Below are 72,089 nucleotides of genomic sequence, written 5' to 3'. Positions count from 1 at the left end.
AAATTTCCGAAGCCAGCCACTACCTCATTTCTCATAGCATAGTCACTTTGGGACAATAAACACCTCAATCAAACGTGGTCCGGCTGTTGTGTCTTTGAAGTTCGCAGGCGGCAGTACATTAGTTCAACTACAGCAAACTGTGTCTTGCCATGCTTAATCGAGCTTTCGCTTTTTCACCAGCTTGTCTATATGAGCCTTGCCTGGCATATCAGCACCGCGTAACCAAGCATAACAAACTTTCGCCTGCATAAGCGGGCTTAGCCAAATTATGCGCCAAACCGCAGCAGGTTTTAGAGCGCAGCTCTTCGGCGCCTGTATAAGCCCAATGGGCCCTCGTGACACGTGCGCGGATAGCCGCGGCAGCCACTGGAGTACGGGACTAGGGACCCCACCTACACATCGCCCTCCCTAATTTCGCCTCAATAAAATTTTTAACACACACCTGCGTTTCGCGTCGCCGTTGCCCCTCGCAACCAACTCAGCAGCTGGGGAGCACACGCTCCTTCTCCCCCCCCCCCCCCCCCCCATCTTCTTCCATATTGGTGACCGCGCGTGTACTCAGATTGCTGCGTGCGACCTTGCCAGCTCCGCACCGCCGGGGTGGTGCAGTAGTAAGATGCCCGACTACAGTCCGCAATACCCGGGTTCGAACCCGACCTCGGCGGCTGCGTTTCGATGGAGGAGAAACGAAGAGGCGCCCGTGTGCTGTGCGATGTCAGCGCACGTTAAAGATCCCCAGTTGGTCGAAATTACTCCGTAGCCCCACCACTACGGCTCCTCTTTCTCTCTTTCCACTTGCACTCCCACCTTCCCCCTTCCCTTATGGCGAGGTTAAGGTGTCCACAGAAAACAAGTGAAACTGTTACCCTTCCTTTCCCTTCCTATAAATGAATCAGTTCTCTTGTTGCCGAAGCGCTGGTCCGCTATAAGCGGATCACGGTACGTGAATCCTAAGCCGAAACGCAGAGCCACGTCGACGACTCGCTAGCGGCGTCAGCGGCTTCAGTCAGTAGCTGCTATCTCTTCGCGGTGCAACGTTCCTGTTGGCTCACGAGCTGCCTCCCGCAGCCTCCGGATAACTTAATTGCTCTCTTCATTTCTCCGACCACAAAGCTTCCTTAATGACAGTTAAGAACTGTTAGTGGAGTGTTTCATGAAGGAATGTGTGCGAAAAAAAAACGTTGTCTGTCTCTAATTGTTCATACATGTCTTGCTCGAAATATTTGCCTCAATCTATCGAAAAAGATGAAAAAGCTAAGAAGCTGCGCTCAAATTTCGTCTTAGGAAGTAACGTAATCGTAGGCAAATATTATAAACCAATTTATAATAGAAGCGAAACCATCACTACGTAGGTATATATACTGCGCCTTCCTTTTCCTAAAACCTACCGCTGGCGGTTGCGTTTCGATCGAGGCGAAACGATGAGGCGTCCGTGCTATGTAATGCCAGTGCAAGTTAAAGATCTCGAAATTACTCCGAAGCCCTCCACTACGACTCCTCTTTCTCTATTTCCCCTTCCACGGCTACCCTCCTTCCGTCCCCCTTAAGACTACCGACGTCCCCCTTAAGACTACCCGACTACCGTGCCGGAGTACCCGGATTCGAACTCGACCTCCGCGGCTGCGTTTCGATGGAGGCGAAACAAGAGGCGTCCGTGTGCTGTGGAATGTCAGCGCACGTTAACCCCAGGTGGTCGAACTTCCTCTGTAGCCCTCCACTACGGCTCCTCTTTCTCTCTTTCCACTTGCACTCCCACCTTCCTCCCTTCCCTTACGGTGCGGTTGAGGTGTCCACAGAAAACAAGTGAGACAGTTACCATGCCTTTCCCTTCCTATAAATAAATAGATCCTTCTGTCCCTTACGGTGCGGTTCACGTGTCTACAGAAACGTGTGACAAATACTGCGTCTTTCCCTTCCTTTGAACCAATTTTTTAAAAATAATGAAACAAATATTCAGCTTGGGTTCTTTAATTTCCAGCTCCTAGAAAAAAACGGTCACCGCCATATGAAGCGCAATGCAGTTTTACATAGTGTACAGTGTGAATCATGGATTCGATAATACAACTCAAGGAAAACTATAGCTTACTTCGTGCAGCTCTTCATGCTATATGCTATGAGTTTACTCATAGCTCCAAATGAATTAAGGCATTACTTTCGGTGGTTTTGTGCGCTACAGTACAGGGTATATTTTTATTCCGGATTGCGAATCTTCGATCCTCTTCGGCTTTGCATGCAGTCCTCTCTCAATCGGTGGTTTTGTGCGCTACAGTACAGGGTATATTTTTATTCCGGATTGCGAATCTTCGATCCTCTTCGGCTTTGCATGCAGTCCTCTCTCAATGCATTAAGGCTCGGAGTCGCCACAGTTATGTGGACTATTATGGAACATATATTATTGCGAAAGCAATACTGCTAGCACTTTTCAGCCGTCGGTAAAGGTCGTTCCTTCGCTCCGGCTACCACGTGACAGCATGACGTCACGACCTGAAATGATGATTATAAATTCCTTATTTACTTCCAAAAGAAGGGGAACCAGCCGAAAGACTGGTGACCAGAGGAGAGTAGGGGCCCCAACTCGTCTCTTCGGCCGTAGTCGTTCCTTCGCTCGGCGCGGCGGCTACCACGTTACGGCCTCCTCGGCCCTCCGCGTGAGGGCGCTCGCTAGGAGAGCCAGTCTCCAGTCTAGACAGATTTGATCAAGAAAGGGGCAGTTAAGGGTCTCGTGTGGATGATTTAGAAAATGAAGTATGTTTGTTAGGCGGAAAATCAGAAACTGCTTGGACAGCTTCCTCAAATTGAAAAAAAAAAGGGGCCGACTTTATCCTTGGAACCAACGAGGACGAACATTCCAGTTCGGGCCACGTGGCTGGGGCCAGCACTGGCATGGAAGGCATAAACAAAGTAGGTCAGGCGGACCCGAACCGTCAGAGTTATTTAGAAGCAGCTAAGAAGCCGGAAAAAAGGAAGAAGTAAGAAAGAATCAAAATCCCAGAGATAAGGACACAGATAACCGAAAGCAGGAGCCAACAGCTGGGAGAGGGAGGGAGAAGGCCCAGGTGCTTATCGCCGGAGATTCCAACATGAACAGGTGCAAGCGAGATATCTTGGAACGTGTAAAGGGTGATAAGAGAGTGTTAGGTGGAGCCTTCCCAGGGAGAACAATGAGGGCAGTGCTGAAAGAGAGTAAAAATAGGCTGTTGAAGAATTCCGCAGAGTGCAGTATGGTAATAGTAGCCGCGGGGCTAAACGATGTCCTAAATGGTGACGCTGCAGGAGTAGTGGAAAGTTTAGCTAAGGGAGTTACCGAGATCAGGGAGATAGCACAGCAAACGCAGATAGTTGTATGCACAGTACCAGAGGTGCTAGGATTGAGCGGAAAGCTGGAAAAGGACGTGAAAGGACATAAGAAAGTTAAGCCTGGAGAAGCGTTTCGAAGTGGTTGAGGTAAACAGGGAGGTACATAAAGCAGGTTTTGGTAGGGCGTTTCAACGAGATGGTATTCATTTTAACAGAAGGGTGGGAGCAGAGATCGGCTGGCGCCTGACAGGCAGGGCTGTAGCTTTTTTAAGGGGTCCGCGAGGACTCCGTGCACAGAGGTAGTTAAAAGTGAAGCAAAAGAAAGTGTAATAATGGAGGCTGAGCCCCCCAAAATGGCAAAGAGTAGGTCGAGAAAGAAAAGTACAAAAAAGAAATTTAACACTAGGATCAGCTACATAAACATGCAAGGAGGTAGAAAAAGAGCGAAATGGCTAGAGGTAGAACAGCAGTTGAAGGATGACAAAATAGGTGTGCACGCTCTTTGCGAGACTCATCTCAGGGATCTAAAAGATCCGCTGTTTATAGAAGGCTACGTCTGGGAAGGGAGCCACAGAACGAGAACGGAAAAAAAGGGTGGCGGGGTAGATATGTTGATACACCAGGGAACAAATTGGCAAAGAATTAAGTCATCTTGTAAAGAACATATCTGGATTTCAGGAACAATTGCCGGCATAAGGACATGGCTAGGGGTAGTTTATTTAGGAACAGGACATCAATGCATGCAAGAAAACAAGGATCTTGTTGAACGTCTCAGTGACGATATAAGCCAGTTTGGAAACGGGGCCGATATTATTCTACTGGGGGACATGAACGGCCACATCGACGATCTGGATGGATACACGGATTGTAACGGGAAGCTTATGCTAGATTTCTGTGAGCGACGCGACCTATTTATAGTAAACAGAGAAACAAAATGTGAAGGCCAAATCACGTGGGAATTCCGCAACAGGCAGACGACCATTGTCTATTGTCTAATGTCGCAGGAAATTTATAGCATGGTCAGAAAAATGGAAATAGACGAAGAAGGGGAGTGTAGTCTGGGAAGTGATCATAAACGTAATAGTCTGCAGATGGGGCCCTTGATGAAAAGAGAAATGGAACTTAGACAAAACGTAAACGCAAAATTAAACGACGATCAAATAGCGCAGGTAGCAGCAGACATAGAGGAAGCAATAGAGAAACGTCCCATAGAAGACTGGGATTATGAACAGGTAGAACTACTCATAAGGAGGAAAATTAAGGAGGTTGAAGTAGCAAACCGCTGGAATGGAAAGAGGAAGCCATGGAGCTGGTGGAATAAGGAAATCAGGGAAGCTATTAAACAACCACGGGCCGCTTGAAGGGAACACTGAATGGCAAAGAAAGTACAAGTATCTCAGCAGGAAATCGACCAAAAATGGGAATAAAATCGATAAAAGAAACTTCATGTGCTTAAAGTAAGAAACTTCAAAGTAAAATAAGGCAGTCCACCGATCGCTGGATGGCTGACATACGCGATGCCTCTAGAGACGGAGCAAGAAAATTCTGAAACCATATAAGCTGGCTAGGGAAGAAGAATCAAAGAAAGCAGGATCGGATTCCAGATAACGAGGGAAATTGTTTAAAGGGAGATAACGCAGTGAACTACATTACATCAGTTATAGCTGAGTCATTTAAGAGTGACGATAGGGTAATCTCCGCAAATCAGGAAGCAACACAAGGTAGCCGAATACAAAGCAACTTAGAATTGACCAATCTAAACTAGAAAAAGGCAGAAAAAATATTCCTAAAAACACATCTACAGGAATAGATGGAATTCCGATCAAACTGATTAATGAACTAGGTCCAAAAAGTAAGGAAACGTTGTTAAAAGCTCTGGGAAACAGTCCTAACGAATAAGCAAATTCCGGACAGCTGGCGGCAGAGTAAAATGAATCTGATTTATAAAGGGAAAGGAGACAGGATGCACATAAAATCCTACAGGCCGATTACCATAACGTCTGTTAGGTACAGGTTAGCCATGCAAGCGGTGAAATTAAAGGTGCAAGCATGGGTATAAAGTAACAAGATACTCGGAGAACTTCAGAACGGTTTTAGAAATGGTAGGCGCTTAGATGATAGCCTGTTCGTGCTTACCCAATGCATCGAAATATCTACAGTGGAAAATAGACCTTTGTATTTGGCCTTCCTGGACATAAACGGGGCGTACGACAACGTAAGCAGGGAGCTCCTGTGGAATATATTAAAAGAAGAAGGTATCGGTTACGAGATAATATAGTTCCTACAGGAAATATACCGGGATAACAAAGTACAAATTACGTGGGATGGGTTAAGAAGTACGGAGGATGTCAAAGTATGCAAAGGATTAAGACAAGGCTGTCCTCTATCACCGGTGCTGTTCATGCTTTATATGATAAACCTGGAACGGAGAATACAAGACAGTAACCTAATTTTTAACCTGTCATACAGATTAGGTGGAAAGGCGGTAGAGCAGCGCCTCCCCGGTTTGATGTATGCAGACGATATTGTGCTGCTAGCTGAGAGTCTGGAAGAATTGCAAACTCTAGTTAAGTATTGCGGAGACGAAGGGGACGCTCTAGGCTTCAGTTTCAGCGCAGTTAAGTCGGGTCTGATGATTTTCAACGGCTCAACTGATCAGGGTCTTAAAATACAAGGCTATGAAATACCTAGAGTAGCAGAATATAAATATTTGGCGGTATGGGTAAACGAAGGATTGGCATACATTGGAAAGCACGAGCAATCACTTAAGGCCAAAGGGCGAAGGAATGCCAGGATAATGAAGCATAAGGTATTGTGGGGATACAATAGGTATGAGGTATTGAGGGGTATTTGGAAAGGAATTATGGTGCCCGGACTTACTTTCGGAAATGCGGTTTTGCGCCTAAAATCAGAGTTACAGTCGACATTAGAAATGAATCAGAGATCCGTCGGACGATTAGTACTAGGTGCCCACAGCAAAACTACAAATGAGGCGCTACAGGGAGACATGGGCTGGGCATCTTTCGAAGTACGGGAAGCTCAGAGTAAAATATATGAGGAACGCCTGAGGAAATTGGACAGTAACAGATGGGCAGCTAAAGTATTTAAATACCTGTACTTAAAAAGCGTTGACTCACAGTGGAGGAAAAGAACTAGGAAACTAACTAGTAAGTCTGATAGTAACAAGGACGCAGAAATAAAGAGCATTAAGCAACAGCTGAAAAACACAGAAGGTAAAAATTGGATAAATTTGATGGAAAAGAAACAGTGTGGAATTATACCGAAAGTGGAAAAGGCAGATCAGGAAGGAAGATTTCTTTGATAACTCAAGAGGCAGTGCCCTACTTTTTGAAGCTAGATCAGGGTGCCTTAGAACACGCAGCTACAAAAAGAAATTTAACAATGGAGATGACGCATGTGCATTATGTGGTAAATGCACAGAAACAATTAGCCATATTATATTCGAATTTGATGGTAATCATCCGGAAGTCGATGCAGGCTCAGTCACCCTTCCTGAAGCTCTGGGGTTCAGAGATACCAGTGGCCGGGCGAATGAACCTGCAGTGGAAGCTAGCAAAAAGCGATTGGAAGATTGTTGGCGAAAAAGTAGAAAAGTGACATACTGTTAGTAATGCAGAAAGAAACATTCCATAAATTGAATGATGGTATAGTTATCCAATCTAAAACAATATAAGATATAGGGGGAAAATGAGCATGATATCAACTGCTGCCATCCCGTTTCAGAGGGGAGGTTCCTTATTCCATCTATTCATCCATACATCGTGGTGGCCCCTAGCAAATGCCAGCTGCCTCCGAACAATATATCAGGATCATTCCATGCTAAACCCACTAGAGCTTTTCCCCGACACCCTCCCATCTTTTGCGTAACATTTATGCCTCTTTATTGATCCGACCAAAGTAATGATCCTTAACAACTTTAGCGAAAAAAAGTTCCCTGGCCTTGTAACATCCCTTCGAATTTCTCAGAAACCTTGGTTTACACATATCCTGCGGAGGTGTTTTTGCGTAAGGAGAATATTATCGCTTATGCGTTAAAGCAATCTGTTTTCCACGCTTGATAACTTACCAGTCGAGGCGGCGTCAGCGCAACGTCTGCATTGATAACAGCCCAACAGTGAAGAAAATATACACAGTAACGACAGCAATACACAAGCTCATAGGAACGTAATTTAATATAACCAGAACCAGGGCTCGTTGCTTCCGCGCGCTGCTTTCGACGCGCTAAATTCTTTACGATATAACACGATCGTTTTTATTTTTATTTGCGTTCTTTTCTTCACTACCATCTTCGGGGTTTTTTGCAACTAACTTGTAATCAGATGACTCGTGTCACGCGTTCTTTTTGGTATTGTTAATGCTTCGTCTGCTTTGTGCCGCTCGCTCCGTCTCGTAAAGAAATTTTCTCATGTAAATAAGCATGTAAATAAACTCAACACACGAAATTTGACGATATATGTACGTATCTATGTTACATTTCTGAGCGCCACGGACAGACAACGTTAATGCTCCATGTGTCGGCATGGGGCCTTATAAGTGCGTTTCGAACAACTGAGAAATCAAGCTTGTAAAAAAGTATTAACTGCCATGTTTTCAAGCTTGTATTCGAATGAGAACGGCCCAACTGTATTGAACAAGAATATTCGCTAGTTCACAATACGCCAATCTAGGGTTATTTCCAGGCTGCTTCCTTCACCTAGTGAAAACTGAGGAGTGAGTGGCTTCTCGCCGGCAGTCCTGGCTCGTTGGTCTAGGGGTATGATTCTCGCTTAGGGTGCGAGAGGTCCCGGCTTCAAATCCCGGACGAGCCCAATTCTTTATTTTTTGAGGCAATGAATGCTACTGTTTATTAGCAGCGAGCCTATATTTATAAAGTTTAACTTCCTTTTATGATAGCGGTTTCTTCTGATATAAATAATGTTTGATTCTCTTTTCAAGCCCCCGAGCCATTAGCGGACAAAAAAAAATTACGGGTTGTACAAGCGAAAAAGAGCAATTATTTTTAAAGGCGCTTTTTCATCTTTGGAAACGATTCTATAGTATCATTTCCAAAACTTTTAGCAGCACTTAGTAACATCAACAAAGCACCTGAATCACATTATCTTGTAAGCTTCTCTATTACAGGCATTAGCCTAGTTGTAGTTAGAGATTTCTAGCTGAGCGTTGACACAGGCTTATCAAGTTTTGTAATTAAGTAACTAATTGTGCGCAAGCAAATTTTCTTTTTGCGCCATTTTTGAAAAGCGCAAGTTTTAGGTTCGCGACAGCAGGCGTCTCTAACTACACGCTAGACTATAGAAGAGGTGCAATGTAACCTGCATTTCTTCTGTCCCTAGTGAAGAATTGGGCGGTCAGCACCGCATTACGAGCAGGACAGAGAGTTTTCCTTGGAGCGCTAATTTATTGCGTAGCTCGCGCGCGTGGAAAAAACCCGCGACTACTCAAATTTCGTAAGCCGCAGGGCTGTGGTTAAGTGTGAGTTCAAACTTCTAGAAAATGATATCGCTACCACTACAAATTCAATGAAAATTTTGTGTTTGGGGCATTTACATTGAAAGTTTTTAAGTAACAATTTAAATTATCTGACAACCTTACTAGTGAAAGCGATTAACATGTTTCTTCATGTCCATCAACAGTGTTATTTGCTCTAAAGCTGGCACACCATTTAGAGTAGAAATTTAATTTCAGTACCATTCTAGAAACTCACTGTAGCGGATAAAAAAAGAATTAATTTCATTTATTTACTGAGTATACATAAGAGATTTTACTGAAATTTGTCAGGTCAACTGGCCACATATACGAATAAAAATGTATCTATACTTCTCTTCACAATAAAAACATGAATATAATACCTTTTTTTAACTCAAGTAGCTGAACGACCCAATAAAAATGTCTCTCTATGCAGCACATTGTAGTAAAACAAATTTGGAAAGCCTAATCTAGAATCTACTCTTCTTCTGTCATACAAGAAAATAGACACAGCCAAGAACATAGCAACCTACATTAATACTGACTTTTCTAACACAAAATTAAAAATAGGGACCGTAACCATGAGCACTACTCAAAACAATATAATCAGGATCGATAAACCCCCCACATTCAGGCCCCGCAACTTTTCATTAAATTTCTTTTCGCTTTCCTCATTTTACCTTTCTTCCTCATGTAGTAAATAATACTAACCTTAACGCCACTAAAATATATTCGGAGAACGGGTGCGGAACATCGAGACGATATCGCATTCGGAACGTGTGGAATACAAAACCTGTATTTGAAACCAAATATATGAATTTGAAAGATATCAAGCGAGAATACAAATTCCCTACCAACCTAATTAAGCAAGCATGTCAAAATCTCCCGGCTAAATTTGTTAAATATTCCAATGAAATAGAAATACATAAAAGCCATGTTGCCTGAGCATTTTATCGAAAATAGCCACGCGTTCTGCCAGTGACATAACAAGCAGTTGACACAATGAACATTGGCAAAGATTTTGCCCAAACGTAACTGACAAACAATGCGCAGAAAAAAACAATATTACATCTCATAAATAACAATCCATTAACAACTTGACGCAGAAATAAGCGTGACAAAGGCGACCCACCATTGTCTACGCGGAAAAAAGTTGGGTTCGACCTTTTTTTCACATAGGTTTGTGGAGCCCCGCAGTCCCTTTTAGTGTTTCAAACTGCGCGCGCTTTTTTTCTACTTTTATTGGAACTTGCGCGGGAAGCGCGAGTACGCATGGGCGAACTGCCGGTCTTAGAGTCTGCATTTTAGCAGCGCAAGGACGCGCATAGATAAGCGCTTTGGATGCAAGACTCGCGGCTTTTGCCCTGCGGGAGGCCAGCGAGGGGCGGCCAGCGAACGCCACGTCAGCGGGATGTGCACGGACGACGGAACGAAGATCTGCCAGTTGCAGACAGCAGTGCGCACTGGAATTCGTTAGGTTTATTTGCGTGAGTTTCTGCCACGCGAAGAGTAATGTTTCTTGTGCCGCAGTTAGAGCTTTGGCCCTATCGCTAGCCCTATTCGCACAGCAGTGTGTTTTGTCTTGCCGCCGTAAAGCGTTTACCCGCGCTCTGTTTTATCATTGGTGGTCTAATGTCGCGCGGGCCGACTGCATGTTTCCAGCGCAGTCGCGCCCAAAGATTTTTTCTTTTTTTGTTAATGTTTTTCCATATATCCCAAATAATCCGGTGGTTTTAAGAGACTGCATTTGCCGCTCTTTGGGCGAGACCATGGCTAGCGGACCTCTTTCAAGTTCAACCCCAGTAAAACACTTTACAGCCTGTGTATCTTTTGTATATTTATCATTGAACAGTGCCATACCTGCTTCACCATACCAGACTTTGCTGACAAAAATAAATTGCATGTGGTCGCGCTAACAAAAATTGACGTTGAAAAGATGCCGGTATTCTTCGGGGAAGTTCATAACAAGCACCTGTTCCTGTCCTTCTCGGCTATGGGTGCTACCTCTTGCGACGCCGAGCCCTCTTTCCAAAGCAACAGGGTGCTTCCTTCTACGACGCCTTTGTCGGTTTCGATGTCTGCGTTGCCTACGCCGGTGGCGACACTTGATCGGGGTGGTAAGGTCGTCTCCGTGGAATACGTTTAGGGCGATGTAATGTGCCGATGTCGTCGTGGAAGGTATGGCGTTTTCCGTCGAGTGCTTGATGAGCATTGAGCGAAGGTCAATGAATGCACCATGTTCAGTGAGAAATACCATACCTAGAATAAAGTCTCGCGAGCAGTTCTGTCGGACTACAAAGCTCGTAGGATAAGTACGCCTGTTCACTGTCACTCCTGCTCTGCATCGCCCGGACACTTTAATAACGTCACCACCAGCTGTGCGGATTAGCGGGCCATCCAAAGCGGCCGTTACTTTCTTTAGCTGGGCGGCGAAAGCTTCAGTAATGAGAGAATTGCCGGCTACGGTGTTTACTAAAGCGCGGTACACACTACGGGAACACAACAGCGGAGTAGCCAAAACACATCCGCCCGTCAAGCCGGAGACTTGTTTCCGAAGACACTTGTTTCCGGACAGCTTGTCAAACTGCACAAGAAGCTGAGAAACAAGGCAGACTTCCGGGTGTTACATCGGTTTGACATTCTTGGGCAACGAAAACTAAATGCAAAAAGCGGTCGTCGGTAGTGTCTGACTTGATCGCTGGCCGAGCGAAACTCCCGGTGACAACACAGCACGCCCATATTCAATTAATAGCCATTGATCTTTTTAATAATGCTCCCCTTATTTGCTTTGTGTCCCCTGCAGTACGGCGTCTTGAATGCAGTCTGGCAGTGGGCCGCAAATGAAACCAGCTGTGGTGGAGCCGCCTTGGTTCAATTCCTATCTCCGGCCTGTAATTGTGCGCAAGACCCCGGTGGTGAGGCCGTCGTGGCTCCCATCCTCTTTGGCGCGCCAGACTCCGAAGTCGCTCGCGGCTACCCTAGAGAGGCAGCACCGTAGCGTCGCCGAAGTTTTTTTTTCAGTGTGACAAAACATTAGCCAAGGATTTCTGCAGAACTTTCCGTTCCGTGTAGCCGGTCGACAAATACGCACTTCCGAACAGTTCGTGTCGAAGCAGTGTGACAGGGTAGCTGACATTACGCGAACACGCTGAAGCCAGAAAGAGTCGGCCAACTGTTTCCGCAGTGTGAATCGGGCTCAAGGCTAACCATGCGACCGTCGGCAGCAACTTCGAGGCCACTTATTTGCAGCCTCGTATTGTCCGTTGACTTCGGTGCTCATTCTCTTCATCGCCGTGTGCTGAGGTCGCGACCGAAACACAGCTTTGTCACTTAGCTGGGCAGTGGTGTCAACTGGAGTCTGGTCCTGACCTCGTCAATGTTGCTATCGTGTGGAGCGGCGATGTAATGACTACATCGTCGTCACTATATCGTCGGCGGCGGACCAGCAGCCACATCTCCAAAGCTTGCTTTCTTCAGTTTTTTCTTCGATGGCTAGGGGACCCTCCTCGCATGTAACTTCGGCCTGGCGACGCGAATCAGGCGCTGTACGGAGACGGGGAGCGGTACCGACGGCATAGTGACACTACCCTGCGTGAGTAGTTGTCGATTTCTCGCCAGGACGGGGTCGTGGTGCATCGATGGTGAAGCCGCGTAGGCCGATGCGTCTGTACGGGCAGTTGCGCAAAATGTGGACCGTCCCACAGCCGTGGAAGCACATTGGGCGGTCGTTGGACGCCCTCCAGTTGTCGCACATAATAAGTCTAGAGGTTCGGTCATAGGCTAGGCGGGCGGAGGCCAAGTAGCGGCGTTCGAAAGGAGCTTGTTCGAGTCGACGGCAAATTGTGGGGGGTCTCGTCGGGGAGCAGAGCGTCGTAATTCGGCAGTGTATTTATTTCCGGCGGGCTCTTCCGTCGCCGCCTTCTTGCACCCGTCGCTTGATGGACATACAGTGCCTGCTAACTTCCTCCCTGACGACGTCCGCAAGCGTAGCTATTTGGGGCTGTTGGGACGATGGCAGGAGTCGTCGTAATCCTTCCCGGACAATATCTCGGATAAGTTCCCAGAGGTTATCGCCGCATGTAGGTCAGACAACACAGTAGCTTGCGGGGAAGGCTTGAAGCGGATCGGTTGTACTGGCGGCTTCAGCTGTCCAATGGTTTTTCAATACTCGCTCATTCTTTGGTGAATTCCGACCGTTTTCGATGGTTGGCTTAGAAGATCGGCACAAACCTGCTCTTTTACACCGCGCGTCAGGAAGTAGACTTTGTTCTCCTCGGTCATGTTGGGATCGCGCGGTGGAAGAGCTGAATAGAGGAAGAGTGGTGACAGAGATGAATAACAATAACAAAAAATTCAAGGGCTCGCCCGGGATTTGAACCCGGGACCTCTCGCACCCGAAGCGAGAATCACACCTCTAAACCAGCGAGCCCCACATAGAGAGCAGTTCCTGTAACCTTCCTTTACAACTTCATTTTCTGCAGCGTAATATCGTGCTTTCTGTGCTGCTCAGTATAGTCGACCGAATTTTCACTGTCACTGACAATCTGCTTTTTGTTCATAATTATATATAAAATAAAGATAGTGCAAGTTTTCTCGTTATCAGTAAAACTGTACATATGCTAGAAGAGTGCTCTTCCATTCAAGGCCGTACAAATAACTTCTTCCACTTGCAAAGTGGCTTGTTATGAAATTTGACGCTCAGCTGACACATCGTCTGGACTGCCCAAACGCTGGGTTCGTTTAGGGATATATGACATATTTTTGCTCTTACATTTTGTTTCTAGTATCCTGTTCCTTCCATTTTGCAGACCAGTATTGCCGGCCTCGGTTGCAGGTGAGGGGGGGGGGGGAAGGGGGTAGGCAGAGGAAGTATATCTAGTAATTCGAGCAGCGAAAGATGTCACAGCGGAAGAAATTGGGTATCTTTTTTTTCATTATTTACCACGCCTCTGCTGCTACACAGCAGCCGGCCATGGAATCCAACTCCAGTTCCGCAACTGGCAACCACCAACCTGAACCTCGCTCTCCAATGTGTCCTGCACCAGAACAGCTTGTCGCAGTGCTTGGAGTCCTTTACACTGAACAACGTAACGGTGCCCTGCCAACGCCACCAAAACCTTTCAACTCCTCTCGTTTGCACCAGAGAGACCTGGGAAGCTCCCCCGCTCAGCTGGCAACTGAGTAATGAACATAGATTTAATCTAACAGGCCAAAGCAACGGCACTCGGCACGAGAGCCTTCAACTAACGACCACACATGTTATTCCGCACGGTATTTCAGTAAACGATTTGGCCATCGGCACTGCTACGACAACTCAGCGATAAGCAAGGACATTTACTTTCGTGTGTGTCATTCACAGAATCAATACGTTCAGTTGATTCAACTACACACGCGGTGAAAGTGCAGTCCAGTGAATCCATTTATAAGCAACAGCATTCCAGTCCAGTCTGAGGAAATATGGTAGATGCGGAAAGCCACAGCTCGCAATATCCGGATTTACTGGGATAAAGTAAGGTTATCCAAACAGCTGCGAAGCGGGGGTATATACAGAACAGAGCAGAAAAAAATTACTTGGGCTCGTCCGGGATTTGAACCCGGGACCTCTCGCACCCGAAGCGAGAATCATGCCCCTAGACCAACGAGCCACTTTTTTTTTTAAATGGTATTTATTACACGTGGTTATGTACAGAAAGGGTTATGTACACAGACTATTTACAATGCACTCAGCCGTTGCTTAGCTGCACAACAGAAAACACAACCAAAAGGCAGGCAAAGATAAACACCATGTTACCAGGGGAAACCAATCAGGTTGAAAGTCATTTTCATCATAAATGTCCTTCAGTTGCAGCAACATTCTGGTAAAATAGAGTCTAGGTGGAACAACAGGTTCAGCGTTGCGATCCAACATGCGCGACTTCACCAAGCTATGAAGTCCAATAAGGAAAAACATGTCATATGGTTCGTAATCACATTTTGAAACAGCAGAATACCGCACACTGTACGAATTTAAAAGAAAATCGTTCTTTTAAAGTTCTTTGCAGTACGTCCCCAAAGAGAATTGCGTCTTTGCAATTAACGACACAGTGCTCAATTGTTTCAGGCACATCACACAGACGACAGTTTACAGAAGATGCAAAAATATATTTCCCATGAAGCCTTCTGTTAACAGATAGAGCTTCGGTGTGTAATTTAAAGAAATAATGTTTTCGCGCAAGGAGAAATCTGAAATTTGCGCACCCTTTTTAGAACATCATAACCCTTAAAACCAAAGTATAAAGAACGGTACAGTGGTGGCAGAAAAAGCGGTGCTATCAATTCCTTGTGTAGTCTCTTGCGCGAAACAGACTGCAAGCCCTCATTCGAGAATACTACTGCAAAACCTCACCGAAGCATAAACTTGCTGCAACATCTTAGAACCTGTGGGTGGTCAGTAAAATCTGAAGAAACCAATAAGTCGGGAAACAAATTTATAAAATTAACTTGTAGAAATGCTCCAATAATCGGAAGTGAACAATCACGATAAAAGATGAAACTGGCAACTAACTGCCTTACATACAAATGCACTAAGCCGAGTCCCCCTGCGCAAACAAGTCTGAATAGGTTATCACGTCGAATCGGTTCAAAATTTGATGACCAAATAAACGTCGCAAATATTCTAGCACAGTAAAGGACCTGAAGCACGTAATATATTTTTGTCACTAGAAACATGCTACAAGCCTGAGCCCGACCAAACATTGAGAGCCGATAGTGGGCAAATGTATTAACATACCGCTGGACGACAAAAACTCGCTATTTACAGTAATTTGCACTTGACTTAAATGCATGCAGTGGATATTTAGGGGGCATACATAACCGTATAACTCCTGCATCTAGGAGCGGTGTTGAGCCCCGCGAACCAAACCAAAGGCCGGAACTCTTGTAGTGGTTCATCTGAGCACCAGAAACAATGCCAAATTGTTCTATGCTGGATACAACTTTTTCTATGCTTTGTTTGTCAGTGCAAAAAAACGCAAGATGATCCGCATATCGAAGCACTTTAACCTCATTTCCAAGGAGAGGAAATCTATGAATACAACTGTTATGTAAAACACTCAGACAAAGTGGCTACAAGCAAATAGCAAAAAGCAGCGGAGACATCGCACAGCCTTGCTTCACAAAAGAGTTGATTGGTACGGGACTTGATAGGTGGCCATTTACAATCACACGAGTCGCGCAATTCCTACAGAAACGTTACAACCCCTTCAGTACTACAGAACCAAAATTCGCTCGCTCCAGAAGAGAAAACAGGAAAGAATGATGAACTCGATCAAACGCTTTTGCGAGGTCGACCTGAAGCAAAGCAACCTTATCATGAGAGCAGGAGCACGATTCGAGGATTGTGCGCGCAATATGTACATTACTTCAAATGGCACGGCCCTTGAAGCCGCACGAGGGGTGACGGCCAATGATAACCGACATTGCGAACTGTAGGCGATTTGATAAAATTGTTGCTAAAATCTTGTAATCCACATTTGCCAGTGTGATTGGTCTATAAAATTCCACTGAGCGTATTTATTCTTTATCATTACTCTTTGGAATTAGGACTATGTGGCATTTTGTGAAAGTCTCGGGAAAGGCTTCTATACCAAACCTCATCACGAAGACATCTACCGGGATAGGAGCAGGAGCAGTTTTAAAAGCTTTGTAAAATTCAGAGGAATTGCCATAATGGCCAGGCGTTTCTGAGAGAGGTAATCGATCAATTGCGACTTCGGCCTCCTGCTTCGTGAAGGACCTACTAATTTCATAGCAATCATCTTCTGATAAAAGGGTTACCGGGGATGTGAAATGTGAGATAATGCCAGACTTTCTCACAGGAGGAGTGGCAGCAAACAACATCGAGTAATAATCCACGAATGCGGACGTAACCTCATTCGTACTCGTAACTAATGAGCCATTATGCATTAGTCCCGGAATCAGCTTTGCAGTCGCATGATAACGCTCATCAAGCAAAGCTTGCCGCGTCGGGCATTCGCAGTGCAAAGCACGCTAGACACGAGATCAAATTAGTCCACCCCTGTATCGTTCCGCATCAAACCTTTATAATTCAATTTTGACACTAGCAAGTTCGTCCGTATATGATTCAGTAAAAGTTACAAATGTTTTTGTTAGGTGACTGCTGCTCCTTCTTCCTCTAAAAAGATTCAACTGAGCCAATTATATTTGTTAGTAGTAGACTTCCGGAGAGACATGATTGAAGCTGCGAGCACACACGAATATAAATTCTTGGTCATTTTCCAGCGATGAGTTTAACTTCCAAAGTTCCCACTGCGATTTAAACATTAAATAGTCTTTGCCAACGTGCCGGGCCACGACCATGCTATGATCAGAAAAAGAAACCGGTATAGTTTCGCATACAAGTCAGAGGGAAACTAATCTACAAGATGCATAAATTCAGTCTAGTCGAGCGTGAGAATGCCCTTGAATGTGGATGAGCGATCTAGAAGCACGCGAGGACGCCCCTGTATCAACCAGCCCTGCATCTTCTGTAACACGGAACAAAAGTTAACCGCACCTGTCACTGCGTGCGCCTTGACTATAGCGATCTATGGGGTTACAAACGCAGTTGAAGTCGCCCATTAGCACAATATGTCGGTTACAGTGAAGTGAGCTGGCTATGTGTTCAAAGAAAATAATGCGCCTATTCACAGTATTGAAAGCGTAAACGTCAATTATCCGCCATGACTTTCTAACGAGTAAAAGATCGCAACATATCAACCGGCCATCGGCATCGATATTATAAGTTAGGCTAGATCAATACAGTGTCTTTTGCAGAAACAGAAAACAACCTACCGACACTGCCCGCAGCATGCGCAACAATATCAATAAAATCTGCCAAAAAGGGCTTTAGAGCCCTGTCGGTCTCCTCCTAACTCTCTATCGTCGTCTCTTAGACTTATACGATATTTACACGCCAGCTGTGCAAACGTCAGCGAAGTTGCGTCTGTATCTGGTGAGACCTAAGGCCCCGTACATTGAGAGTTGCAAGCACTATTCACCCGAGACCGTCATGGTGACGACACATAGTTTTGTCTGTCAACAGGCGGCGAAGCCAGCTCCGAACCACCGCCAGGCGTCCTCGACCGCGAACGCCGGCACTTCCCTTTGAGCTTCGAAGCTCGACCGCTACGGCGATGCTTGTCGCCAGCTTGATGGTCCTCCTCACTGGACTCGGAGGCACATGATGCACGGCGTTTCAAGACTGGCTCATCAGCAGCAGCGAGCCCGTCAGCCACAGAAACCGGTCACTGGTCTTGACGTTGTTGCAAAGCAACGGCCACAGGGGTCACAATATCCGGGGAGGCACTCGCTGGGTGTTCGGGAACGAGTGGTGGCTGGCCGGCGATTGGCTTCTTGTCGGAAGCTCGACACGACATCTTGTCCAAGGCCTAAGTTGCAGCGTTGTTCACATTACTCTCGAACGCATGAGCATTATTTCCTTCCTCAGTAGCCTGTAGAGTGGCATTTGAAGACTCAGCTACAACGGCGGCAGGAAGGTCGATGCCGGACTTGATGCCGAAGCTTCCGCGTATGTAGCCACATACGTCTCCGTTGTGCGGCCGAAATGGCGGAAATTTTTGCAAGTTTTTTTTTTTGTTTGCAGCGGAGGCAGAAAGGTGATATGCCAGGTATTAGAACCAGGATCTGCAATCCACACACATTATCTGATGTGGAACGTCACAATGCTAATCCCTTCGGCAAGCGTCAACATCACATCCTAGCTGAGCATCTTCTTCGGTTCCATGTCGGCCATATTCCAGTTTTCTCTCGAAATCGAAGTGACTTTGGCATAAGCTTATATAGCCTCGTGAATAAAGGAGTCATCCAAGCGTTCAGGCAGCATGAGAAGTTTCACCTTTACCTCATTTGGTTCCGGATCCACGAAACACAGCGACGGTTCTTAACCTATAAATTTCCACATGAGACTAGTTTTCCTTTAGAGAGCGCCGATTTACATGTCACCATCCAGATATGCGGCATTTGAAATTGTCCCATATAGCTTATTTCTTACACATGCACCACGTTCCGAAGGACCACCTCTTTTTAGTAAAGCGCCGACTTCACCTCTTTGAGGTTAAGCTAAGCTACGGCCGTAACGAGTCGAGACAAGTCCACTTGTCGAAACGTTGGCTCATCTGCGGCCTGAAGCGTACCCTATTTACCCTTGTTCGGTTCTTCGTTTTTATAATGTAGATTAATAGAAGTATCCGATATGATGTCATCAATTAAATGCATGTTATATTCTTTTACATGAGTAGGACTGTATGGTTAGAACAAACACATTTCTTATGAAGACATAGCACAAACTTTATATATTGAACATATGGTACAGCATGATGAATTGGCGTGAAGGATAAGTCTTTAAAAAATGGCATTATTCTAGAAGGAACAGGTATTATTGTGTAGCTCACTGCGCATATATTTTCTTCTTCTTATTGCCTTTTTTAGGCTAGGCACATACTCCCAGTTGGGGTTTGTCCAAGGTTTAGTGCAATCTATTTCCCCTGCCTTAGGTTGTACCTTCCAAAAACTATGATTTTCACATCAAAACCAGTACACATTGTTACAAAACATTTGACGCAGTATAGACGCAAATGAATGTAAAATATGTAGCTTGATGAAAATCGAAATATTTTACTTATGAAATAAATAACACATTGTCTTTACAGTATGTCTTTTCACGGTTCTACCGAATAAGAAGGGAACAGGAATTGTAAAAGGCAATGCTGATCAAATGATCGATAACATTTAAAAATAATTTCTTATCTGCAAAGCGGACTCCTGCATTTTCAATGATCTAAATAATTTAACGTCATCGCATGACGCATGAAGATTTGCCGCAGTGAATTGAGAACAGTACAAATATTTTTACAAGCAATAAATTCTGCGGCACAAATATGTCATGGTCACGCTGCCGCGAGCTGCAAGACAGTGTACACCGCAAGGAAAATATATATTTTCGAAGTCCGCCGAAGCAAGAATGGCCTCATCGCTCTGGGAACTGAGTAAGTCAAAACGTTCAAAACTGTTCGCTGTGTTTAAAATAATGTTATGTAAAAAGACGGCAACAAGTCTTTTTAGAGCTGACTTGGCTAAGAAATCTTCTACGATCTTGAAGTATTGTCCAAATGTTCCTGAATCCACTGAAAACGCACTACTGGTGCATGGAAGAAAGGGACCCAATTACAGATTGGCTAAAAAGACGCGCCTACGAGCTGTCAAGTAGAGTTAAGCAAGACAGGCAGTTGCAGATTACGATGACATGACACAAATTACAGACAAAAATTTTAAGGGATAAACGAATAGCACGAAATTCTGCTGTAAATATTGTCACGTAATCGTGGCTCCGAAATTATAAAATATTCCGGTGCATGATAACACATACCTGTTGCTGTTTTTTCCAATGTAAGAGGTAATATTCCCGATTTTAAATAAGAAGACAACAAGGATCCACTTTCAGATTATTGAGTTCAACATTAAATCATTTTTTAATTTTCCACTTTCTTGAACAGCTTATATTTGCGCTCCGGAACGATAGGTAAGAGGGGATGGTCGACAAAATTCAACAAATTGTAACTTAAATTTTAGTACCTAAAAACTTTGCCAAAGTTATTTGTCAATCATACACTTGGTCCCGAGCGTAGGCGACTACGACGACAGAAGTGACATATTGGACAATGGTGCCTCGTTGGCCACGTAATTATTCCTAAACTATAGCAATATTTTGCCGTAAGTGCTTGCTTCTAATTATCCATCTGTTGCGTAAGCGTAAAGTGGATAGCGATGCAGAGTTTGATGCTACAGTTCAGTCATAGGTAGAACGACTTAAAATGTCAAAACCAAATCAATCGACACCTTCAGCCTCTGCGTAGGGGTTCAAAGCAACCCTTTCATTCCTCACAGATGCACTTCCTTCAACCGAATTTGCTGTTGGTTTCTATATGAAAGAAACCATTAAATTTTACAAGTGAAAAGAGCGAAGAAGAAATTTAAAATTCTATGGGATTAAAAGCAGTTGGCATTGAAAGTTACAAGAATCGGTAATGCGAAATATAAATGCTGCCGTTTACGTTACCGAAACCTTGATGTTTTCGTCCTCAGAGGTATTGAGTTCACCAGTTCACACTGTTGTCTGGTGATCAACGTCATCCGGCGATCAAGCAGATGAAATTGGCGAAATAAATTTATAGCTCGATTCCTGCAGCATCCAAGCGAGCTGGGACGGCTGGCGGGAAATCGGGGAAATTACACGAAAATGAATGAGAGCATAATCACACTGCTATTTGATCATTCAGAGACCCTTAAAATATGCAATATTTGAACAAGAACCGAAAGCCGTATTTCACTCTGCCCCAGTAGTCAAATACGGCTAATGGTACTGAGTCCCACCATTTTAAGAAAGCGCGACAAATTGTATCATCATATTCAACTGCATATAAAACAGTGGACTCCCCAGGGGACGAAAAATTCATTTCTCGTGCAGCCAAGCTTGTACCGAAGACGTCTTACTAAGGAGTCGAAAAACAAAGCATGTACATCCATGGTTTTATACAATGGTGTCGGTAACAGAGAGCAAAATATATATCTGCTATGTTTTATTCCTGTAAAGTGAATAAAACAATCATATGAAAACCGTGTATGAATATAACGACAATTCAGCTTATCTCAGATCCCGGCTAATAGTTCGCTGAATGCAATAAGCTATAAAGAAAAATTCGGCAAAAAACGTCTGGCTACAATCGACTGAATAACTGAACAGAAAAAGGGGTCATTACCTTCCCCAAAGCAGCTAAGGTGCTCAACCTACTGTAGTTGAAGACAATGGCATAAACAATGACCTCAACCGCATACGTTGCGAAACAAGTTATCTAGGCTGGTTATTTCCCTAGAAGAATCCCACGCAAACGCAGCAAACGACATATGCTGATTAGAGAATTCACCTACCAACGCGGAAGACAGTCCGGTGCAGATTCAAGTTTTACATAAACTATGTGATGAACACCTGTACCTGCTCACAAACTTTTGGGCACATAGGAAAATTGCGAAAAAGAAATAGTTTTCAAAGCCAAGCAGTGTTATGAATTATTTCGCCTTGCTTGAAAGAGTACTTATATATTACTTTTGAATATATACAGCTCTTTCCCAAGGAATGTCAACCATATCCTACAACGTGAAAATATCTTCATTGGTTAAAGTGTGCTAAGCAAACTTATTACAGCTGGTATGAACTGCCTTAGTTCAGCTGGAATAACTGTGCCCAACTTAAAATAATTCATGTTCGCCTGAGCCAAATGTTAAGTAGACACTGCTTACTTCATCCTTTTTCACACTTCCGAGTGTGAACTACGTTCGAATTTTGCCATTTTTTTGTTCTTTTTGTCCTGCACTGCATCTTCGATCGGGACGTCGGGAGTATTGTGGTATCACCGGTATGGTCCTAAAATTCTAGTACGATATGGATGCTAAGATGCGAGAGCTTTAGTCTCGCGACTTAAGCGCGCGGCCGGGCACGCGTCTTCGCGTGATTTCATTTCCAAATTGTCACCGGCCAACAATTTCCGACTCTGAGACAAAGTTTAGGTTAAATTTAAAATAAACGTTTTAGCCAGAACAAGTGCTTAAACTTTTGTGGGACGAACGTAGAAGAGAACTAAGACGTTCATGTATACAACACCGTAGAGACATCGAAATTATGCCGCGTCGCCTTACGATACCAATTGACACGCATTGCGGTAATGGCTGTACTAGTCACGTGAAAATACCCCCTAAAACAACCAGAATCACAGGATCATTTATTACAGGAATTTGTTACGAGGAAGTTTGGCTGCGGGTTGATTGTCTGAGGCGCCCAGTTTCCTGCGCATAAAGAGGAGCAGAACATCATCTCCTCCATCTCATACACTGCTCCACCTTCAAAAAAACTACGCTCCGCATTTACATTTTCTCTGTAAAGTAAAAGTACTTAGAATTATAACATCTAAGGCAGAAATAGTTGACGGAAGATCTTTTATTCGCTCGTTTTCTTTTGCGATGCTTTCGGTTTAGTGATATGCAACCCAGTCTGCTACACCATCTGTGCCCGAGCGATCCTGTTCTTAGCAGAATACGTAAGCAATACACAAAGCAGCTTAGACCTGACCAATCTAAACAAGAAAAAAGGCAGAAAGACATATTCCTAAAAACACATCTACAGGAATAGATGGAATCCCTATTAGGCTGATTAACGAACTTGGTCCAAGAAGTAAGGAATCGTTATTAAAACCTTTGCAAACAGTCCTAACGAATACGCAAATTCCGTACAGCTGGCGGCTTAGTAAAATGAATTTGATTTGTTAAGGGGAAGGAGAAAGGATGCGCATAAACTTCTACAGGCCGATTACTATACATCTGTTATATACAGGTTGGCTACGCAGGCGGTGAAATTAAGGATGCAAGCATGGGTAGAATGTAACCAGATACTTGGAGAACTTCAGAACGGCTTTAGAAATGATAGGCGCTCAGATGATAGACTGTTCGTGCTTACCCAATGCATCGAAATATCTAGAGTGGAAAATGGACTTTTGTAGTTGACCTTCCTGGACACAAACTGGGCGTACGACAACGTAAACAGGGAACTCCTTTGGAACATATTAAAAGAAGAAGGTATCGGTCATGAGATAACAGACTTCCTACAGGAAATACACTGAGATAACAAAGTATAACTTACATGGGAAGGGATAAGAATGACGGAAGCTGTCAAGGTATGTAAAGGATTAAAACAAGGTTGTCCTCTATCACCGCTGCTATTCGTGCTTTATAATATAGATATGGTACGGAGGTACAAGAAAGTAAGCTAAGTTTTAACCTGTCGTATAGATTAGGCGGAAAGGAAGCAGAGCAGCGCCTCCCCGGTTTATGTCAGTTCAGTTCAGGCGTTCAGTCGTGTCCGACTCTTCGTGACCCTATGGACCATGTCACGCCACGCTTTCCGGTCTCTCACTATCTTCTTAACATCACATAGCTTCATCTGCAATGCCTCGAGAATGTCATCTAACCATCGCGTTCGCTGCCTACCCCTTCTCCGGCGACCCTCAACCTTTCCCAACATCAAATCTTTCTCCAGCGACTCCTCTCTTCTCATCAGGTGACCAAAGTAGCTGAGCTTTAACTTTAAAATTTGACCCTCCAATGAGCAGTCAGGGTTTATGGTCGACAATATCGACTGATTTGATCTTCGGGCAGTCCAAGGAACTCTTAAGAGTCTTCGCCAGCACCACAATTCAAACGCATCAATTCTTCGGCGGTCAGCCTTTTTCACAGTCCAACTCTCGCATCCATACATCACAACTGGAAAGACCATAGCACGGGTTATACGGATCTTGGTTGGCAGACTAATGTCTCTGCTCTTTACTAGGCGGTTAAGGCTAACCATTGCTCTCTTTCCCAGAAGCAGGCGTCTCCTAATTTCATGGCTGCAGTCTCCTTCCGAGGTAATCTTGGCGCCCAAGAACAGAAAATCTGTCACAGCTTCCACTTCTTGTCCATCGATGCTCCAGGACTTGATAGGGCAAGACGCCATGATCTTCGTCTTTTTAATGTTCAGTTTAAGCCCAAACTTCTCACTCTCTTTTTGTACGCGCATCAGAAGTCTCTTGAGATCCACTTCACTTTCTGCCATTAAAGTGGTATCATCCGCATATCTAAGGTTGTTGATGCGTTTTCCAGCGATCTTCACTCCAGCTGAAGACTCGTCCAGACCGGCCTTCCTCATGATGCACTCTGCATATAGGTTAAATAGGCAGGGCGACAGTATGCAGCCTTGCCTCACCCCTTTCTCAATCGGAAACCAATCAGTAAGACCATGCCCAGTTCTGACTGTGGCCTCTTGCCCTTCATAAAGGTTCCTGAGGAGACAGATGAGGTGAATTGGAACTCCCATCTCTTGGAGAGCTTGCCACAATCTGCTGTGATCTACGCAGTCAAACGCTTTCGCATAATCAATAAAGCAGAAGTAAATGGGTTTCTGGAACTCTCTTGCTTTTTCCACGATCCAGCGAAGGTTGGCAATTTGGTCTCTAGTTCCTCTGCCCTTGCGAAACCCAGCTTGCACGTCCGGAAGCTCCCGATCCACATACTGCTGCAGCCTACCTTGCAGGATTTTTAACATCACCTTGCTAGCATGCGAAATAAGCGCGATCGTGCGGTAGTTGGAACAATCTTTGGCACTGCCTTTCTTTGGAATGGGGATGTAAACTGACCTCCTCCAATCCTGTGGCCACTGCAGGGTTGTCCAAATCTTTTGACATAATGTATGCAGTGTGTTAACAGCGTCGTGGTTGAGGTTTTGAAGCAACTCAGCTGGAATACCATCAATTCCGCTAGCTTTGTTCTTAGCAAGGCTGGCTAAGGCCCATTCAACTTCACTCTTCAGGATTCCCGGCTCGAGATCAGTAATCACAACCGTCCTATGTTGGGTTTGCACATCCGGGTCCTTCTTGTACAGTTCTTCTGTGTATTATGTATGCAGACGATATTATGCGGCTAGCTGAGAGTCAGGAAGAATTGCAAACTCTAGTTAAGTATTGCGGAGACGAAAGGGACGCTCTAGGCTTCAGTTTCAGCGCAGTTAAGTCGGGTTTAATGACTGTCAACGGCTCATCTGTTCAGGGGCTTAAAATGAAAGACCATGAAATACCCAGAGTGACAGAATATAATATGTCGGGGTATGGGTAAACGAAGGATCGGCATGCATTGAAAAACATGAGCAATCACTTGAGGCAAAAGGGCGAATAAATTCCGTGATAATGAAGCATGGGGAATTGTGGGGATACAGCACGTATGATATTTTAAGGGGTATTAAGAAAGGAAATATGGTTCCCGAGCTTACTTTCGGAAATGCGGTCTTACGCCTAAAATCAGAGGTACAGTCGACATTAGAACTAAATCAGAGAGCCGTCGGACGATTAGCACTGGGTGCCCATGGCAAAACCACGAATGAGGCGGTACAGGAAGATATGGGCTGGGCATCTTTCGAAGTACGGGAAGCTCAGAGTAAAATATTATATGAGGAACGCCTGACGAAATTGGACAGTAACAGATTGGCAGCTAAAGTATTTAAATACCTGTATTTAAAAAGCGTTAAAAAACACTGAAGGCAATAAATTGGATAAATTCGATGGAAAAGAAACAGAGTGTGGAATTATACCGAAAGTGGAAAATGCAGATCAGGAAGGAATATTTCTTTGATAACTCAAGAGGCAGTGCCCTACTTTTTGAAGCTAGATTAGGGTGCCTTAGAACACGCAGCTACAAAAAGAAATTTAACAACGGAGATGACGCATGTGCTGTATGTGGTAACTCCATTGAAACAATTGACCATATTATACTCGAATGTAATGGTATACCATATCCGGAAGTAGATGCAGGCGCAGTCACTGTTCCTGAAGCTCTGGGGTTTAGAGTTACCAGTGGCTGGGTGAATAAACCACCGGTGGAAGCTAGCAAAAAACGACTGGAAGATTGGTGGCTTAAAAGCAGAGAAGTGACATAAGGTTAGTAATGTAGAAACAAAAATTTAATAAATAGAATGATGGTTTAGTTAACCAATCTAAATAAATAATTAAGATACAGGGAGAAAAATGAGCATGGTATCAACTACTACCACTCCGTTTCAATGGGACGTTCCAATATTCCATCCATTATTCTATACATCGTGATGGCTCCTAGCGAATGCCCGTTGCCTCGGAACAATATCTCAGCACCTTGCCATGCCAAACCCACGAGAGTTTTCCCCCGACACCTTCCCATTTTTTTCATAAGGTTTATGCCCCATTATTTATCTGCCAAAGTAATTCTCTTATTAACTGTAGCGAAAAAAAAAATTCTGGCTGTGTCACAGCCCTTTAAATTTCTCAGGGTCCTTGGAGGAAAGAAGCCAAAAGTCGGCGAGGCCAAGCAAAGCATTGGGGATTGGGAATTGTACTTTAACTTTTTTTTTAATTTTCACTTTGATAATCACATAAATTAGTAATGTACCTGTTTAGGGGACAGATAAATATACACAACGTAGAAGGGAGAACCACGTGCTGAGGGTGGAAACCAAACCCACAACCTCTGAATATCGCGTCCGGTGCTCTTCCAACCTTGGTTTACACATATCCTGCGGTTGTTGTTTTTTTTTCCTTCAGGAGAATATTATCGCTTATGCATTAAAGTATACTGGTCTCCAAGCTTCATAACTTACCAGTCGACTCAGGGCGTCAGCGCAACGTCTGCGCTGATAACAGCCCAACAGTGAAGAAAATATACACAGTAACTACAGCAAGACATAAGCTCGTAGGAACGTAATTTAAAATAACCAGAACCTGGCCTCGTTGCTTCAGCGCGCTGCTTTCTACGCGCTAAATTCTTCACAATGTAATACGATCTTTTTTTTATTTTTATGTGCGTTCTTTTCTTCATTAGTATCTTATAGGTTTTTTGCAATTAACTTGTAACCAGATGACACGTGTCACGTATACTTTTTGGTATTGTTAGTGCTTCGTCTTGTCTGTGCCGCTCGCTCCGTCTTCTAATGAAATTTTCTCATGTAAATGAGCATGTAAATAAACTCAACACACGAAATTTAAAGATATATGTACCTATCTATTTTACATTTCTGAGCGCAACGGACAGTCAACGTTACTTGTCCATGTGTCGGCATGGGGCCTTGTAAGTGGGTTTCGAACAACTGAGAAATCAAGCTTGTAAAAAAGTATTAACTGCCATTTTTTCAAGCTTGTATTCAAATGAGAACGGCCCAACTATATTGAACAAGAATATTCGCTAGTTCACAATACGCCAATCTACGTTTATTTGAAGGCTGCTTTTTCACCTAGTGCAAACGGAGCAGTGGTTCTTCGCTTGCAGGCTCGTTGGTCTAGGGGTATGATTCTCGCTTAGGGTGCGAGAGGTCCCGGGTTCAAATCCCGGACGAGCCCAATTCATTTTTTCTTTGAGGCAATGAATGTTAATATTTATTAACAGCATGCCTATGTTTATAACGCTTAACCTCCTTTTATGATCACGGCCTCTTCTGATATAAATAGTATTTGATTCTCTTCTCAAGCACCACAGCCATTAGCGGACATTAAAAATGTTACGTGTTGTACAAGCGAAAAAGGGTAATTATTTTTAAAGCTTTTTCATCTTTGAAAAACACTCTTTAGTATCATTTCCAAACATTTTAGCAGCATTTAGTAACATCAACAAAGCACCTGAATCACGTTATCTTGTAAGCTTCTCTATTACAGGCATTAGCCTAGTTGTAGTTAGAGATTTCTAGCCGGGCGTTGACACAGGCTTAACAAGTTATGTAATTAGGGAACTAATTGTGCACAAGAAAAGTTTCTTTTTGCGCCATTTTTTTAAAAGCGCCAGTTTTAGGTTCGCGACAGCAAACGTCTCTAAAAACACGCTAGACTATGGAAAAGGTGCAATGTAACCTACATTTCGTTTGTCCCTAGTGAAGAATTGGGCGGTCAGCACCGCATTAAGGGCAGGATAGACAGTTTCCCTTGAAGCACTAATTTATTGCGCAGCTCGCGCGCGTGGAAAAAACTCGCCACTACTCAAATTTCTTAAGCCGCAAGGCTGTGGTTAAGCGTTAGTTCCAACTTCTAGAAAATGATACTGCTACACTACAAATTCAATGAAAATTTTGTGTTTGGGGCATTTACATTGAAAGTTTATAAGTAATAATTTAAATTACCTGACAACCGTACTAGTGAAAGCGATTAACATGGTTCCTAATGTCCATGACCATGCTAATGTTTTCTAAATCTGACACAAATGTTAGAGTGAAATTTTAGTTTTCAGTACAGTTCTTGACAATACCTGTAGCGGTTACAAAATAAAAAATGAATTTCATTAATTACTTAGTTTATAAGAGATTTTACTGCAACTTGTCTGGCCAACTGGCCACATAATCGATTAAAAATGTATCTATGCCACTCTTCACAATGCAAACATGGATATAATGCCTTTTTTAACTCAAGTGGCTGAACAACCGAATAAAAATGTCTTTGTATACAGCACATCGAAGTGAAACAAAATCGGAAAGCCTAATCTAGAATATCCTCTTGTTCTGTCATACAAAAAATAGACACTGCCAAGAATTAAGCAACCTACAATAATGCTCACTTTTCTAACACAAAATTAAAAATAGGGGCCGTAAACACGAGTACTACTCAAAACAATATAATCAAAAGCGATACACCCACCACATTTAGACCCCGCCACTTTCCATTAAATTTGTTTTCGCTTTTGTCATTTTTCCTTTGAGCCGTCTTCCTCACCATAGTAAACAATACTAACCTTAACGCCAATAAAATATATTCGAAGAACGGGTGCGCAACATCGATACAATATTGCATTCAGTGCATGTGGACTACAAAACCTGTATTTGCAACCAAGCGTATAGATTTTAAAAATATCAAGTGAGAAATTAAATTCCCTACGAACCTTATCAAGCAAGCATGTCAAACTCTCCCGGCTGACTGCTAATGAAAGGTTCGCATATTCGGTGAATTCGCTCCACAAGAATAAAAACTCGGGGCTCGTCCGAATTTGAACCCGGAACTTCTCGCACCCTAAGCGGGAACTGTACTCCTAGACCAACAAATTTTTTTTTTGTCTTGATTGCCTTTGTTTCACAAAACACTGCAGGCTGGCTGATTTTTCAAAGTTGGGCCAGTTATTAAATAGAAATTTCAAATTCGCCACTTTTTTCTAGTGCCTTATAAAACACGTGCAGATGACTGAGTTTCCAAAATATCAGTTATCTGAAGGATGCAATCCTCAAATTTTCACGTATAGGAATCATGTCAAGATCAGCATGGCCAACAGCCATTCGACATTTCCACACACTATGCAAGCATAATAGCATTGTCACATCTTACAGAAAATCGGCATCATTTTCTACAGCGAAGAACCGGATTCCATGGGGGTTAAAATAGAAATAATATGCAACGTTCGCTGTAGGAAAGCTTAAAAAATTCCATTGCAACGGTCTATAAACACGTATTCAACAGTACCCGGCCGAAAGATTTCCTTCGCCGCCATCCATTTTTTTTTTTTCACAGACAGAACCCCTTTATGCAATTTAAAAACAGAATGTTTCCACTACAGGCTGTAAAGGCATCTTTTTTTTTGCATGTTTCATTAGATTTTGTTCCGGCCAAGAAGGGTATAATGACCGGTGTACAGAAACGGACAATCCTATTTCAAAAAGCTGTTAGTGCAGCCTTTTTCGGGTGACGTTTCTTGAATATTCCATTGAAAATGAAATACATAAAAGCCTTGTTGCCTGAATAATTTATCGGAATTTGCCACGTGTTCTACCAGAGACATAACAAGCAGTTGACAGAGCAAATATGGGCAAAGCTTTTGCCAAAACGTAACTAACAAACAATACGTAGAAAAAACATTTACGTCTCGTAAGAATAACAATCGATTAACAGCTTGACGTAGAAATGAATGTGACAAAGCCGATCCATCATTGTCAGCGCGGTAAAAAAGTTTGGTTCGACTTTTTTTCGCATGTTTGTGGAGCGCCGCCGCCCCTTTTAGTGTTTCAAACCGCTCGCGCGTTTTGCTATTTGTATTGGTTCTTGCGCGGGAACCACGAGTGCGCATGAGCGAGCTGCCATTCTTGGGGTCGCCAAGTTAGCGGTTCAAGGACGAGGATATATAAGCTCTTTGGGTGCAAGATTCGCGGCCTTTGCCCGGCGGGAGACCAGCGAGGGGCGGCCAGCGAGCGCAACGGGTCAGCGGGATGTGCACGGACGACGGAACGAAGATCTGCCAGTTGAAGACAGAAGCAGTGCCTGCAGGAATTCTTAGGCGTATTCGCGTGAGTTGCTGCCACGCGACGAGTAATGTTTCTTGTGCATGCGTTAGCGCTTTGGCCATATCGCTAGCCCTATTCGCGCGGCAGTGTGTTTTGTCTTGCCGCCGTAAAGCCTTTACCCGCGCTCTGCTTTACCCTTGGTAGTCTAATGTCGCACGGGTCGACTGCATACTTCCACCGCAGTCGCACCCACTGTTTCTTTTTTTGTATGTTTTTCCGTTTATGCGCAATAATCCGGTGTTTTTAAGAGACTGGATTTGTCACTTTTCGGGCGAGACGATGGCTAGAGGACCTGTTTTCTAGAAGGCGAGGCGTTCAAGTTCAACCCCAGATAAAAACTTCAGATTCTGTGTATGTTTTGAATATTTATCCTTGAACAGTGTCATACCTGCTTCAGACTCCAGACTTTGCTGACAAAAAAAATTGCATGTAATCGCGCAAACAAACATTAACAAGATGCCGGTATTCTTCGATGAAGTTCATCATAGCACGGGTGCCTGTCCTAGGCTATGGGTGCTACCTCTTGCGACGCCGAGCCCTCTTTACAAAGCAACAGGATGCTTCCTTCTACGACGCCTTTGGCGGTATCGATGTCTGCGTTCCCATGCAGGCAACGACGCTTGATTGGTGCGGCAAGGTCGTCTCCGTCGAGTTCGTTTAGAGCGATGTGTTGTGTCGATGTCGTCGTGGAAGGTATGGCGTTGTCCGTCAAAAGCTTGATGAGCTTTGAGCAAAGGTCAATGAACGCCACATGTTCACTGAGAAAATCCATACCTAGAATAACGTCTCGCGAGCAGTTCTGTCGGACTACAAAGCTCGTAGGATAAGTACGCCTGTTCACTCTCACTCCTGCGCTGCATCGCTCGGACACTTTATTAACGCTACCACCAGCAGTGCGGATTAACGGGCCATCCCAAGCGGCCGTTACTTTCTTGAGCTAGGCGGCGAACGCTTCAGTAATGAGAGAATTGCCGGCTACGGTGTCCACAAAAGCCCGGTACACACTGCGGGAACACAACAGCGGCGTAGACAAAACACATGCGCCCGTCTAACCGGCGACTTGTTTCCGAAGACACTTGTTTTCAAACAGCTTGTCACACTGCACAAGCAGCTGAGAAACAAGGCAGACTTCCGGGGTGTTACATCGGTGTTACAGTCTTGGGCAATGAAAATTAAATGCAAACAGCGGCCGTCGGCAGTGTTTGACTTGATCGCAGACCTCCCCCCCACACACACTCAATTAATCATCATTGATCGCTTTTTTTTCTCCGGGCTGGCAAACACCTCTTTAAAAAAAGCCCCCCTTCATCGCTTTGTTGTCTCCCGCGGCACGGCGTCTTGAATGCAGTCGGGCAGTGGCCCACAATTGAAACCAGCTGTGGTGGAGCCGCCGTGGTTCCCTTCCTATCTCCGGCCTGATCCTCTGCGCAGGACGCCTGCGTGTGGTGGGGCTGTCGTGGCTCCCCTCTTGTGCACGCCGGACTCCGAAGTCGCCCACGGCTACGCGAGAGAGGCAGCACAAGAGCGTCGCCGAAGTTGTTGATTTTTTTCAGTGTGACAAGGAGTTCGCCAAGAATTCGTGCGAAACTTTTCGTTCCGTGTAACCGGTCGACAAATACGTACTTCTGGACACTTCGTGTCGAAGCCGTGCGACATGGTAGCTAAAATTACGCGAACACGCTCTCGCCAGAAAGAGTCGACCAAATGTTTCCGCACTGTGACCGCGCTAACCGTGCGACCGTCAACAGCAACTTCGAGGTCACTTGTTCGCGGCCTCATATTGCCTGTTGGCTTCGGCGTTCAATCTCTACTTCGTCGTGTCTTGAAGTCGCGGCCGGAACACACCGTTGTCACTTCGCTGGGCTGTGGTGTCAACTGGAGTCCGGTCCTGATCTCGTCGATGTTGCTGTCGTGTGTAGCGGCCATGTAATGACTACATCGTCAGTCCATCGTCGGCTGCGAAGGATCTTCGTCGTTTCGTCGTTCAGCAGCCACATCTCCAAATGTTGCTTTCTTCGGTATTCCCTACGGTGGCTAGGGGACCCTCCTCACACGTAACGTCGGCCTAGCGACGCAAATCAGGCGCTGTACGGGGACGGGGAGTGGTACAGACGGTATGGTGACACTACCCCGCGTGAGTAGTTGTCGATTTCTTCTGGTCTTTCGCAAGGACGGGGTCGTGGTGCGTCGATGGTAAAGCCTCGCAGGCTGATGCGTCTGTACCGGTAGTGGCGCAAAATGCGGACGGTCTCATAGCCGCGGAAGCAGATCGGGCGGTTGTTCGACGCCCTCCAGGTGTCCACTTAATGAGGCTGGGGGTTCCTTCGTAGGCTTGGTTGATGGAAGCCAAGGAGCGGCGTTTGACAGGAGCTTGTTCGAGTAGACGGGAAATTGGGGGTCTCGTCGGGGAGCAGGACGTCTTAATACGGCAGTGTATTTATTCGCTGTGGGCTCTTGCGTCACAGCCGTCGGAACCATTGCACCTGCCGCTTGAAGCACGAACAGTGCCTGCTGAGCTTCTTCGCGGAAGACGTCCGCCAGCGTGGCTATTTGGAGCGGTTGGAACGATGACAGGAGTCATCGTAATTCTGCGCAGGCGATATCGCGAATACGTCACTAGCGGTTATCGCCACATGTAGGTGAGATGTCATAGTGGCTTGTTGGGAAGGCTTGAAGCGGCCGGTAATACTGGCGGTTTCGGGTGTCCAATGTTTTCTCAATGCTGACTGCCTCTTGGACGAATTCCGCAAGTTTTCTGTGACTGGTGTAGGAGACAGGCAGAAAGTTGGTCTTTTACACCGCGCATCAGGAAGCAATTGACTTTATTCTCCTCGCTCATGTTGCGATAGGCGCGCGCGATGGAAGAGACGTTTCATCTTTTCAATATAAGACAGAACAGACTAGTTCGGGAGTTGAATTCGAGATTCTCAATTTAAAGGCGGTGAAAAAAGATCAATAAAACCGCGGACGGTGACTAGCAGGCTTCATCTTCGACCATCAAACATTTGAATAACATGTGCCAAATGTTTGCTCGAATGACATCTTTGCTTCTTAATCAGAAATGTGGCGCAACAAACACAAACACAAGAGAAGATACACAACACTCGCGCACACTACCAACTGCAATAAGAATCTAAAAAAAACGCTTCCTCTTCACCACTCCGCCTCTTCTACACTCAGGCACATCTCATCTTCCTCTTCTTTGCCAAGGGGAAAGTGGCACTTTCTTCCTCGCGAACCATAAACATCGTCCAAACATGGCAGTCCCAATCTCCACACTGTCCTGTTACTCCACACCTCTGCTTTGCCCAGTAACTCGTACCAAGCTGGACAAGCAAATATCACCACATAGTCACACAGTCATACCCTAAAAACCGCCGCCACACATAAACAGTAGGACATGTCCATCTACACCACATAACTTGTGTAGCTCTTATGTACTGAAAAACTTTAACCTGCCAACGTCTACGGAGCCACGAAGCCCATCTACTTGAGGGATAAGACTCATAAAACTACCTTGGCCCCAAAACGTAAGAGGAGACCAAAAATGACACCTTTCAGCCAAGAATAAAAGCTTAAGGCCCGATAATAATCTCATTTTTTGCATTATTCAGGAGGATTGTTCAATAAAAGTAAATTCTTTTGTACGTAAGCTCAACGAAGCTTCACTAATACATCTTTCTTCTTTTTTCTGTATCCAGTACGCCTCTAAAATTTTCCGCGCCATCTTATCCCGACTGTTTCCTAATATGGTAAGCTTACTAAACAACGGCTCACACTTGCACTTCTGACAGTGCAGGGGTAAATTTGACCCCTTGCCATTTTCCATGGACTTCTCGTGTTCCCTCATTCTATCATTGATGCATCTTCCAGTTTGCCCTATATATACTTTACCGCACGTCAGAGGAACCTCATAAATCACTTCCACCCGACATCCAAAAAAACACTTTGCATGCTTCTTATCGCATTGTCCTTTCTTTTTCCTGCCTATTAATGTACATAACCCACCCAGTTTTTTGGGGGCAGAAAGCACAACTGGGACCTCAAACCTACCTGCCACCTTTTTCAGGCAGTGGGCAACTCTATGTGTATAGGGGATCACCTGTGGTCGTTTATTTTTCAACATATCTGCCATTCTTTTTTTCCCTTTCATTTTCTGAAGCAGAGACTCTGCCACCCCACATATAATCATAACCGGGAAACCAGCCACCTCTAGTCTTTGTAATTGATTATTGAAGCTTTCCTCTGCCACATGTACACATGATTTCAACAAGGTCGACTCCAAACAAAGGGAAGCTATCCCTCTTTTAACAGTCTTTGAATGGGCTGATCCATATGGAAGTAGCTCTTTTTTAGCCCTGGGAAAATACTTCCAACACACTTCCCCATTACAAATTTTCATATTTAAATCAAGAAACTGCAATTTGTTGTCCACCGGTAGCTGATGAGTAAACGTAAGTCCTTTTCCTTGTAGCTTAAAAATCGAAAGCACAATTTCCACTCTTTGATTCACTGCAGAGCCCTTATCCACAATGTCTAAGAAATCGTCAACATATCTCAATATTTTAAAACTTGAACCATTAAGGGATGTATAAATTGCTCTGTCAACACAGGATAAAAAGATGTTACATAAAACTGGGGCAACACATGACCCTATACAAATGCCCCTTCTCTGCACATACATATCGGACCCAAACGACACAACAGTGGACTTAAGGTAAAACACGAGTAGGGCTAGGAAATTGTCCACACTGACACCAGCAGAGTTCTGAAAGTCTATAGTCCCATTACTTTCAATGCATTCCCGCACCAATTCAAACAATTCTAAATGTGGCACCGAATAGAACAAATCCTCTACGTCAATGGAAAAAAGTACCCAAGGTTGGTTTGATCTTTTAAAAAATTAATCACTTCAAAAGAATTCTTAGTAGCAAAAGGATCATGAACCTCCAAACCTTTTAAATGTTTAAGTAGATACCGGCTGATCTGCTGCTGCCACGAATCACGTTCACACACAATACATCTGAAAGGCGAGTCCGGTTTATGAGTCTTAACAGTGAAGAACACATCCAAACAAGCCTTCTTACATTCACTGATCCCCTTTGCCAACCTGGTTAGCTTCATATCATTACATAACGCAATAGCTTTTGTTCTGCAAACTTCCTTCTTCACTTTAACGAAATTTTTCTCAATTGCAATTGTCGCCTTCTCTTCGAAGAGTCCAGCTGGTAACACAGCAAAACCCCCTTCTTTGTCCGTTTGAAGTAATCTAAGATTATTCCTTTGCATGCGATAAGAAGCATGCAAAGAGCTTTTTTTGGATGTCGGGTGGGAGTGATTTATGAGGTTCCTCTGACGTGCGGTAAAGTATATATAGGGCAAACTGGAAGATGCATCAATGATAGAATGAGGGAACACGAGAAGTCCATGGAAAATGGCAAGGGGTCAAATTTACCCCTGCATTGTCAGAAGTGCAAGTGTGAGCCGTTGTTTAGTAAGCTTACCATATTAGCAAAGACTCGGGATAAGATGGCGCGAGAAATTTTAGAGGCGTACTGGATACAGAAAAAAGAAGAAAGATGTATTAGTGAAGCTTCGTCGAGCTTACGTACAAAAGAATTTACTTTTATTGAGCAATCCTCCTGAATAATGCAAAAAATGAGATTATTATCGGGCCTCAAGCTTTTATTCTTGGCTTAAAGGTGTTATTTTTGGTCTCCTCTTACGTTTTGGGGCCAAGGTAGTTTAAAGAGTCTTTTCCCTCAAGTACATGGGCTTCGTGGCTCCGTAGACGTTGGCAGGTTAAAGTTTTTCAATACATAAGAGCTACACAAGTTACGTGGTGTAGATGGACATGTCCTACTGTATATGTGTGGCGGCGGTTTTTAGTGTATGACTGTGTGACTATGTGGTGATATTTGCTTGTCCAGCGTGGTATGAGTTACTGGGCAAAGCAGATGTGTGGAGTAACAGGACAGTGTGGAGATTGGGACTGCCATGTTTGGACGATGTTTATAGTCTGCGAGGGAGAACGTGCCACTATCCTCTTGGCAAAGAAGAGGAAGAAGAGAAGAAGAGGAAGATGAGATTTGTGACTGCCATGTTTGGACGTTGTTTATGGTTCGCGACGAAGAAAGTGCCACTTTCCCCTTGGCAAAGAAGAGGAAGATGAGAAGAAGAGGAAGATGAGATGTGCCTGAGTGTAGAAGAGGAGGAGTGGTGAAGAGGAAGTGTTTTTAGATTCTTATTACAGTTGGTAGTGTGAGCGAGTGTTGTGTATCTTCTCTTGTGTTTGTGTTTGTTGCGCCACATTTCTGATTAAGATGCAGCACCAACTAGCCCCTCAAGCCGTTATTTTGACATCTTTGCTTCTTATATCCTTGTTCGCGTGCTTATAACTCCGTTTTGTGTTTTGGGGAATATATTCCTTTTTTGTACGTTTGACAACAATTCAGATTTCTGGTGTTAGCTCTATATACTCAAGAGAAACTTATCTGTGATATCAGTAGTACTCATGCTGCTAGTCATTTCAGTCACCATGTACCGGGCACGTATGTATGTTCTGGTCTTCTGATTTAGACCTATACGTAATTCCATTTCGTCTTCGGCTTGTATTTCATGTTGTATTTTAGTACTCAATCTTCTGCTGCGAATGTCTCTTCTTTGTGACAGTGATGTCCTTCCCGGAATGCAAGGGTTCTCAGAATATGTAAACAGATATATTGTGCTCTATATTTTAAGTACCTGAGCGGTAACACAGAATGAGTATCGAAAGCACATATGAGGAGTAATAATACTGAGAGCGAAGACAGTGGAATGAATCAACCATGCATTGAATAAAGTGAATGAATCAGGCTATCATTTGAAAAATACACCAACTTGCTGAGTACAAGTGCTGTTTTTAATTGCGTCATGGTATATTTATTGTAATATATTTTGCAATGCATGAAATTTTTCAACATGAGGCAAAAATATTTTAAGGACAGTTTCATCGCGTTACTATCAAGCACATGTGCTGAGGCTCGACCTAACCAGCGACTAGTTATACCGCGCGCCTCTGGTTTCATTCTAGTGCCTCGTGCTGATCACAGTGTTCACCCAAGCCGTGTGGCAGACTGGCTTGCGAATTTGCAGGTGTACAGATTCGATGAGATCAGCTAATAATATTCAGAAACTTTCAGAAGCTGCCACATGTTCACTTTGCAGCTTACCATCTCATCTGGTCAGCGATGCAGTCCTATATTATCAAGCATGAAAATAAACACATGTATTTACCCACATACCTTTCACAGAAAGCATTAGATAACATCTATTACCTATGTGGGCGTTTAGGTAGGATATTAGACCACCACAGTGTTCATTTAAGCTTGAAAAAGAAAGTGGTCACTAAGCTGTCCCCGAAGGTGATATACCTTCTTTATCCTCCTGGTTTAGAAAATATAAGCAGAAATAAATCATTGCAGCACAATTTGCATATTAAAACGTAGGTGCTTTAAAGCGTGTAGATTTCCAATGTTATTGGAATGTGTGGATAGGAGCTGCGGTCCTCTTTAAATATAACAAAACAATTGCTGTCAATTACTGCACTCTGAAATGTAAAATCTAAACGCAGTTCTCCAAGTGCTTTAATTTTGCAACATCCTGTGGCAATTCATATATAAATTCAATTTGAGCCAACTATTTTGCCCCCAGTAACCATACTTCAACCACCGTTGACATGGGACTCACTTTCCACCAGCTGTTAATTATTTCAAGGAGGCCATTATATACTTCTGCAGCTCCAAGTGCCATATTTATTTTAAAGAAGAAATATTTGCTAAAACTGGCCCCGGGGGCACTCTGTACGTTTGCACGAAAGCAGCATTTTCCTTAAATCTGTTTTCTTAGCCTAACGGTTGCCATTTATGACACCTCTGAGCACAACAAGTTATCAAACCCCTCCCCACTTCACATCCACATGACACTCCAGGTAACACAGAGCATTAGGAGTCAGCCGCTATGAAAGAGTGAGAAAAGTGAACATCTTAAAGGACGGGTTACACGCTACCTGGATACGTGCGAAAGCAGAAAATTTGACATCAGTTGCCGAAGCTCTGTTGGTAGCTTACTGGACACGAAATTTGGAAGTCGCAAGTATGCATGTCACCAACACCATGTTATTGCTCTTTCTGCATTCTAATAAATTATATCCACAATTGCATTATTATTTCCCATTAACCAACACTCGCCAAGAATGTTGCCTATGCCTTCGTTGGTGGCTAAGGCAGTTGGCCTCCTTCAAACGAAATTCTGCTACCCTTACTACGTATAATAAAGACAGAAAGAAAGAATAGTTAACGGTCAATTTTCAGCAAATTACGCGCTGCCGAGGACATCAGTTTCGGATACGTTAAGAATTTAATTGCCATCGCAGACACTACATCACGCATACAGCAGGCTGAATACAGCCAGGCCATTAATGGTACTAGGTAAAAAGAAATATTTTCTAGATTTTCTCAGTTCAGTCACATTGTTGTAGTAGCCAAGCCACCGCAGACAAAATGCAATGCATGCATTCGTCGCGGTACGTGGCTCTCGAATCGGGGTCAACTTGTCCCTACGGAAAGAAAAAGGCGGCACGGGGATGTACACACATGCCCTCCCTGAATGCGAAAGCCGAGACGTTATAAAGCACTTCGGTGTCAAACCAAGGCAGGACTGGGAGATATAGTGTTCGACGCTTCCACAGTGCACCGTCTTCGACACCCGAAGAGCACCAGCAGGTGGCATCCCTATATTGTGCGGTGCGGCTCCGAACTTGCAAAAACCTGGGTCTTTACTTTTGCTATCGACAGTGTTTGATAAAGAACGTAGAATGTGCGTCACAGATGCACACACTAACAGATGTGCATGCATGCTTCATTGAAACACATCACTACGCCACGAGTGGAACGTTTGAAAGAAGTCCGTCAGGTAGCGGCGAGCATTTTGGTACGACTGCTGCGGCAATATGTATTGCATGGCAACAAGACTCACTACATTCTGCACTATTTCTACAAATGTTTACAAAATTAGTAGCCAACTTTGTCACCTTCCTTTTTTTGAACGGGGATTTTACCAGGGAAAGCACGCTTCCCACAAAATTGCAAACAAATACAGGTGCTGCTTTCGTCGGTAGAACGTGAACATTTAAAAATACGATTTTCAACTATAGAGGTCGTTTCTGCGGCAAGGCACGACCAGTCTTTGGAGAACTTTGGGAAAACAATTGAATCATTTAAAAATATTTGCACCCTGTCTTTATGGAGCAGTGGTTGGATACTCGACTGCTGTGTCTAAGAAGGCATCCCGACCGGGGTGGTCGATTTTCTACTTAGGCGGGAACGAGCCGCCCGTGTGCAGTGCGATGTCGATGTCCGTTAATGAACCCCAAGTGGTTGAAATTTATGGAGCCCTCCACTACGGCGTCTCTCATAGCTTGCGTGGCTTTGGGACGTCAAAACCTCAAAGCAAACCAAATCAAAATTTTTATTTTTGTTAAACAACTTACAATGAATAATTGCTCAACATTACTGCTATGTGCCCAGTGTGAATTGGAGATCTGTAGTCAGCTGTCCTTATTTGCGATAAAAACATTAAATGGGTAGAATCTCATCCCCCTTATTATGTTCTTATTCTGGAAATGTGTTTAAGCAGCCAGTTCAGCCCAAGAATAAGGCGCGCATCAAAAGTGTCGGCTGCTGGGGAACAGGTCGTGCCTATAATGAAGGTTAACAATAAGAACAATAACAAAACATAAGGGCTCGTCCGGGATTTCAAACCGGGACCTCTCGCACCCTAAGCGAGAATCATACCCCTAGACCAACGAGCCCCACTTAGGAAGCAGTTCTTGCTGCTGTTTTTTCAGCTTTGTTTTCTACAGTGGATTATCGAACTTTGTGTACTGCTCAGTATAGACAACAGAATCGTCACTATCGAAGACAATTCGTTTTGTTTATCATTATATATCAAGTAAAGATAATGTGTGCGTGTTTTTTTTGTGCTTTCCAGTAAACTTTACATATGCTAGAAGCAATGGAACTCGACACAAGAGCCTTCCACCGACGACCCCACATGTTATTCTGCACGGTATCTCGATAAACGATTTCACCATCACCACTGCCACGACAACTTAGCGATAATCAGGGACATTTACTTTCGTGTGTGCCATTCACAGAATCAATACGTTCAGTTTTTTCAACAATCAAGACCAGTGTGAGGAAATATGGGAGGTGCGTAAAGGCACAGCTCGGAATGTCCGGATTTACAGGGATAAAATGATGTCATCCTAACCTCTGTGAGGCATTGGTTTGTCCAAACAGAGCAGAAAAAAAAAACAGTTGGGCTCGTCCGGGATTTGAACCCGGGACCTCTCGCACCCGAAGCGAGAATCATACCCCTAGACCAACGAGCCAGCTATGTTTCAGAGCAGCGCAGGCTTCACCTCTTCGAGATTAAGCTTCTGCTGTAACGAGTCTTTATGTATAGCACGTAGATAACTGGAAGCATCCGATATCACGACATCACTTAAATGCATGTTACATTCTGTTAGTGGAGTGGGAACGTACGGTTAGAACAAGCACGTTTCTTATGAAGACAGCAAAAAATGTGTATATTGATCATTAAGTACAGCATGATGAATAGGCATGAAGGATAATTCTTTAAAAAAAATTGCATTATTCCAGAAGGAACAGATATTACAGCGTTGCTCACTGCGTACATGTTTTCTTCTTCTTTTTATCGCCTCTTCATAAAATAGACACATACCCCCAGGTGGGGTTTGTCCAAGCTATGGTGCAATCATTTATTTTCCCTGCCTTAGGTTGTACCTTACAAAAATTGGTAATTTTGAATCAAAATCAGTACACATTGTTACAAAGCATTTGACGGAGTATAGACGCAAATGAATGTAAAATTTGTAGGTAGACGGTTCTACCGAATACGATGGGGATGGGAATTGTAAAAGGCAATGCTGATCGAACGATCGACAACATTTAAAAATAATTTTTATCTGGGAAGCGGTACTCCTGGGTTTGCAATAATCAAAACGATTCAACGTCATCGCATGCATAGTGCACAATGATTTGTCGGAGTGAATTGAGAACAGCATTGAGAATGTGTCATGGTGACCTCATGTTGTATAGAGCTGCAAGGCAGTGTACAATGCAAGGAAAGTATAAATTTTTGAAGTCCGCAGAAGCAGGAACTGGCTCATCTCTCTGGGAATGAGTAAGTGAAAATGCTAAAACTGTTAGCTCTGGTCAAAATAATGTTAATTAGAAAGGCGGCAACATCACCATCATCAGCCTGACTATACCCACTGCAGGGCGAAGGCCTCTCCCATATTTCTCCACTTAACCGGGTCTGTGCCAGCTGCACCCACTTGACCCCTGCGAACTTCTTAATCTCATCCGCCCACCTACCTTTCTGCCGCCCCCTGCTACGCTTTCCTTCCCTTGGAATCCAGTTTGTTACCCTAAGCGACCATCGGTTATCCTCTCTTCGCCCTACATGTCCTGCCCATGCCCATTTCTTCTTCTTAATATCCACTAGAATGTCGGTAACCTGAGTTCTTTCTCTCGCTACTCTGGACGCTTCCTATCTCTTAATGTTACCCCTACCATTTTTCGTTCCATAGCCCTCTGGGTTATCCTCAACTTAAGTAGAACTCTCTTGTTTAGCCTCCACGTTTCAGCCCCATAGGTGAGTACAGGCAAGATGTAACTGTTATATCCTTTCCTCCTTAGCGATACCGGTAAGCTGCTAGTTATAATCTGTGAGTGCTTGCCAAATGCGCGCAATCCCAATCTTATTCTTCCTGTTATTTCCTTTTCATGGTCCCGATCTGCGGTTACTACCTGTTCCTAAGTAGACATATTCGCCTACTACTTCCAGTACTTCGCTACATAATGTAAACTGCTGTTCCTTCCCGAGGCTGTTGAACATTACCTTAGTATTCTGCATATTGATTTTCAAGCCTACCTTTCTACTTTTCCTGTCTAGGTCATCAATCATTATTTGCAGTTCATCCCCTGAGTTGCTTAGTAAGGCAATGTTATCAGCAAATCGCAGATTACTGAGGTATTCTCCATCTACCCTTATTCCCAACTGCTCCCATTCCAAGTCTCTGAATACCTCCTCTAAGCAAGCTGTGAATAGTACTGGGCAGATTGTGTCTCCTTGCCTAACACCTTTCTTTATGGGAATTTTGTTACTTTCTTTATGCTGAACTATGGTTGCTGCGCAGCCACTATATATATATATATCTTCCAGCACTTTCACGTACGGCTCGTCTACCCCCTGATTTCGCAATGCCTGCATCACCGCCGAGGTTTCAACTGAGTCAAATGCTTTTTCGTAATCAATGTATGCTATGTATAAGGGCTGGTTATATTCCGAGCATTTTTCTATCACCTGATTGATGGTATGGATATGATCGATAGTAGAGTACCGTTTCCGAAATCCTGCTTGATCTTTTGCTTGATTGAAGTCTAAGGTTGTCCTGATTCTATTAGCGATTACCTTAGTAAATAGCTTATACGTAACAGACAGCAATCTGATTGGTCTGTAATTTTTAAGGTCCTTAGAGTCCCCTTTCTTATGAATGAGGATAATGTTTGCATTCTTCCATGGTTCCGGTACCGTCGATGACACCAGGCACTGCGTATACAGGGTGGCCAGTTTTTCTAGCACGATATCCCCGCCGTCCTTCAGCAAATCTGTAGTTATCTGATCCTCTCCAGCTGATTTTCCCCTTTTCGTAGTTTCTAATGCTTTCTTGACCTCGTCCTTCGTAACTGGTGGAACGTCTGACTGTTTTTTCCTACCGTTAATCTCATTACGGTCCTAACTACTTTGGCTACTGTAGAGATCTGTATAGAACTCCTCGGCTACTTTGACTATCTTATCCATATTCGTGATGACGTTGCCCACCTTATCCCTTATCGCATACGTCTGGTTTTTGCCTATGCTCAATTTCTTCTTTACCGCTTTAAGGCTTCCCCCGTTCTTTACAGCATCCTCAATTTTCTTCATGTTATACTTCCTTATATGGGCCACCTTGCACTTATTGATTAGCTTTGATATCTCGGCCAATTCGATCCGGTCTGTTGGATTGGAAGCTTTCATACTCTGGCGTTTCTTAATAAAATCGTTCGTTTCCTTAGACAGCTTACCGGTATCCTCTCTAACTATCCTACCGCCTACTTCTACCGCGCACTCAGAAATGATATCTCTGAAATTATTGTTCCTTGCCTCTAGGGTAATGTCGCCATCCTCGGTTAGAGCTGAATACCTATTCTGTAGTGAGATCCTGAACTCTTCTGCCCTCCCCCTCACCGCTAATTCGTTGACGGGTTTCTTTCTTACTAATCTGTTGCGTTCCTTCTTCAGATTTAGGCTAATTCGGGACCTCACCATCCTGTGGTCACTGCATCGCACATTCCCGATTAGCTCTACATCTTGCATAATGGTGGGGGTTGAACACATTATGAATTCGATTTCATTTTTAGTCTCTCCGTTAGGAGTTTTCCATGTCCATTTCCGGTTCTTCCGTTTGCTGAAGAGGGTATTCATGATTCGTAAGTTATTGCGCTCTGCAAACTCAACTAGTAACTCCCCCCTGCTATTCCTAGAACCAATGCCATAGTCACCTACTGCCTTGTCTCCTGCCTGTTTTTTCCCTACCTTGGCATTGAAGTCGCCCATTAGTACAGTATACTGCGTTTTTACTTTTCGCATTGCCGATTCTACATCTTCATAGAAGCTTTCAACTGCGTGGTCATCATAACTACATGTAGGTGCATAGGCCTGTACAACCTTCAGTTTATACCGCTTATTAGGCCTGATTACGATGGCTGCCACTCTCATTAATACTTTAGAATTCATCTATATTACAAGCTATATACTTATTGACAGGGAAACCTACTCCTAGTTGTCGCCTCGCTTGTAAACCTCGATAACATAGTACATGCCCACCCTTCAGTACAGTATATGCCTCATTCGGCCTCCTAACCTCACTAAGCCCTATGACATCCCATTTCATATCCTCTAGTTCCTGTAAGAGCACTGCTAAACTAGCTTCACTAGCTAGGGTTCTAGCATTAAGCGTTGCCAGGGTCAGTTTCCAATGGCGGCCTGTCCAGCGGAGCCAGGCATTCTTAGCACCCCCTGCTGCGTCACAAGGCGGCAACAAGTAAGTTTAGAAGTGGCTTCGCTAGGAAATCGTCTATAATTTTGAAAGTATTGTCGAAATGTCCCTGAATCCAATGAAACCAACTACTTATACATGGAGGAAAGGAAACGCATTACATATTGTTTCAAAAAGCGCGTCTACGAGCTGTCAAGCGGAGTCAGGCAAGACAGGCAGTCCTAGAGTAAGATGACTTGACACACATTGTAGTGAAAATTTTAAGGACTAGAACAATGGGGAGAAATTCTGCGTCAACTATTGGCATGTAATCATGGCTTTGAAATGAATAAAATCTTCGAGGGCCTGATAACGTGTACCTGTTTCTGCTTTTTCTAATCTCAAAGCTAAATATTTCAGATTTTAAATAAGACAACAAGCATCCTCTTTAAAATTATTGAGCACAGTATTAAATTATTTGTTAGTTTATCACTTTCTTTCACAGCTTATATTGCCGTTCTGGAATAATAAGAGAGAACGGTCAGCAAAATTGAACGAATTGTGACTTAAAATTTGTGTACCGAAAAACGTTGGCATGTTTCTTGGCCATCATGCACTTCGTCCCAAGTGTTGACGACTACGACGACAGAAGTGACATATTGGGCAATGGTGCCTCATGGGGCAGTGTCATTTTTCGGAAACTAGCAATATTTTCCGTAAGTGCTGGCTTCTAAATATGTATCTGTCACGTAAGCGTAATGTGGATAGCGATGTGGAGTTTGGTGCTACAGTTCGGTCATAGGTAGAACCCCTTAAAATTATAAAACCAAATCAATCGCCACCTTCGGCCTCTGCCTAGGGCTTCAAAGCAAAACTTTGATTCCTCATATGCGCACTTAGTTTCGAAATGAAAGAAGCCACTAAATTTAAAAAATGAAAGAGCAAAGACGAAATTTAAAATTCTAAACGATTAAATGAAATTGAGATTGAAAATTTCAAACATCGGTAAAACGATATATAAATGCTGCAAGTTACGTTACTGAAACCTTGATGTTTTCGTCCTCAGTGGCGTGGGCTAGAAGCATGCATCCGTTCTGTCAATAGTACAGACCAAAAGTCCACAGTGTTGTCTGGAGAGCAACGTCATCCTGTGGTGAAGCTGATGAATTTTACGGAGTGAATTTATTACTCGATTCCCACAGCTTCCATGTGAGTTGTCACTGCTGGCGGGAAATCGCGGAAATTGCATGAAAAAATGAGAGCATAAACGCTGTATTTCGATCATTCAGGGACCCACAAAATACGCAACATTTGAACAAGAACCGAAAGCTGTGTTTCACTATGCTCCAGCGGTCAAATACGGCTGACAGTTCTGCGTGCCGCCACTTTAAGAAAACTCGCTGAATTGCGCCATCATGCTTAGGAAACAGTAGATTCCCCCAGGCACAAAAAAGTATTTTCTTCTGCAGCCAAGCTTGAAGCGAAAAAGTCCAGCTTTGTAGTCGAAAAAAAGAATGTACATCCATGGTTTTATGCAATGGTGGCATTACCAGTAAGTAAATTATATTTTCGCTATATTTTTGCTGTATCGTGGATGCCTAGTCGTGACAATCATATGAAAACCATGTATAAATAAAACAACACATTTGCTTAACTTCTTTAAGTTCCCTGATAATAGTTCGTTTCAATGCAATGGGGAATAATGGAAAATTCGAACAAAGCTCTGACCAACCTAAATAGAATGATTGAACGTAAAAAAAGAGTCCTTAGCTTCCCTGAATGAAGTAAGGTCGTTAGCATGCTGTCGTAATAAAAAATGGCATAAACAATGATCACCATCGTATACGCTCCGAAACAAGTTAGCACGAATGGGCTTTGCCCCAGAGGAGTCCAACACAAACATACAAACAATGTATGATGGTTTGAGAAAGCAACGGCTATCGAGGAAGAGTGGTGCAGATTCAGGTTTTATATCGAACATCGATTGAGCCCGCTGTGATTGCTCTAATTTAGCAGCTGGCAAACGTTGGGGCACATCAAAAAATTGCGAAAAAAAAAAAAGTTTCAGGAGCTGTCCGAGTAGGCTGGTTTATTTCGCCTTGCTTGAAAGAGCACATCTATTTATTACTCTTGAATCACTGCAGCTCTTTCCGAAGGAGTATCAACCATATCCTATGAAGTGAAAATATCTTCATTGGTTAAAATGTCCTAAGGAGCTTTATTACTGCTGGTATAAACTGCCATAGTTCAGCCAGAAACAACTGTGCGCCAAGTTAAAATACTTCGTCTTCATCTGAGCCAAAATGTTGAACAGGCACTGCTTATTTCTGCCATTTGCGTACGTTCGAATGTGCTCTAGGTTTGAATCGTGCCGTTTTTTTTTTGTTTTTCTTGTTGTCCTCCACTGTAGCCTCGATCAGGACGACAGGAGTATTGTGGTATCCTCAGTGTAGTCCTGGAATTTTACATTCATTATTACAGCGCAAAGACGGACGGCACAAGAGGAGGACACAACAGCGTGCCATAAACAATTTTAGTGCCATAAATATGCAAATAGGCGACATCTACCACCCCGCGACCTAAGCGTGCGGCTGAGCAAGCGCCGAGCATGATTCCGTTTCCTCAATGCCACCACCCTGCAGCTTCCAACTTAGCGGAGACACAGTTTAGGTGAAATCTAAACAAACCTTTTAGCCGAAATCACTGCTTAAGATGTTGAAGGACGACAGTTGAAGATAAATCGAAAGTTCGTGTACCGCACCATTGAGACAGCGAAATTGGGCCGCGTAGCAATACGGTAACAATTCACACGCATCACGATATTGGTAGTACTAGTCACACGAAAACACTTCCTAAAAGTGCCAGAATTGCAGGATCATTTATTACAGGAGTTTGTTAGCAGCAAGTCCAGCTCCGCGTCGATCTTCTGGGAGGTGCAGTTTTCTGAGTTTCCAGAGGAGCCGCACATCGTCTCCTCCACGTCATACATGCGTCCACCTTCAAAAAAGCAAGCCCCGCTTTTAAATATCTCTGCAAAATTGAATAACTGGGAAATAAAAAATCTAAGGAATGAATCGCTCCCGCAATATCTATTAAGTCACAAACTTTCTTTTGCGATGCTTTTGGTTCAGTGATATGCACCCGGTCTGCTACACCGTTTGTGCTTGAGCTATGCACTACTGCTTACGCTCTCAGGTTATCGCTGGCTTGATAAGCGATCGCAGCGGCTCCAAACGAATGCCCTGCCTCGGTGCAACATACCAGGGTCATTTCATGTCAAACCCACCAGAGTTCGCACTCGACACCATCCCATCATTTCGATACAATTTGTGGCTCTTTATTAGACCGACCAAAGTAGTTAACCTCAATAAGCTTAGCGATAAAAAACAAAAAAATTCCTGGTCATGTGACAGGCCTTTTGAAAATTCTAAGAGGTATTTTTTTACACATTTTATACGTCATGAGCCCATGATTGATTTTACGTTAAAGTAATCCATTCTCCAAGTTTGATAACTTACCAATCGAGACAAGGGGCCCGCGAAATTTCTGTTCTGATAAAAGCCCTACACTTAAGATAATATACGCACCACCTACAGTAAGACACAAGCTCGTAGGCACGTAATTTAAGATACCGAGAACCAGACCTTGTTGGTTCAACATGCGGCTTTCGACGCGCTAAATTCTTTACGATACAATATTACTTTGTTTATTTTATTTTTATGTGGGTGATTTGTTTTCATTAGCCGCCTTTGGGTTTTTTGGACCTAGCTTCAACCCCGTAGCACGTGTTCTTCTTTGCATTGTCAGTTAGTGCTTTGTCTTGTCTATGTCGTTCATTTTGCCCCCTAAATAAATTAGCGCATCGAAAGCAACATGAAAATAAATCATTACACAAACTTTTACGACATATATGCGTATCTTTTTTGCATTTCTGAGCGCAGTGGAGAGTCAGTGTTAATGACCGGTGTGTTGACAGGGGGCAATATAGATGAGTTTCCAAAAAGAGCGAAATAAAGTTTATAAAAGCATGTTTACAGCCATGTTTTCAAGGTAACATTGAAATGAGGCCGGTCCAATTATAATGAACTAGAATATATTCTAGTTACAATAAGCCAATCAGGTGTAATTGCAGGCTGCTTCCTTCTCCTGACAAAAACAGTTGAGTAGCAAACCCAACGTTACTAGATCTTTTCCAGTTCTCAAACTCCCTCCGCGGCGGGCGTAGATGCTTGGCCCTTTTCCGTTTCCTCTCACCAGATGGCGCGGCGGCCACGGTTAGCCCGACGCCCCGAGCAGCGCAAGGCGAAGCGCTTACGGCTTGCCTGGCAAATCGCGTAGTTTGCCTTAACATTGTGACATGCATTGCTTTGCGCATATTTTTACTGCTCATTAGGGCTCTATTCAGACATTGGGGAGAGGCTATAATTGAGCGGAATGAACTCGAGAAAGCATGAGCGGCGAAGCTGCCTGGAACCAACTTTCACTGCCGCTCCTTTAGTGCAGTAATTGCTGAAAACAAGAAATAAGCAAATGAAACCGCTTCTCTGAGTGGTGTAAGTGCATTTATTGTGAGGCACAAAGAACACACAAACATATTCACTTGGTCAACATCCCTTTACACAGACGAGTTTTCTTACTCGCGATGGCGGCTTTCACAAATGCACGGTTTCTAGGCGGCTGCTCACATCCCTCACATAAAAGTGAATGCGCGTTACGATAAAAAAATACAAGAGTTGGAACGTGTACCTGTGCTGATCGCAATCCAGCCGCGTTAGACTACAGTCATCCAGGACCTTCTAAAATAGGTCGCCACAGAACCTTCCTCATCATGTGAAAGCAAAATTTGCTCATTTGCAACTCTTATAAAGTGCAGCATCTACGTGCTGGGTTGCCTCAGGCTTCCTTCTTTTAAGCGCCGATATGTGGCGAAAAATGCATCGGTACCTACTACTGGAGCTTTTGAACTTATGGCATCCTGCTACCAAAATTAGCAATCTGCGCGCTTGCCGACTTTATATACTACATGTCGAACTAAGCAGTATACAACACTGTCCTCTGCAGAACCTCTGTAGTAGCTGTGTTCATCACTCGTTTGCTCAGGAAGGAACAATGGAAACGAAGTAATTTCTAACAACCTAGCCTCAATTTCACTTTGCAATTGCAAAACCTGTTCGAGCGATATGCCTTTTCAGCGGTCTTCAATATTTATTCCACACCTACAAGTACAACCCTTAGTTCCCCTTGAACACTTTCACGCAGTGCTGTTTTTACAGGTGTGACACGCTCAGCAGGCGAAATATCTGCGATAAATTCACGACAGTATAGGATGGGATTCATCACCTCAAATGAACGTACCAGGCCAAAATGCTGCTGAAAACGAAAACAAGCTTTATGTAGTAAACGTGCGCATCTGTAACTTTAAAGGCAAACTGAAACAAGCCATTCTGCTACCCCAACGGGTCGTGGTTAAGCTTGACGGTCAAGATGTAAATTGCGCCCTTGTCGAATAGGTAACTGATAATGTCGAGCGTCGATGACAATGTGACACGTATGGACTTCATTGTCATTTGCGAGGCAACAGCTTCGTGCCCTTTTCGACTGCGTTTTTCTCAGTCGTGTTCGAAAGGTTTCGAAAGGTACTTCGGACAATTTCGGAAGAAGCTAGGTATGGCATCGTCTTTTATTGCCCATTTTTCACATGGTATTGTCACCAAACTCCCACGAATGTTGTGCTCGAACACTTTGGAAATATCCTTATCGTGGAAATGGAGGTCGCAAATTGATCACGAGCTCGAAAGCTTTTTGTCCTGCCTTGGTATTGCGCGCTACCATAGCTGCAGTCGTTCAGCGTCACGGGGTGGCCTGAAAATTGTATCTGCTCTCCAACAGACTGCAGATAATCGTAGCCGCTTTTACAACCGGGCACGAAACAGCGTGGCATGATTCACTGTCAAACACTGCGCGACAACCGCGCATACAAGTGCAAATGCTTCCAGATGAGCACGCTGCCGCCGGACAAGCCCGGCACCCACCACAACGTGCTGTTCTCTACGTTAGCTGCGCCTAGTAACACGTTGGCGCCAAAAACAACGTTGATCTGCGATTTGCCGGCCCCGGCCGGTCTGGAGGCACGTGCACGCGCTTTGAAAAGAGCGCGCGCCTCTGCATTCAGTCCGGCCGTGGTCGAGCAAACGTGGCAAACGACATCGCGCGCGCCCCCGCGCGGAGCGCAACGAAGAAGCGTCAGGCGGCGCGCCGGAGTTTGAGAACTGGAAAAGTATCTAGTAACGTTGTAGCGAACCGTCGGCAGTTCTTGCTCGTTGGTATAGGGCCACATCATCAGCGTATGCCAATATTTTCACTTCACATACTCCCAACTTAAAACCACGGATGTATTCGTTAGCAATTACCAGGAGAGGAGACAGTGGACATCCCTGCCGCACAGATGCTCTTACATTAATTCTTTCAGATAACACTTTGTTAATCATGAGGCGTGTAGAACAACATGCATAAGCCATTTTAACTCCTTTCAATACAACGGCACCAACACCAATATGTTCCAACAAACAGTACAATATTTCATGAGACACGCGATCAAATGCTATTTCGAAATCAACTCGAACCATGGCCACTTTCCTGTTTAGAGCATCGCAGCACTTGAACACACTACGCGCTACATGAATATTATTAAATATGCTTCTGGTCTTTATTTCACATGTTTGATGAGGTCCAACTAAATCTTTTATAATGTATTGCAATCTCTTAGCTAACGCCTTCATCAGAATTTTATAATCAACATTTGTTAACGTGATCGGTCTATAGCTTGTAACTTTTAAAAGCATGGCTGGCTCATCAGTCTTGGGAACCAAGACCGTATGCGCGTTGCTAAACGACGGTGGCAGATAACCCACATCAAAGCACTCCTTGAAAAGCCTATAGATCGCGAAGATCTATAGGCTTTGTGAAGGCTATAGGCTATGTGAAGATCGCGAAAGCGTTTCGGAAGCTTTGAAAGTAACACAAAGGTATTGCAGGCAGACTGGTAGTGCTGTTTATTTAAAGAAAAGTCTCGGAGTCTGGCACGGGGAATGGGAAGAGGAACCGGAAATTTTCTGTGGAGTAAATTGGGCTACAAAGCCCGGGGTTTATTTGGGAGTCCCATTGGACAAATGCGGGGAAAATACGAATTGCTGGAATGAAAAAGCAGAAGAAATACGGGAAAGGACGAAAGAATGGATGGGACGTAATCTCTCTATTTTCGCCCGTGCGACTGTATGCAATACCTTTTTGGTGGCAGGAATAATGTATTTACTTCAAGTATTGTATTGTGCTCGAAGCAATATACAAAGGCTCCATCGTGTATTTGCGGTCTTCATTTGGTCGTCCAACTTGGAACGAATTAGCAGAGATAATCTCTTTCGGCGCGTTAAAGACGGAGGGCTGTCTCTAATGCATCTACATGTGCGGCAGATGGTTTTAAGGTTTTGTTTCCTACGTGACCAAAAAGATGCATTCCTGAGAACCTTTATGCAAATCATGCTATCCAGTGCAATTCCAGAGTTTATAATCTCTTCATGCTCTGCTCGGGGATACACTGTGTCACGCTTCCTGCGAGAAGTGGTGTGGTCGTTCAAGTTTTCGCGCGTGAGGTACTCTGTAGAGTATTTAGCGACTTTACCACCTAAGCGGCTGTACAAGAATCTTATTTCACAATTCTGCCCAGCTCCATTGTACAGAACCTTATACTGTGAAGGCCCAGGGAAAGACGTGCTCTAGCGAGTTAAAAACATGACTGTTGCACCGGGCGTAAAAACATTCTTTTTTAAATTGCATACAGGAAACCTCCCAGTCAAAACATGGATGGAAGAAAAGGGCCTTTTTGTACCTTGGGGCTCAAACTGTCTACTATGTAGGAAACCTGAAACAGTTGAGCACGTGTTCCTGGATTGTTGGGATGCGGTGTTCTACTGGGATGTGTTACAAAGGACACCTAAAAAAGACCGGCCATTGACGCCACGTGGAATTCGGTACTTGACAACTGTTAATGATGATTTTCAGTATGGCCTCATCATGCTATTGGGCCTTCACAGTATTTGGAGGAGTAGGATGGCTTATAGACACTGTGATGTCGATGCACGACATGTATGTGATTATTTTGTTGAACAAGTGTATAAACTAAAAGAAATTTTGAAGCAGCAAGACGCTGCGGAGGAGGTCTTGAGTCTGATGGGCGAACTTGTGGTAATGAAAGTCCATTAGACACGGTTGTCAGCCAAGGGGCATGGCAACCACGATCTTTTACTGATGTATTTGTACCAATTCATGCAATGAAGAGAAAAAAGGGGGCTCGTTGGTCTAGGGGTATGATTCTCGCTTCGGGTGTGAGAGGTCCCGGGTTCAAATCCCGGACGAGCCCAATTTTTTTTTCTTTTAGCCATTCAATGTAATGTTTATTACCGGCTGGCCCATTATTGCAGCGCTTCACTTCCTTTTAGCGATAATGGTCTCTTGTGGCATAAACATATTGTGACAGAAGGATAGGTTGAGACGGCAAGGTCGTGACGGCAAGGCCAGCGATGCCTTGTCTAACGTTTTAATCCGATGACAAAAACCAGGCGCGTGCAGGAGCCGGCGCAGCAGGACGATGATGATGGTATGTACGAATGAAAGAGGAAGATCATTGCATGCACATATTAAATACCATCCACAGAAGGCTCGCACAATCTGCCCGGGGGGTCGGAAGCGGTCAGCCTGGCCGCTCTTAACTAACCGAAGCATCGCGGCGCACAAACGGTTTCTAGCGAAACACATGAACAATTTCAGTTCCACGGTGGCGTCTATCTGCTGGGGGATTGACAGGCGTCACTTTGTAGTTCACTGGGGAAGTTTGGCTTATGACCTCATAGGGACCTACATAGCGGTGGTGGAATTTGTCACTAAGGCGAGAGGTCTATGTCCAGATGATATCACTGTTTCCTGTCATGGGGTAGAGTGTGCCATTGACCGTTTGCCTTCGAACTCTAGTCCCGGACCCGATGGAATTTCCACAAAACTGTTAAAACTAACCAAACACATCTCCGGACCACTGCTGTGCAGGCTGTTCCAGTACTCCCTTGACACAGGCAAATTGCCTATGGATTGGAAAATTGCTCATGTCATTCCTGTCTTTAAGTCAGGAGACAAAAATGCACTTCACAATTACAGGCCTATTTCACTCACTTGCGTTTCATGTAAACTCCTTGAGCACATTATAGCATCTCAAATCATGCAGTACATTGTAAATTCTAAGCTCATTTTCTAATCAGCATGGGTTTCAACGTGGACGTTCCTGTGAATCGCAGCTGTTTGAGTTGGTCACTGATCTTCACCATTCTGTTCATTCGACTCATCCCATTGATGCCTTCTTTATTGATTTCGCTAAAGCCTTCGATCGCGTTCCTCACTTCCGCCTAATCCATAAACTTAACGTAATGAATTTATCCTCTGGGGTCATTGATTGGATCAAGGATTTTTTAACTGATCGCTCTCAGTCTGTCATCATTAACAAAAATGCCTCTGCTTCTGTCTGAGTGAAATCGGGTGTACCTCAGGGTTCCGTCTTAGGACCGATTCTTTTTCTCATGTACATAAATGACCTACATTATAACATTTCCTCTAGTATTCGTTTGTTTGCAGACGATTGTGTCATTTACCGTCCCATTAAAAGCCCTCGTGACCCCATTATCTTACAGGATGACTTAAACGTTATTTCTGACTGGTGTACAACGTGGCTAATGCAAGTAAATACTGACAAAACTAAAGCTCAAACGTTTACTAAAAGGCGACGCGTTGTCTTTCATACCTATTTCATTGAAAACGTTGCCATTGAACATGTATCATCCATTAAATACCTAGGAGTACATTTATCTTCTGACCTTACTTGGAATACTCACATTCAACACATTATCAACAAGGCCGCTAGAACATTAGGCTTTCTAAAACGCACTCTCTTTCAAGCTAATGAAAAAACGAAACTCCTAGCCTATACAACGCTTGTCAGGTCTCAGCTTGTATATGCATTCATCATTTGGCACCCTCATCAAGCTTACTTAGCAAACTCCATTGAATCGCTACAGAGTAAAGCAGCCAGGTTCATTGCCCACGATTATTCCTACCCAACTAGCGTAAACAGTATCAAGCAACGATTTAATTTATTGCTCCTTGAGACTAGGGGACGAAATGCCCGCCTATCTTTCATGCACAAACTATATCATGGTTCATCAGACTTTCGAAAAACGTTCCTTCGCCCTGCCCCCCACATATCTGCTCGCGTAGACCATCCATTTAAAATCAACCCCGTACATGCGCGCACAAATATGTTTAAATATTCACCACTGCTACTTGCTATTTCACAATGGAACAGTTTGCCAGTAGATGTCGCTACCACACCTGACCACAGTTCATTCCTCAAGGCTTTGGAGGGAATTGAATGTTAAACTGACTTAATTTTCTTAATATTTTGCAATGCTTATTAGTTGTTTTCCTTGATGTGTAGTGCTGTGTTATTTCTTGTTTATTTCAGCCTACTGCTTGGTATTAAGCGCGCGCATGCCTCGTTTCTTCAGGGCATGTAAAATTGCTTAGGTCATATAACTTCTGTATAAGAAAAAGGAAAAATAGCGACCTGAATGACTTGTTGTTTTTTTTTTCCTTTCTTTTCCTCCTCTCTGAACCTTAAATGCAATTGTTACTTATGTGCCTGTTATAACCAACTTTGTTCATGTGACTCCCCCCCCCCCCTATGTAATGCCTGAAAGGGCCTTTAGGGTATATAAATAAATAAATAAATAAAGGCCAGGGGTGCGCAATGGTGTATAAAGCAGTACTTCGTCACCAGGACGAAAAGAGACCACTCGATGTGTAGAATGATAGCGAGTCTTGCGGTCTTCCTGGCACGCTGCCGTGTTGAGGCGGGCAAGATGACGGCTACTGGCCACACGAGATAAAATATGGGTAGGTACTGATGTGGAGTAGTCGGGCGTAGAGAAGAAGGAAGCGTCGAGAATTGTAGTGGGAGGACGACCATAAACAAGCAAAAGTGGAGGATAACCGGTAGTTCACTGTACTGCTGTATTATAGGCGAATGTGACGAATGGTAGAATAGTGTCCCAATTTCGATGATCTGGTGTGATGTACATAGGTATCATGTCCGACAAGGTGCGATGAAATCGCTCAGTCAGACCGTTTGTCTGGGGATGGTAGCTTGAGGTTGTCTTATGAAGGGTGGATGACGCGTGAAGAACTTCGGCAACGACTTTCGATAAGAAGGCTGTACCGCGGTCACTTAGGAGCACCCGAGGAGCGCCATGGCGCAATACAATTGATCGCAAAAAAAAATTTGCTACTTCAGCGGAACCAGTCGGTACAGGTGCTGTCTCAGCGTAGCGTGTGAGGTGGTCGACGGCTGTTATAATCCAATGGTTACCCCCATAGGAGAGAGGTAGGGGACCATATAAGTCGATGCCGACTGCGTCGAATGGCGTGGCGGGACAAGGAAGAGGTTGTAGAATGCCAGCGGGCGAAGAAGTCAGCCGTTTGCGACGTTGGCACAGAGGGCAGGATGCGACGTATTTGGCAACGGTGGAAGATAAGCCTGGCCAAAAGAATCGTTTTCTCATGCGGTCGTAGGTTTTGTCAAAACCAAGGTGACCTGCAGTAGCGTCATCGTGGAGAGCCGCCAGTATACACGTGGGCGAAGCTCCATCAGGGCAATACACGTAGCGGAGTAGAATGCAATCTTCGAGCTTGAAATTGCGAAGCTGTCGGCGAAGCCTAGCATGGGCGGGCCCGAAGCGCCGATAAGGCGGTCGATGATAGGACGGCAGTAAGAATCGGCTAATTGCTGTGAGTGGAGAGCGTGCTTGTTCTCAGAGTCGTCAAAACAAACGGTTGTGATACACGTCGGGCAAAGAGATGGTCGGCTCTGGCCAGAGGTGGAAATGCATTGGGAAGAAAAGCAGCAAGTTGATTCCGAAAGGGGACAGCGAGGGGGACCAGATTTTTAAGTTACGTCGAAATGGTATTCTTGCAAGCGTAGAATCCAGCGGCCAAGTCGGCCTGTCAAATTTTTGAGTGAAGACAACCAGCAAAGAGCATGATGGTCGGTCACAACTGTGAAGTGCCGACCGTATAGGTAAGGGCGAAATTTTTGGACAGCCCAGACGACGGCAAGACACTCCTGCTCGGTAATGGTGTAGTTTTTCTCAGCTGGAGTCAGAGTCCGACTGGCAAAGACAACCACTTTCTCACGCGATGTTGCATCACGCTGCAGAAGTACAGCGCCAAGACAGTGACCACTGGCATCGGTGTGCAGGATAGTTGGAGCGCTGTCACTGAAGTGGCCAAGAACAGGATCTGATGGGAGGGCGTGCTTTAGGTCATTAAAAGCAGTTTCGCACTGTTCAGTCCACACAAAAGTGATGCGTGCTTTAAGTAGCTCATGAAGTGGTGCAGCAATAGTTGTAAAATGCCTTATAAAACGCCGCAAATAAGACGCGAGGCCGAGGAAACTGCGCAAATCTGTATTCCGTTGTGGACGAGGAAAGTTCAAGACCGCGATGATTTTTTCAGGATCTGGGCGAATGCCGTCATGGCTGACCAGATGTCCCAATATTCTAATTTCCTTCTGTGCAAAGCGGCACTTCTTGGTGTTAAGCTGAAGGCCTGCCAAAGCCAGACAGGTGAGGACTTCATTGAGGCGTGTGAGATGGTCATTAAAGGTTGCCGAAAAGATAACAATGTCGTCCAAGTAACACAAACAGGTTCTCCATTTTAGGCCACGAAGTACAGTGTCGATCATTCTTTCAAATGTCGCTGGTGCGTTACAAAGTCCGAAAGGCATAACAATAAATTCGTAAAGGCCATCGGGTGTTGCGAAAGCGGTTTTTTCTTTGTCGTCCTCGTGCATAGGTATTTGCCAATAACCTGAGCGGAGGTCCAAGGTCGAGAAATATTCGGAGCCTTGGAGGGAGTCAAGGGCGTCATCAATTCGCGGCATCGGATATACATCTTTGCGGGTAATTTTGTTGAGTGCGCGGTAATCAACACAAAAGCGTACCGAGCCGTCCTTTTTTTTAACTAGCACTACTGGGGAGGACCATGGCCTTGTTGAGGGACGAATTATATTGCGATGGAGCATGTCATTTACATTTTCTTCAATTACTTTTCGTTCAGAGAAGGAAACCCGATAAGGCCGTCGGCGAACGATAGAGGTACCTTCAGTAATGATGCGATAGTGCGCCACACTAGTCCGTCCCAGTGGTGTGGAAGTGGCATCAAAAATGGCTTGGTGGTGTCGAAGCAATGTCAACAGTTCTTGGCGTTGGTTCGGCGTGAGTTTAGGATTAATAGTCTTTGCGAGAACGGAAAGAGAGACGTCTGACGAAACACGTTGTTGAGGCGGAGGGGCGGTGAGCACCATAAGGGAAAAAGGTTGAACATCCACCATGCAATTAAGAGAAGTTCCTTTTGGGAGCACGAGGGATTCCCGTGAAGTGTTAGTGGCCACTACTGTCGCTGAGCCGTTGTGGAACCAGACAAGACTTGACGGGAACGCGATGCCGCGTGCAAAAGGACTATATGATGGTGCTATGAGTACGTCCCCGTCAGTGATGTAGTCAGAAACAACAGTAAGCAGTTTTTCGCACTGAGGAGGCAAAACAGTATCAGCGGCGGCAACGAGGAGATGATGTCGTTCAGAAAAGTCAGATGAAAAATCGCTGTCTGTCATATGGATAACACGGTCACCACAAGAAATTAACGATGAAGCTGTTGACAAAAAATCCCATCCAAAAATCAAGAGATGCGCACAAGGTGAGAGCACAGCAAACTGCACATGATAGCGGATGCCGTCGATAACAACTCGTACGGTGCACTTCGCTCAAGGGCGCAAAGGGACGTCATTGGCTCCACAAAGTTCAGGCCCATCATATGGGGTTGTCACTTTTCGCAAACAGTAGCACAAATCAGCGTGAATGACAGAAATTGCAGCCCCTGTATCAATCAAAGCTTCAACCGGTAAACCTTCAGCGATAACAGCAATGACGTTATAAGGGCGATCAGGAGGACTTTTAGTAAGTTCGCAGAGTGCAGTTTGACCTCCGGAAACTGCAACACTTTGTTTTCCGGATGGCGAACAGGGAGAACGGTTGCGGGGCGGAGAGGGAAAACTGAGCGGCGGTATGGGGATGTGGACCGGCGTCGGGATACATGGTTCCCTAGAGGCTTAGAGGAAGATACTGGAGGTGGGGAGGATCGTCGAGGTGGGCTTGGAATAGACCGGCGTTGATAATATGAGGTTGAAGGCATGTCACTTTCGAAGGTGTCGTAACCACGGCGCTCGTTCTGAAGGCGGCGACGAGAGAAGCGCGATATATGTCCTCTAATACCACAGTAATAGCAGACTGGTCGGGAGGGACGCCAAGGTGCGTAATAGAGTGGTGTAGGTTGAGCCATCGCCATTGCACTGACGTGATTGTAGGTTGGTGCCGGTCGGGGCGGGGGAACCAAAGAAGGGGGGGGGGATGTAGCGACGTGCGCGTAGGTCGCCACTGGGCGGATTGCAGAAGTTTCGGATGTCATAGGGTGGCTGATGGTTGCTAACTCTTCTTTAATCATGTTGCGGAGAACGGCGTCATTAGAAGGTGCGGAAGAATGATCGCACCCATGTCGACAGCAAGGATTGAGGGCTTGGAGCTCCTCGCGGATGAGTGCTCGAATTATTGCCCGCAGATCAAGGTCAGCAGAGGTCGGACCAGTTGCGAAGCCGGGCTGTAATCGAGAGGTCTGCAGCTGGTCGAGGCGTTGACAGGTCGTAATAATTGAATCAACACTTGAAGGATTCTGGGCAACTAAGGTGTGATATGCCATAGAACTGATCCCTTTTAAGACGTGGTGCACACGTTCAGGTTCCGTCATGGTGGGACTAATGCGCCGACAAAGTGCAAGAACAGCCTCTATGTAAGACGCATATGATTCATCGGAACCTTGAAGGCGGGAAGCGAGCTTGTTTTTCGCAATCTCAGTCCGAACTGCCGGGTCGGCGAAGTATAGCCGGAACTGCTGTTTGAAAGTGGTCCAGTTAGTAGTGTGGGGTTCGCGATTAATCAACCAGTTTCTGGCGACCTCACTTAGATAGAACGAAACGTTGAGGAATTTTAAAGCATCGCGCCACCGGTTATAGGCACTGCAGCGTTCATATGTGTCGAGCCAGTCATCCACGTCTTCGTCACGACGACCAGCGAACAGCGGCGGGTCCCGTTGACGTGTGGGCAAAGTCGGAGGCGCCGGTGCAGCCGTCGGGATTGCTCTCGGTGGACATGATTATGGTGGCAGTTGCTAAACGGCGACCGGAACGTAGCTCCAGCGAGAGGCAGGGCTCAGGGCAGCAAGGAGATTGAATTTGACCTCCACCACTTGTGAAAGAAGGCTAGGTTGAGACGGCAAGGTCGTGACGGCAAGGCCAGCGATGCCTTGTCTAACGTTTTAATCCGATGACAAAACCCAGGCGCGTGCCGGAGCCGGCGCAGCGGGACGATGATGATGGTATCTACAAATGAAAGAGGAAGATCATGGCATGCACAAATTAAATACCATCCACAGAAGCTCAAAATATCCTTAAGTCTCTGGACGAGCATAACAACCACTAACAGAACAGAATAAAATATATACCGGTTGTACAAGCGAAAAGGTCGATTATATTTAAAGAAGCTTCTTCAGCTTTCCAAAGGTTCTTTAGTAACACTTTTTTTGGACGCCAAAAAAGCAGGTTAAATATGTTATCTTCTAAGCTTGTTTAGTTCTTCTCTATTACAGACATCAGCCCTATCACGTTTAGTAATTAACAACTAATTTTGCACAGCTAAATTTCAGAATCTTTCACAGTACATCTTTTAGTTTTCAGTAGAAGCAGATACAAAGTAAAAAATGAATTTCAGTTAATTATTGAGTTTACATACGCGATTTTGCTGAAGCTTGTCTGGCCAACTGGCCGCGTATTCGATTAACAATATCTCTGTTCTACTCTTCACTATGAAAACGTGGCTACATAATCTTTTTTTTTTTTTGCTCAAGTGGCTGCACAACCCAATAAATAGGTATTTGTATGCAGCCCTTCGTAGTAAAATTATCGGAGAGCCTATAATCTAGAACATCCTATTCTTCTCTCATACATGAAATCTAGAGACAGTCAAGAACGTATCTCTCTTCCCCTCATTTGTGAAAAATCTGTGTGACTCAAAATGTACTTTTGGAATTCTCTGAGCGCGATTTAATCAACAGGGTAAATTTTCATTTAGTTGTCAACCAGCAATAACGCTAACTTTCCTAACATTAAAGTAAACGAGAGACCATAAACACGAGTACTACAAGAAACTCGTAACATCTAGGGCGACACACCCACCACTTTAATTCTCCGCCGCTTTCCTTCAAGCTTGTTTTCGCTTTTGTTATTTTTCCTTTGAGCCATCTTTCTCACAAAAGTAAACAATACTAACCTTAACGGCAGTAAAATATATTAGGAGAACTGCTGTCGAAAACCAAGACGCTATCGCAATCACTACGGTGGACTGCAAATCGTGTATTTGCCACCAAGTGCATAAATGTGAAAGGCATTAAGCGAGAATTTATTTTCCCTAACAACCTTATCAACCAAGCATATCAAACTTATCCGACTGACTGCTAACGGAAGGTTCTCTTATTCGGCAAATTCGCTCCACTGGAATAAAGAACGATTCGGCGATGTGCTAAACGTTCCTGACAAATCGTTGATAGTAAGCGCGCAGCCCAAAGTATCTGCGCACAACTTTCTTCGACCGGCGGCGCTACCTCACAGAACGCAGCTGTTTTCTCTGGTTCTAGGCGAACACTATCCTTGCTAATGATGTGAACTAGAAACCTTAGTTCCTTTAGGTGAAGTGGCACTCCTCTGCTTTCAACTTTAAGCTTTTCTTGATTGCTTGATTCCTTCGAGCACTGTTCGAATCCTTTTCAATTTCTCTAGAGAGTTCACAGAGAAGACAACGACATCGTCTATATATACTAGACGAATCTGCCGCTTCAAGCTTGCCATTACCGTATCCATTACTAGCTGAAACGTGGCTGGTGTAGAGAATAAGCCAATGGACATCACCTTCAATTCGAAATGGCCGTCTGCTGTAATGAAAGCCGTCTTCCCACGATCTCTTTATTCTACCTCAATTTACCAGTACCCGCTCTTCAAGCCCATCCATAAGAAGTACCTTGCATTGCAAAGGCGATCAGGTGTGTCGTCATTGCGAGCGAGAGAGCAGACATCCTTCTTCGTTTCGCTGTTCAAGCGGTGGTAATCGACGCAGAAGCGAAGTTTGACGTCTTCCTGCTTGACTAGAACGACGGGTGCCTCCCAGGAGCTCTGCGATTGCTTTATGACGTCGCAGTGGAGCATTCCTTCAGCTTGATTGGGTATGGCCTGGCGTTCTCGCTGCAATACCCGGCAGGAACTTTAGCTAAGCGGTCGGGCGTATTTATCTGCGATAATGCGGTGCTTTGCCAACGGAGTCCGCGCACCTTTGACGCTAAAGAAAAGCATTATCTGTAGCTTTCAAGACGACTGCGAATCTGGTTTCTTCTGTATCGGGGTAGTGATGCGTTGTCAAACGTGTCCTTCATGGATGGCTTGGATGCCTCGTCGTCGGGTTGGCAAAGACGTCTTGGCTGTCCGATTGCTCGCCGAGGAAAGCGATCGTCGTGACCTTGTTAAGGTGCCAGTATTCTTCTTTAAGTTCGTCCCCAGCACCTGTTCCTGTCCTCCACGGATATGGGCGCTACCTCTTGCGACGCTGAGCCCTTTTTCCAAAAGTAACTGGGTGCTTCCTTCTGCGAAGCCTTCGGCTGTTTAGATGTCTGCGTCGCTCACGCAGGCGACGACGCTTGATCGGGGCGGCAAGGTCAAGTATAGGACGAGGAGGTTTAGAGCGATGTAATGCGTCTATGTTGTGGAAGGTATGGCGTTGTCCGTCGAAAGCTTCACGAGCTTTAAGCTAAGTTCGATTATCGCCCGATGTTCCCTAAGAAAATCCACACCTAGAATAAAGTCTCGAGAGCACTTCTGTAAGATCACATAGATCGTAGGGTAATTAATCTTATTCACTGTCTCTCTTGCGGTGCATCACCCGGATGGTGTAATAAGGTTACCACCGCGATACGGATTAACGGGCCATCCCAAGCGGATGTTACTTTCTTGAGCTGGGCGGCTAACGATCCACTGATGAGAGAATTAACGTCTATGGTGTCCACTAAGGCGGTAACGTGCGACCATCGACAGCAACTTCAAGGTCATTTGCTTGCGCCTTCATATTGCGTGTTGACTTCGGTTTTCAATCTCTTGTTCGTCGTGCGCGGAGGTCGCGGCAGTGACACATCGTTGTCACTTCTCTGGGCGGCGGTGTAAACCTGGAATCTGGTCGCGATCACGTGGACATTGTTTTCGTGTGTAGCGGTGATGTAATTGAGGTGTCTCCGTCACTCATGGTCGTCGGCTTAGGATCTCCGTCTTTTCGTCGTTCAGCAACCTCATCTCCAAAAGTTGATTTCTTCAATTTCCTCTAAGGTGGCTAGGGAACCCTCTTCTCACGTAACATCAGCCTGACGATGCATATCAGGCATTGTACGAAGCGGGGAGCGGTAGCGACGGTATGGTGACACTACCCTGCGTGAGTAGTTGTCGATTTCTTCTGGTATTTCGCCAGGACAGGGTCGTGGTAAAGCGGCGCAGGCCGATGCGCCTGTACGGGGAGTGGCGTAAAACGTGGCTGGTCTCACAGCCATAGAAACACATCAGACAGTTGTTGGATGCCCTCCAGGCATCGCACTTCCTGCAGCTGGAGATTCGTTCGTAGGCTTCGCTGGCGGGGGCTTGAGGAGTCTCGACGGGGCACAGGACGTCTTATTGCGGCAGTGTAGTTCATCGCGGTGGACTCTTGCGTGACAGCCGTCAGAGCCATTGCACTCGTCGCTTAAGGGGCGCACAGTGCCTGCTGCACATCTTCGCGGAAGATGTCCGCAAGCGTGGCTATTGGGGCTGTTGGGAACATTGCAGAAGCCATCGTATTCTTCACGGATGATATCGCGGATAAGTCCCTGCCGGTTATCGCCGCACGTAGGTGTTATGCCATAAAGGCTTGCGAGAAAGGCTTGAAGCGGCCGGTTGTAATGGTGGGTTCGGGTTTCCAATGCTTTCTCATTGCTCGCTGCTTCTTGGGTGAATTCCACCAGTTTTTGATGGCTGGCGTAGGAGACCGGCAACTAGTTCATCTTTTACAACACGCATCAGGAAGTTAATCTTGTTATCCTTGATCGGCGCGGTGGTAGAGACGTTTCATCTCTTCAACATTGGATAGGGCAGACTTATTGGGGAGCGAAAGTCGATATTGTAGGTTGGCCTGGGCTATTTCATTTCCGACGACATTTGCAAAAGACGTCGAAAATTAGCTTCATTATTCTCCTCATTTAGATAAGAAAAACAGAAATAAAGCATTGAGCGCGACTTGCATAGTTAGTCATAGGTGATTTAAAAGGTTCATGAAAGCTATTTACTAGAATTCTGAAACGCGCCCTAGCAATAGGAGTCGCATCAAACCTGTCTGCTACGCAAGAATTTTCAAGCTTCGTTAGCACCGAAAATATGGGCGATCGAAAATGATGCTCCTCGTCTCCCTCCTCAACTCAACCAACGCCCGGCGCGCTAGAAAAAGAAAAAAAAAAAGTCGCGACGGCGCCCCACCACACTCCGTCCCAGTCGCATAACTTGGGAGCATCCAATAAGCGAGCGCGCCCAGCAGCCCCACTAACGTCGGCGGGGAGGCCTGCGCGCGGGTATCTGTGACAGCCATCAGCTGCCAGCGGTCGCCAGGGGCACTTTATTAAAAATTGATCGCAAATTACTGGCTCCAAGTAAAGCTTTCCAATCTGTCTCGAGTACTCACAAAGGCTTCCTGTATAAATTGCTTGCATTATAATGTTACCCCAAGTAGCATTTCAGGGACCCTTGAAGGGTGCAGATTTCCTATGTTCTAGGAAGTGCGGCCAGCAGCTGCGGTCCTTTTTAAGGGTGACAAAGTTTTGCTGTAATTACAGTACTCCAAGATGCTAAATGTAAACGCAGCTCTGCAAGTCCTTTAGTTTTGCAACATTCTGAGGAAAACGGGGAGATACTTGTTTTACGTATGAAAGCAATTTAAAGCAACTATATTTTCCCCAGTAACTAACAATCCTTCAATTGGTATTCACTTTTTCCCCAGGTTTTGACTGTTTGAAGGAGGGGCTTTTATAACGCATGTCGCCGCAAGGTGTCATATTTATTCCAAAAACAAATACCTATGACTCTGGCACATGAACATTTATCACGTTCGCACGTGTGCGGTATTGCCTTTAGATTTATTTCCTTAGTCTACAAAGGCACTTGAATATCGCAGCTTTCGTGACATAATTGGGATAAGAGGGGTATCAAGCTGTTCCCCTGCTGCCCCCCCCCCCCCTCACCATCTTTAGATCACGTTTCACATGATATTGCCACATGGCACGAACAAGAGTGACGCAGGGTACCACGTACTTACGGCAGTCAAAGATTGAACATCATTTGCCGTAGCTCAATTGGTTAGTGTACTGGACGTGAAATTTGAAACAACTCACCAGCACATATGTCACTAGGGTCATTTGTTTTGCATTTTTATTTGCATTATCATTTCGCATTTTTCAACACCCGACAATAATGTCGCCTATGCCTTCCTTGGTGGCTCAGGTTCTTTGCCCATATTTTTGCTCGCGTTAGTACTGGATAAAGCGCTCCAATTATCCCTACATTTGTCTTTAAGCTTAGTAGTCAACTGAGGTACTTTGCTTTGTTTAAAAAGGGATTTTACCGGGGAAAGCACACTTCCCACGAAATTTCAAATACAAGCGCTGTTTTCATAAGTAGAAGGTGAACATTTAAATATACAATATTGAACTACAGAAATAGTTTCTGAGGCAAGGCACAACCAGTGGAGAACATTGGAAAACAGGTGAACGGATTTAAATTTTTGCCACCCCGCCGTGTTGGCGCAGTGGTTAGGATGATCGATTGCTGTGCCTAAGAAGGCGGGATGAAATCCCGGTCGTGGCGGCCGCTCTTCGACGCAGGTGGAAACAAGCCGACCGTGTGCAGTGTGACGTCAGGTCTCGTTAAAGAGCCCCAGATGGTCGGCATTTCCGGAGTCCTCCAATACGGCGTCTCTCATAACCTGCGTGGTTTTGGGATGTAAAACGCTCCCAAAAAAGCAAATCAAAATACTTGGTTTTGTTAAGCAACTTCCAATGCCTATTTTTTATTATTATGGTTAGGTACCTAGTTTGAATAGAAAGTTATTTTTATTTGCGACAAAAATAATAAATGTCTAAAGTGTCATCGCTCTCCGCGCTGGAGCCAATAAATTTTAAACGCCACGTAGCGGCTTCAAAATTGCCTTTTAATGATGCGCGCGACCGACTACCACCAGTAAGAATCATTCCTTGGCACACATCCCATCAGTCACTACAAACCCCCAGTAAAACTGTACGTTCTCAGTGACCGACTGTTTGTTTGTTTGCTTTTTTTCATTCTTTTTTGAAAATGCGATTACAGCGTTCTTGGAGAATGCATGGAAGAAATGCCCGGAAGATTTAGGCATGAAGCTGGTTTGTCCCAGTCAACTGCGCAAGGTACCGGCTTACCGGTGATTCGTGGTCCACTATCGGTGGTCTTATTTCGGGCTTAAAGAGGATGCCCATTTTCTCGGCGCTACGCGACGCGAGCAACGCAGTACAAGCCATTGGTCCCTGCTTAAGGTTGTACACAAAACGCGTCAACTGACACTATCTGAAGCGAGTGGATTAGGCTGATGGGAATCGCTAACCGCGTGCCGAAGACGTTGTTTTTTTGTAAACGGTGCTCCGAAAAAAACTTGTTTGGGTGGAGAGAGGAGCATATTCATTGCAGAGTAATCAACACTGTGAAAGGTAGATGTATATCCAATGGTTGGTCGGATATTGAAAGGAATCCTCCCGGGGCAGTAGATTTGTAAGTTACTCATTGACATCCACCCAACCGCAGCCATACGGCTACAGAGGAAATCTATATCAGCTTTTTCATAAACTTCATAGTTAAACATAAATTCGCCCTGATCGGGGGATCGAACCCGTGACCACAACCTTTCATGGGAGTTTTTTTTTTTCTTTTTTTTTTCTTTATTGCTGACTTCAACACAATACGCAAAACCACTTACAGGGCACAATGAGCATTCATTAATACAACAATCAGCCAGGTGGGTTGGGGCGTCGTCGTTCTAAAATTCTCTTAGGGTCACTAATGGCTCCAATCTTCCGAGCCACTCGGGAGCTTCAGGAGCAAGTTTCTGAATTTCAATATATCTATTCATGCCTTCCCGAAAATATAGCCGTGCTGGCCGTGCGTCAGGATCGCAATGGTATCCTGCCATTCTGGAGCGCCAAATACAGTGGAGGGCCATTAGCATAATAAGGTCAAATAGCACCCCATCCGAAGCCTTTCATGGGCAGTCGCTCTACCAACTTAGCTAACTGGGACGGTCAGCACAGCAGACGGTAGGGCGAGAGCGAATTCATCAATAACTCGAAGTGGGACTCGTGTTGGTCAGATATTTAGGGAATCAACCAAGGTGGAGTAGATTTGTAATAAGGGAGTAATTACTCATTGACATCTACCCTAGCGCAGCCATACGGCTACAGAGATACCTGCTTTATTTTTAGTATTGTTTACCTTCGCTCAAACACTCGGTATGTTTTAATCACTTCTTTATTCCACTGCTGAAGTTCTTATTCAGGAAATATGTACAAGCTGTAAATTCAGCACAAGCAAAAGGTGCGAATGAAATGTGTGGTCCCGCTAGGGAAGAGGCGGCGCCACTAGTAAGGTGAACAATAAGAACAATAACCAAAATATTAGTCTGGGATATGAACCCGAGACGCCTCGCACCCTAAGATAGAGTCATACCTCTAGACCTACAAGTCCACTTGGAGCTCAATTTTCACTGCTGTTTTTTAAACTTCGCTTTCTGCAGTGCAATATCAAACTTTTTGTGGTGCTCTGTAGTCGACAGAATTTTTACTGTTATTGCACAAAACGTCTTCATCATTTTATGTCAAGTAAAGATGATGTAACATTGTGGTTATCAGTGAACCTAACATATACTAGAAGAGTACGTTTTAGTAAAATTCGCACTAATAACCGCTTCCGCTTTAAAGGTGGCTGGTTGTCAAACCTGGCGCTCAGCTAACACACCGTCTAGACTGCCCAGCCGATGAGCAAGTTTCGAGATATGTCACACTTTTTTTATTGTTAGCATTTTGTTGCACATATTGTGTACCTTTCATTTTGCATGCTTTTAGCACCTCCCTAAGCAGCAAGTGTGTGTGTGTGTGGGGGGGGGGGGGGGGCAAGCGGAAGTGTTTCTAGCAATTCGAGCAGTGAAAGGGCCCATTTAAGATGCCAAATAGTGGAAGAAATAGGTATATTTCTTTTATTTACCGCCCCTGTACTTAGAGCAGTGAAAGGGCCCATTTAAGATGCCAAATAGTGGAAGAAATAGGTATATTTCTTTTATTTACCGCCCCTGTACTTAGGAACAACTGCCGGTCGCTGAATACAATTAAGGCTCCACAACTGGCAACCACCAACCATCACCTCCTTCTCCAATTCAGGGCTGCATCACGACAACTTTTCGCAGTGCTCGTAGACCTTTACACTGTGCGAGTAACGTTACTCTGCTAACGTCGCCGACACCTTTCCACTCTTCTCTAATTTTTACCAGAGACCAGGGAAGCCTCGCTTCTCAGCTCGCAACTGAGTGATGAGCATAGATATCATAGAACAAGCCAAAGAAACGGCAATAGGCTCGAGTGCATTCGACTAACGACTCTACACGTTATTCTGAAGCCTTTTTCGCGGTATCACAATGATGACGAGGGACAGTTGCTTCCGTGTGTGCTATTCGCAGCATCAGTACGGTCAGTTCATTCAACTGCACACACGGGGAAAGTGTAGTTTACTGAATTCGTTTATAAGCAGCAACAATTCAGTCCAGTGTGAGCAAAATATGGGAGGTCTCGAGAGGCACTGCTCGCAATACCCGGATTTACTGAAATAAAATGAAGTCATATAAAAAGGTGTGAGGCGTTGGTCTGTCCAGAACAGGCAAGAAGCGAGAGCAGGATACATTTCCACGTACAAAATCTTTATAAAGAAAAAACAGACACGTGGGCTCGTCCGGGATTTGAACCCGGGACCTCTCGCACCCGAAGCGAGAATCATACCCCTAGACCAACGAGCCAGCTCTGCGTTAGGTCTACGCTTGCTTCACTTCTTTCGGGATAAGCTGAGGGCATAAAGTGTGTTTATGCTTACCACATAGATAAATAGCAGTATACGATATGACTCCGCCACTTAAAATACTTGTTAGGTTTGCTTGAGTAAGAACATATGGTTAGAACAAACTGATGTATTATAAAGACATAGCATAAAATTTATATCTTGTGCATTACGTACAGCATGATAGATATGCACGAAAGAAATTCTTTAAGAATGGCATTATTCGAAAAGGGACGAGCATTATTGCGTAGCTCACTCCGTAGGTATTTTCTTCTCATCGCCTCTCGGTGACACAACACATATGCACAGTTGGGATTTGACCAAAGTTTGGCGCAGTCATTTATTTCCCTTATCTTAGGTAGTACCATAGCAAAATTGCGAATTTCGAATTAAACTCTGCGCAAATTGTTCGAAAAAAAAATTGAGGTTGTAAAGACTCATGGAGGTAAAATATTCAGGTGAATAAAATTTGAAGGTATAATCAAGGCAGTGACGCGCTAACAAAGAACAGTTAAGTTGCATTAATAAACCTATGTAGCAATCAATACACTTTATATACCGTATGTCCTTTCACGGCTCCACCGAATGAGACGAGGACGGAACATGTAAAAGGCAATGCTCACCGAAGGATCGAGAGTTATTTAAAAATAATTTCTTTTCTGGGTAGCGGACCTCCTGCAGTTGCAATGATCTAAATTGTTTCAACGTCATCGCATGAAGCACAAAGATTTCTCGATGAGGTTGAGAACGACATAAATAATTATACAAGCAAGGAATTCTGTAGCTTAAAAGTGTCATGGCGACCTCACATTGCTTTGAGCTGCAAGACAGCATGCACCGCAAGGACAGTACGTATAAATTTTCGTAGTACCAAGAATGGGCCCATGCCTCTCAGAATTTAGTTAAAAAAATGTCCAAATCTGTTCATAGAGATCAAAAGAATGTTAAGTACAAAGGTGGAAGCTGGCCGAGTTAGAGCTGAATTCGCTGAGAAAGCGTCTATGATATTGAAAGTATTGTCGAAATCTCCCCAAAATCCACTGACAGCGCACTGCATGTAATTAAGCAAAAAAGAAAGCATTCTTAACTGGCTCAAAAGACGTGATGTCAAGCGCAGTTAAGCAAGAGTGGCAACCCTAGAGTACGATGACTTAACAGATATTGCAGATAACATTTTCAAGGGTTAAATCAGTAGCAAGAAATTCTGCAGCAAATACTGGCATGTAATCGTCGCTCCGAACTGAATAAAATCTTCGAGTGCCTGATAAACATATACCTGTTGATACATTTTTCATTGTCAAAATGAAATATTCCAGATTTTTAATAAGAGGACAGCAAGCATACTCTTTTGAATTATTGAGCATAGTATTAAAGTTTGGTATTTTTTCACTTTGTTGCACAGTTTATATTTGCATTCCGGAAGCATAACTAAGAGGGTATGATCAGCAAAATTCAACAAATCATGACTTTCAAATGTTAGTGCCGAAAAACGCTGGGCCAGCTTCTTGTCCATCATACACTTAGTCCCGACCGAAGACGACTACTGCGACAGAAGTGGCGAATTGGACAATGGCCCCTCTTGGGCTAGTAATATTCTTCTGAAACTACTTATATTTTTACGTAAGTACTGGCTTCTAATTATCAATAAGTTACGCAAGCGTAATCTGGATAGCGGCGGGGAGGTTAGTGCTACAGTTTGCTCATAGGTCGAACCGCTTTAAAAAAAAACAAAAACAAATCCATCGCTCCCTTCAGTCTCTGCTTAGAACATCAAAGCAACCCTTTCATTCCTGGTACAGCATAAATGCACTTCCGTCCGCCGAATTTGGAATCAGTTTTGAAATTAAGACACCTACTAAAGTTTAAAAAAGAAAAGCGCTAAGACGAAATTATGCGATATTTGAACAAGAACCGTAAGCCGTATCTCATTACGCCCCAGCAGTCAAATACGGCTGACGGTTCTACGACACACCACTTTAAGAAAACGTGCCTAATTACGTCATACGTTTTGCATGCATAGAAAGCATTGGATTCCTCAATTCACAAAGCATTTCTTTCTCATGTAGCCAAGCTAGAAAAATGTCCCACTATGTAGTCGAAAAAAAAACAACAGAATATTCATCATTGGTTTTATACAATGGTGGCGGTAACAGTGAGTAAAATATATTTCTGCTTTGTTTTGTTCCTGTCACGTGAATAACACAATCATATGAAAACCGTGTATAAATAAAACGACAAGTTTTCTTAACTTATCTATGATCCCGCCTAATAGTTTGTTGAATGCACTGGCATGTAAAAGATAATTCGGACAAAACTCTGGCCAACCTCAATGATTGACTGCATGTAAAACCGGATCCTTAGCTTCCCTAATGAAACTAAGTGGTTAAGTTACTGTCGTAGAAGAAAATTACATAAACAATGACCTCCATTGCATACGCTGCAAAATAAGTTAGCTCGACTGGTCTTTGCCCCAGAGGAATCCCACACAAACTCTGCAAACGACATATGCTGATTTAAGAAAGCAACGACAATCGACGAAGACTGTCTGGTGCAGATTCAAGTTTTGCATTAATCATTGCGATTGAGCTCGCTGTACTTAATCTAAATTAGCAGCTCACAAACGTTGGTGCACATAAAAAATTTTCGAAAAAGAAATAGTTTTCAAAGCTCTCCCCGGATTCTGGTTTATTTCTCCTTGCTTGAAAAGTACTGGTATTTATTACTATTGAATCAACACAGCGGTTTTCAAAGGAATATCAACCACATTCTACACAGTGAAAATATTTTTATTGGTGAAAGTGTACAAAGGAAACTTA

General features: G+C 44.4%; 6 non-coding genes across 6 annotated transcripts; 2 read left to right on the top strand and 4 right to left on the bottom strand.

Annotated features, from left to right (window-relative positions):
- Positions 1-13,141: 13,141 nt before the first annotated feature.
- Positions 13,142-13,213, bottom strand: TRNAP-CGG (transfer RNA proline (anticodon CGG)). The gene has a single exon. It is a non-coding gene; the product is annotated as a tRNA-Pro (tRNA).
- A 1,144-nt stretch (positions 13,214-14,357) lies between these two features.
- On the bottom strand, positions 14,358-14,429 carry TRNAP-CGG (transfer RNA proline (anticodon CGG)). The gene has a single exon. It is a non-coding gene; the product is annotated as a tRNA-Pro (tRNA).
- Positions 14,430-27,710: 13,281 nt separating this feature from the next.
- On the top strand, positions 27,711-27,782 carry TRNAP-AGG (transfer RNA proline (anticodon AGG)). Its single transcript has one exon. It is a non-coding gene; the product is annotated as a tRNA-Pro (tRNA).
- A 13,269-nt stretch (positions 27,783-41,051) lies between these two features.
- On the bottom strand, positions 41,052-41,123 carry TRNAP-CGG (transfer RNA proline (anticodon CGG)). Its single transcript has one exon. It is a non-coding gene; the product is annotated as a tRNA-Pro (tRNA).
- A 12,058-nt stretch (positions 41,124-53,181) lies between these two features.
- Positions 53,182-53,253, top strand: TRNAP-CGG (transfer RNA proline (anticodon CGG)). The gene has a single exon. It is a non-coding gene; the product is annotated as a tRNA-Pro (tRNA).
- A 15,910-nt stretch (positions 53,254-69,163) lies between these two features.
- Positions 69,164-69,235, bottom strand: TRNAP-CGG (transfer RNA proline (anticodon CGG)). The gene has a single exon. It is a non-coding gene; the product is annotated as a tRNA-Pro (tRNA).
- Between the last annotated feature and the right edge of the window lie 2,854 nt (positions 69,236-72,089).

Source organism: Amblyomma maculatum, chromosome 10, assembly GCF_055883805.1.
Source record: "Amblyomma maculatum isolate TAMU_Amacu chromosome 10, ASM5588380v1, whole genome shotgun sequence".
In the NCBI taxonomy this organism is placed as follows: domain Eukaryota; kingdom Metazoa; phylum Arthropoda; class Arachnida; order Ixodida; family Ixodidae; genus Amblyomma; species Amblyomma maculatum.
This window is presented reverse-complemented; position numbering and strand designations above follow the sequence as displayed.